The sequence below is a fragment of the Tenrec ecaudatus genome, chromosome X, assembly GCF_050624435.1.
Source record: "Tenrec ecaudatus isolate mTenEca1 chromosome X, mTenEca1.hap1, whole genome shotgun sequence".
NCBI lineage: Eukaryota > Metazoa > Chordata > Mammalia > Afrosoricida > Tenrecidae > Tenrec > Tenrec ecaudatus.
Window position 1 is genome coordinate 50,957,746 of NC_134548.1, and position 72,089 is coordinate 51,029,834.

General features: G+C 39.2%; 1 pseudogene; it reads left to right on the forward strand.

The window, feature by feature from the left end:
* The first annotated feature begins 16,341 nt into the window (after nucleotides 1–16,341).
* LOC142433334 (large ribosomal subunit protein uL10-like) lies at nucleotides 16,342–22,994 on the forward strand (annotated as a pseudogene).
* The last annotated feature ends 49,095 nt before the right edge of the window (nucleotides 22,995–72,089 follow it).

Sequence of the window (72,089 nt, forward strand, 5' to 3'; positions counted from 1 at the left end):
ACACTTCAAATTCAGAAAGTAAATTAAATTTTGATTCCTTTTTTATGACTGTATCAAACACATAATGAAACATTCCTTTAGATGTGAGTGGCTATTTGATAATGATAATCAAGTTCAATCCATTTTAGATATTTTAAAATAGTGCTTCCAAAATATGCTAAATCTGGAGGAAAAAATAAAACTACATTAGAAAATGACGATTTATTTGCTTATGTGACTAGTCCTCTCCTCCCTCCCGCTGCCAAAAACACCCACAAAAAATAAGGCCAAATTATTCAGTATTGGTAAGGGTGTGGTGCAAAAATCATTTAAATTTGGTTAGGTTATAAGTTTTCATAGTCATTTTGGAGGGTATTTCGCAAATATGCATTCTTCTACACTCAATTTTATTTCTAGAATTTTATTCTATAGAAATATTTGCACTAATGTAAAATATATTTGTTCAAGGATGTCAAATTGAGCATATTTTACCAGCAATATATTCATAACTTAAATATCCACTAATGGGGAATAATTTATACCTCTACTTCATAGAAAATGTACAAGTATACTTAAAAGAAGGTTGGCCTATAGGAACAGAAGAAATCAAAGATGAGGGAGAAGAAGACCTAAAATAAAGCTTTTTCTGTTTTCTTCATCGAGGTAGTTCGTTAATTGTGCCAACCTGGCCGATAAACCACATGTGGGATTAATTGAAGGGCGGAGAGATAAATGGCTCGGCAAGCCTCGCCTTTCTTGTCTTTTGCTTTTTGATCTTCGGGCCTGTGTGTGGCTGCCTTACTTGTTCTTTGCCTCAGTTTGCAAACTACACTACCTGTGGGACACCTAATCCGTGGACTGTGTAACTGTAATTTGAGGTTTGTTTTAGAACTGTTTCACCACACCATTGGAGTTTACATCTCTTGAGCTTGGGACTGTTGGACTCTGTCATCTGGCTGACTGTTGGTGACCTGCCTTGCTGTTTGCTGCCTGTGACTGGATAGCCTGAATTGCTCTACAGAGGACTACCCAGTGGCCCTCAAGACTTGAAGGACTTCCAGTGTCTCACAACTGTCTCACAGGAGTGAGTTGCACTGAGCCATTTATACTGCTTTATAATTTAACTGTTTATTTCTTATATTATACATCTATCTATCTGTATATATATATAAAATTATTAGCATTCTGGTTTTGTTTCTCTAGAGAACCCTGTCTAACACATTCATAGATGGACTCTCTTTTGTGTTTGTGATACAAAAGAAAATTCAGAGAAAGGAGTAAATAACTTGGATAAGGGGGAAGGTTGATTGCCAAGAGATGGCTACTGTAAAATAAGCAGGAAATATGTTGCTGACAGATTTAAAGAATGATGTTTTTTCCTTCCTAAAATCCTAAATAAACAGGTAGAATGAGAATATCATATTTTTAAGATTTTTAACATTTTAGACATCATTGGAAACAATAATTAGCACGATTTTAACAGCTTCTCAGTTGCCAACTAATCAACATACAGATATTACCTTGCAAATTAATTTTGATTTTACAAATGCTAAAATATAAAAACAAGTATGTTGTAATACCAAGGAAAAATAAGAGTGGCTTACTTTTTGACTGTAGTCTAAGTGAACTGTTACTGTGGACAAACCTGGAAATTTAACTTTTTATTTATATTGAATAATGTACCATCATTTCTTTATAGTAATATGGATCCTGAGTCTCAAATCTAACATAAAAAGGATGTTGAGTACAGAGCCCATTTGAAAGTTTGGAACATCCTCAATATCGAACATCTAATTATAGGATTTAAGAGGCAACTTTATATTTGATGAGAATGATAGAAAATAGGTTAATCTACTTTTTGGTTTTGCAGAAATGTGTTGCATTCGGTCCTCTATGGATTTCTACTTGGGAGAATAAATAGTTCAGCTTCTCTGAAGGATAAACAATAAGAAATTAAATGGGGAGCAGGTGAGACTATATGAAAAGCCCTTGGTAAATTTGTAGCTGTAAGAATTTAAGATATCCTGGAATTAAGATTGCCCCCTTGAGTGGAGGTGGTCTACTTTTAATCTCTCTGAACTCAACAATCTGTTTTTAGAATTTCAAAGCTGTATTTATAAACAATATTAGTCTTAACCAAAAAGCAACCCCCTAACCATCAAGTCAATTCCACCTCATAGTGACCTTATAGGACAGAGTAGAATTGTCCCGTAGTGTTTCCAATGCTGTAAATCTATACAGAAGCAAACTATTTCACCTTCCTCCTATGGTGTGGCTGTTAAGTTTGATTTTTCAACCTTCAAATTGGCAGACAAGTACTTAACCGCTGCATGATAGGTTTCCCTAACGTTAATCTTAGGATGCTATTTGGCTGGTTTCTTTCTAGCAGATTTTTCCCCCAAAGAGAAAGACGGCATGTGCATGCAATAGCAAAAGAAGTGGAGAGGAATGTTAACTAATGAGGATAACCAAAAACACTCACTGACACTGTCAATCCTAACTCATAGTAGCCCTCTAAGGCTGAGTAAAACTGCCTCTGCGAGTTTCCAGAACGAACTTTTCCCCCAAGTAGAAAACCACGGCCTTTTCCAGGAGTGACTGGTGGGTTCAAAGTGCTGACCTTGTGGTTAGCAGCCCAACATGTAATTACTATGCCACCAGGGTCTCTAAATATTTAAGATTTCAGATGGCTAATGAGGATATGCTATCTGAAATCTTTAAGATTTTAGAAATGCATACAGAACTTTGCTCATTTATATTCTTAAGAAAGAGGAATTAATGCATACATAATAACCACCCCCATCGTCCACTCATCCCATCTAGGTTTTCATATGTTGGCATTGTACAAACCCCAAATCCTGATAATTGAACATAAGTTTCTGTTTTCACTCTGGGAAGAAGAAGGAGGAGGAGGAAGAGGAAGAGGAGTCGGGCATTCCGGGAACCTCCATTCTGGAGCAGCCACAAGAAGAGACTGTATCCAGATAAGGACGTAAGTATGTTTGAGGAGCCCCGCTGCTCCAAGCTCTCTGCATTTTGAGTCTTCTAGCTCAGGGGCCAAATCTGTGCACGAAGAGATATTTAAGATAACCCCTCAACCTGTCACCATCTGACGGCAACTGAACAAGAGAACCCGAATAAGAACTATCAAGCTAAACTCAGTCAACTTCCATACTGTGAGAGAGACAGTAAATGACTGTTGCTGTTTTACACCATTACATTTGGGATGATTAGTTTGGCAGCAATAAATCATGGCAGGAGATGAGTATGTTTGCGTTGGTGATTGAGGCCCTGGGAGAATGAGTGAACAAACAATAAGGGTAGTAGGGCTGTAGTGTGGTGTGGGATTGGTGGGTAGGAGAGCTGAACAGTTCTGGGGAGCCAGTGAAATAAGCCATGCTTGCTATCCATTAAGTAGTTCATTCCTTCTCCACACCTTTACTTTGTTAAGCCTATCATGTGCCGATCAGTTTGTCATACTGTGGCGGCTTATGTGTTGCTGTAATGCTGGCAGTTAGAGCATTGTGACTTCAGATACTAGCAGGGTCTTTATGGTGCACAGGTTTCAGTGGCGCTTCCACACTAAGACAGACTAAGAAGCAAAACCCGGTGATCTACTTCTGAAAACTACTTCGTGAAAACCCTGTGGATCACAAACGGTTATCTGATAGAGTGCTGAGAGAGAAGACCCCAGATTGCGTGGATTCAAACATAGCCATGACCACGAAGATGGCAACAGTGGTTACTTTGTGCGTGGGACCACCATGAGGGAGAGCTGACGCGTCAGCAAATAACAACACTTTGTTAGGCATGGAGGACATATAGAGAAATAAATCTTAGGACCTTCTCTCTTTTTTTTTTTACATTTTATTAGGGGCTCATACAACTCTTATCACAATGCATACATATACATACATCGATTGTATAAAGCACTCTCTTAAGAAGCTTATAGCCTGGTCAAATAAACCGGGGCGACCTGCCCAGCAATCCAAGGTGTATGTGATACAGAACTGGCACAGGAAGTGAGTGTTCTTCTTTGGCTTGGAGGAGACCATGGACAAGGAGTCAAGAGAGACTTATGTGAAGGTCAACGTTTTGACACAAACTGTGAAGCGTATGAATCTTCTATCTCAGAGCACCTTGCATACATGGTTCCTTATTTTTGCAACATTTGAAAAAGTAAAGATGTGCAAAGTAACTGGTCAAGACTTGTCTTGTTTCATTCTAACTTTTATGTCATGACATTCCCTCATATTCGGTGGTATTAAGTGCTATTGGGGTAGCATTGGAGTGAAATTGGACTTTGAAGATCCAGTTGAGAAGTTGAGTTGGGTTGCATTTAATTTGCTTTTAATGAGTGCCTTAGGGGTCTTTAAAGAAATAGAATCAGTGAGAGACGAAAGCGAAAAAGTTGAGTGAAGAGAGAAAGAATGAGAGTTTTGCCAAAATACGTATTTATAGTCTGGAAAGACAGAACACACCCTAAGAAGACACTTTCCAAATGATTCATTATATCAGATCACATTATGGAAAGTATTTACATTAATTATGGAACCGGTGGCATGGCTTCAAGCACCACAGCAATGTGTGAGTCGCCGCAGTTCAACAAACTGACGGCAGAGTCATAGAAGCTATGCCACTGGGTATTTCAAGTACCAGTAGGGTCATCCATGGGGGACAGGTTTTAGGGGAGTTTTCAGCCTAAGACAGACTAGGAAGAAGAAAGAATTGGCCCACTTCTGAAAAAAAAGCATTAAAATCATGTTAAATATCTATATTTAAAATAGTTTTAAATTATTTTGGCTAAATGGGAAACAATAATTTTTCTTAGCCACCTATGATCTCTTAATTAAATATCCAAATCTCTTTTGACAACATTTTGGATATTTGTCTTCCCCAAACCAAACCCTATAAAAAAACTGAAATAAAATAACACGTTCAGCTTATCTTTTTACACATAAGACTATCTTTGAGCTTTCCTTGAGGATCCCATGACACTTACAGAAATATGCTTTTTTGCTTTACAAACATGTATGGTAGACAAAATTAGGTTATTTGGCATGTCGATTGATGCACAGGGATAGTTGCCAAATCAGAGGAGACACTAAACTTGTCTTAGGTTAAATTCATGTAGATAAAATGTTTTAATATAAATATTTAAATAATAATATGCTATGTGGGGAATGTCTCGAAAATTGTCAGTGTTCTTGCTCTCTATATTTCCTTTTAGTAGAGCCCTGATGGAATTTATGTGATGATATTAGTCAATACTGATATGTCATATTTTGATTATTTAAAAATGATTACTTGAGCCCAGTTCTATTTATATAGGAAACTAGCATATTTTAGGTCAATAGTTTTCAATTGGGGATATAAACCAGTTTACCTACTGATGTACCTATGAAAATTTCAGACTATTCTTGGTACATGTATAATATGTCTTGACTCTATATAAAAATATATTGCACACATCTGTCACATCTCAAGATTTTTCTCAGTTAAAAATATGTTTATCCATTGTCATGGATTGTATCCCCTGGAAAGATATGTTTTAGTTCTAGCTCTAGGTGCCTGTGGATCTGATCTTATTTGGAAGTAGTGTGTTTGCAGAAAGAGTTAATATGAGGTCATACTGAACTAACGTAGGTGTAAATCCAATATGAAGAATGCCCTTATGAATGGGGAGAAGAAACACAAAGAGGAAAGATAGCCACATGAAAGCACAAATGTCATGCAGAGGGAAGACAGCCATTCCACCACAGAGGTAAACATTGGAGAAATGCTGCCACCACTAAAGGACCACCTCACTGGGAGAATGAAGGAAGGAAATTCCCCTAAAATGTTCTGAGAGAGTATGGCCCTGCTGACATGCTGAATTTGGACTTCTAGACTCCAGAACTGTGGGAGAATCTATTGCTATTGTTTTAAGTTACCCAGTTTGTGGTACTTTGTTAAAACCATCCTAGGAAATGAACATAATCATTGTTATAATTCAATATAACATTGACGCTTTCTTTGAAAATAGTCTTAATCACCACACTTAGAAATATTTTGTTTAAAATAGTTTGTATTGGCTTTATTATCTTGTTTAACATGCCACGGTGGGAAAAGAAACAAATTTACTTGTCATTTGTCAGTTGAATTCTTGTCAGGTTTTTCACTTTGGAAAATTACCAGTAATAAATTAAACACAGTCATTCGAAATCTGTTATCCATAGATAGTTTTTTGTTTATTCTTTGCTTTCCTGGAGTCACTGCAATTAGCTATATTCCAAAGTTCTTGTGTTCAACGATGAAGGGGCTGTTTTAGAAGCTTGTGGAAAAGGGCTGTACCAGGTCAAAGAATAGAATCTTGAGTACAGGTTTCTGAGTGGCCTCATGCTGAATTAATATTTCCAGGACTCTTTAGGTGAGATGTCGATAAATCCATAAGACTGCTAACCCAAGATCCAGAGTATTATGGATTAAATGATATCTACCCCAAAATATGTGTGGAAATCCTAACCTCCATATTTTTGGATGTGTTCCTATTTGGATAGAGTATTTTCTTTGCTATATTAATCAGAGCAGACACAAACAGGGTGACTTTTATTTATCTATTCATTTTAAAATTTTAGGAGTTTTGACATACTAGCATATAGTTCACAGTAGTTTAAACATAGTAAAACGAGCTGTGCAATCATCAGTACAAACAATTTTGAAAGAGGTTCTTTTTTCTTGTGCTTGTTATTAACTCCCTATTAATCCAGTTACTGTGCATATAGCTTATCTTAAATTTTATATACATAAAAATATACAACAACAAAACAAATCCTAAACCCAATATCAATAACAAATAATAAATAAAAAAACTTCACTTAAAAAGTATTTAACTTTCTGAGGAGTTACCAACTGTTTCCAAGAAATAGTTATATATAAACTTGCGATTTCTCCACATTCTTGCAATCACTTGTGTTCTTATTAGTAGTTTTTGTTCACATCATACAATTTAATCATCCAGTCATATGAAGATTTCTGCAATTATCACTACAATCAATATCAGAACATTTTCTTCTCATACTCATTGTTACTAGCTCCCCATCCCCTCACCTTCCCATCCCCCCACTTTCATGCTCTATCCTGTAAATTTTATACAGAAAGTCATGCAAAACAAAATACAATCACACAAAACAAAAAATCCCACCAACAATGACTAGACAATGCATAGAAAAACTTAAAACAAAGAGAAAGCAGAAAATATTAAAAGCTGAGACAACTTAAAAATGGGTAAAAGGAAGATCAAATGATAAGGTATTACCTAAATCAGTCTGCCATAATTGACTTTGATATGCTCGCTCTCTGATAACAAGGCTATTCAAATCTCTGGGCTATGGTCAGAGGGGATTCACCAGAGACTTAGTCCACGTGGGGACCCTAAAAATAGATTTGGGGCTTCCACTGTCATCCATAACCTTCTCAATTTAAGCTGTGATACCATTCCTTCGTTCAGATTTGGGTTTTCTTATTTACAAACATTGGTTCACACAAGCTAGTGTCCTCCTTCCATGTAGACTTAGTTGACCCCTCACTTAGATGGTTGCTTGTTTGAAGATAAGCCTTTAGGACTCAGGTGAGTTTGAAAATTAATTGCTTCTGAGTTATAACAAGAAACAGATTTGAGAAAGGCATTTACACATAAGGGTTCAGAGGTTCAGAGGTTGGGGAGACAGACTCAACATGAGAGTTTACAAGCCAATGAACCAAGGAATGCCAGGGGATGATGAAAAGGATGTAATCCCCACAATCAAGACCCCGACTTTAATGTTTAGACTAGAAAAACAAAACAAAATATAACAAAACCCCTCAAAACAAACAAACAAAAACCCCCAACCAAGCAACAACAAAACGCTGCCATAGAGTCAATTAGGACTCACAGCAGCTCTACAGGACAGACTAGAACAGCGCCTTTGGATTTCTGAAGCTGTAAATCTTTACAGGCACAGAAAGCCGCCTTCTTCCATCTCCTCCTCCAGGACACTAGGTGTGTTTGAACTGCTGGCCTTGCTGTTAGGAGCCCAGAGTAGGCCAAGTTACCAGGATTCCAGAAGTAGAGAAAATATAATTTTGTTCTTTGAAGCCACCGTTAGTGGTATTTGTTCACAGCCGCCCTGGGATTTCATGATTTGGCTTTAGTGGGATATATTTATTTGATTCTTAGTCACTTTTAAATGCAGGCATTTCTAGTTGCCCCAGTGTACGAATGACCTTGAGGAGTTATCCTACCACCCACAGTACTGAGCAGCCAGGCACTGTGACAGGAAAGTTCAAGATCACTCATTTATTTGTTTGTTTATTTATCTCCATTTTATTGGGAGCTCTTACAGATCTTATAACAATCCCTAGTTCAATTAGATCAAGCATGATTGTACAATTGCTGCTGCCATCATTATCAAAACATTTTTTTCTTCTTGCACTCTTTGACATCAGCTCCCATCTATCCCTGCCCTTCCCGCCCTACCCCACAGGAACCCTTATTATTATATTATATGCTATTGCTGTTGTTATTTTTGCCATAGCTTACACGAGGGATCCTCAAACTTTTTAAACAGGGTGCCAGTTCACTGTCCCTCAGACCTGTTGGAGGGCTGGATTACAGTTTAACCAAAAAATATGAACAAATTCCCATGCACACTGCACATACCTTATTTTGAAGTAAAAAAATGAAATGGGGCAAAAACACCCTGTGGGCTGGATAAATGTTCTCGGCAGGCCGCGTATGGCCTGCAGGCTATATATAGTTTGAGGACCCCTGTAACACCTTCCAATGTATCCTGTCCACTTACCATTCTGTTATTCATTCCCCTTGAGTGGGGTTACATAGTCATTATTGCTATCAGTTCCGCCTTCCCCCCACTCTCTCTCTGTACCCTTAGGGAATCAGTACTCACATTACTATTTTTGAAGGGGTTATCTTTCTTGGATTTCATGCACCAACGAAGATCACTCATTTAGAAGTAGAGATAAAATTCTAATAAAAGCAATGAACAGGATCTTCAGCTTGTTAATCCATTTGATAGAGAAGAGGGAATTTTAAGAGTTTCAAATTTTAAGAAGAGATTAAAAAAAGACTTTATAGTTCTGTGGTATTTATTGGCTTTTTAAATTTGGAATTCGCTAAACTATGTTCTCATTCCAAAGATTTACTTTTCAACTTTACATTTGGAACTTCGTATTTGTACTCAAAGAGGATCCTGCAAGTCACATTCGCCTTGGGCCCCACAAAACCTGGATCTGCATCCAGATGGAAGTCTAATAAACTTTTCTTCAGTATCTCATCTTTAGAGTTCAGTCTCCACAGGTTTCAAGTTCCATCTTCTAAGATACCTTGTGTTTCCCTCCCTCCTGGACTAACCTCTTACTGGGAACACATGGCTGTCAAAGAATAAAAACACTCTAAGCAATATCAACTGATAGGCCCATGGCCACCTAGTGAGTCACTAATGGCAAGTACAGAATGAGGGAGTGTTAGTAGAGTCCATCAAGGAATGACCTTTTATCAATATGTGGTAGGATGAGGCTGGATAGCTTGGAAGCCCACACTAGGCACCAGAGGGGGAAATAGCTCCTACCCATTGTTCTAAAACTTAAAGGCCTTACCTATGGCCCTAAGACCCTCCTTGTGGAACCAGCCTCCAGGAGGGGGATTGTGGGATGAAGAATAACTTTACAAATATTGGAGCAGGCAAACTCTCTTTTAATTCTCACACCTCTTTATGCACAAGAGCCTATGCTTACTAAAAGTCACAAAAGCAGATGTTTACCTTCTCTCTGCAAAATAACAACACCATAAGCCCTTGCTAAGCTAAGTGTGGTCCATAGACCAGAAGCACATGCAGAACCTGGGAATATGAGAGAAATGAAAAATTTCAGGCCCCACTTTGGATTCTGCATTTTAAAAGATCTGCAGGTGATTCCTACACAGATTAGAGTTTGAGAAACACAGAGCTAAATTACCAGTGGACCTTCACTTCTACTAAAACCAATGTTGGTTACTTAATGCTCTGTTTCTCTCTCCCTTGAGTGACATATTTCAAAGAAAATGTCATAGGGTTTATAAAGATTGAAAGGTTATTTCTCAGAATGGGACAGGTGAAGTTTTAGGTCATAACAAGATGATTTGTAGAAAAAGCATCAACTTTATTCAGAGTGGCCAAGAAGTAGAGGGAGTTAAGCTATGATTTCTCATGAAGAATAAGCCATTTAAGCCATGGTACTTAACATTATCTTGTGTATAAGGAAAGAGAGCTGCAGACCAAAGCCAGGAGTTGTTGTGTGCAATTGAAAGCACGCGGGGCTTCATGAATCCTACATTCTCTTCTTCTGAAAGACACAAAAATCCTGGGTTCTGGAAATATGCCCTGTCCACTCCTGCCATACTCTTTACACATATTGAGAAGTTTTAGGTGACATGATTTGTGGAATATGATGTTTCTTGGTAGAATTATAGGAGGAAGCTGGAGGAGAACTAGTCTTTCAGATTCTACGGTGAATATATCAGTCATGATTTTCCTAGAGAGATAGAACCAAGAGGATGGATATGAATATATAGGTGTACCGTGGAGATATTGTAGGTTCAGTTCCAGACTGTAGCAATAAAGTGAATGTCAAGAAATAGTGAGTCATACAATTTTTTCTTAATATATAAGTTATTTTTACACTATTCTATAGTGTACTAAATGTGAAATACCATTAAGAAAAAGTTTGAAATCTTGTATGAATTACGAAAATATGATAGAGACACCAAGCAAGTGCATGCGGTTGGAAGAATGACTCTGAGAAACATGCTGATAAGGTTGCCAGAGAACTTCAATGTATAACAAACCCACAATATCTGTAAAGTGTAATAGTGGGAAGCACAGTAAGATAAGGTGTACCTGTAGATATATAGGTCTATTAAGGAATTAGCTCATGTGATTGTGGGGGCTGGCCAAGCTCTCAATCTGTAGGTCAGGTGACAGGCTGGGAATGACACTTGAATTTCTGTTACAATTTTGAGACAAAATTGCCTTTCCTTTGGGAAAACTCAGTTTTTGTTCCTGAGATATTCAACTGATTGGATGATGCCCTCCCACATAATATGCTTTACGTAAGATCAATTAAATGTAACTGTTAATAATACGCACTAATGTCTGCCTTTATATCAATATTGAGATCAGTGTTTGACCAAGCAACTGGGCATCAGAACCTAGTCAACTAGACAAATAAAATGGCACACAGAAACCCACAGACACACAAAATAGCCACACAGTTGGCTCTCAGGAGATTGTGAGAACAAGCCAGAACACTACAGGGCTGTCTCATGGATCCTAAAGTCCTGCATCAAACCTGAACGATAGGCAAGAAAAGCAAGGCCTGTGGTGCCACTGCCTGAGAAGCAGGGCCTGTTTTCTGGATTTCGTGTGAATGCTTTGTTGGGGAGCAGGGGGGTGAGGGAATCATGGTAGAGTAGGCAAGGAACGGTGAGCTAAGATGAGGTCTTAGCTGCAGACTAGCTTCAGCCTGGTTGCATGGGAAAGCTTCCCACCACAAAACATCACGAAAATGGTCCTCTCTCGAGGCAGGAGACAGGCCTTTTGTCATTTGGTAATTTTGTCATTTTGTCATTTGGTAATTTTGTCATTTTGTCATTTGGTATGTCATTTGGTAATTGACCAAGGTTTGCTTTAAGATGGGCACTTATTGGCAGAATCTTCTGATCAATGTTTGTACTTGGGCAATTTTTCAGAGCAGGGGACAAACAGCTGTGAATTGTTATCAACCAATATTCTCAGCTGCTGGGACGTGAGAGTACCAGGCAACAAAGAGGCCTGGGCAGGTGCCAGCAGCGTTCTCTACAGGAGCCTTCCAGTTCAGTTTGGTATTGTGATCCTTCTGTTGGTGTTGAGCCTTGGGCAAACACAGGCAGAGTTGCAGAGAGAGGACATACAATCAGAAGAGGAGCCCTTGGAAAGTTCGCGCTAAAGTTAACTCGTTATTTTCTCTGTAGAGCTCTTATCTTTCCTTGTCCTATATGTGCATCCATCCATCCATCCATCCATCCATCCATCCATCCATCCATCCATCCACCCATCCACCCATCCACCCATCCACCCATCCACCCACCCATCCACCCATCCATCCATCCATCCATCCATCCATCCATCCATCCATCCATCCATCCACCCATCCAGTCTTTAATCTAGTTTATGGTCCTGGGTAGATATATTAATTATGCTTTGATTTGTTTGTTCATTTTGTCTTCCTCTGAGTATTGGTTTTGAAAAGCTGAAGAGTGTGTAGGAGAGGGAGAGTGGGAGAGACGGGAGGGGAAGAGAGCAAGAGGGAGAGGGAGAAGGGAAATGCAAACGATGGAGAGAAGGAAGCACACAGACAGAAGGGATTAGAGAGACATCCTTTAAAGAATTGTTAGAGTTCACCTACTAACAACTAGTTGTATTTCATCAAAGTCCCAGCTTTCTGAATTTCTATTACCGTTATTAATTTTCAGCTTTTGGTAGTAGATCCCATATCTTTATCGGGAGTCAATGAAGTATAAAAAATTAAATTATTTAGTTGTCCATACTAAAGCTGGGGAAATAAAACTTTCATCATGGACTATGAAATTTTTTTGTAGACTTTTTTTTTCACTTTTGTGGGGAAAAGTTTAAAAAATAGCTTTATTGACTTAGAGTTTACATGCCATAAATTTTACCCTTTTAAAAGCAATAATTTTGTGATTAGTATATTTATAAAACTGCACAATTATCATCCTATCTAGTTTCAGAATATATTCATCCCCTCTGTGTTATACCAGGTTGTCTAGAGAAACAAATCCAGTGACACTGATATACATGTAAAAAAGATCTTATCAAGAAGATATCCCAGCCCAATACAACTCAAGTCCATAAGTCTGAAACTAGTCCAGGAGTCCCTCCTCAGGCACACGTAGCTGCATGCTGGTGACACAGAAGGGGGAACCAGGAACCAGTATGATCATGGTTCAGTGGGTGTAGACTCTCATGGATCCAAAGGCTGTGGAAATATGGCAAGGTACTGACAACTCTGAGGGGCAGGCGACCCACATGGGTCTGCAGGGGGAGGTAGAGTTCCAGCAGGCAGGATGGTGGGAGTGGGGGGGCAGGAAGAGAGAACAATTCCCAGAGTCCCTCACTCTTATACAAAAGGCCACACCCCCAAGAATGTGTCCTCAAGCTACCACTTGCTTAGTAGGTTTGATTCCATATCTAGCCATGAATGTCTAGTTAACTTAGAAACCATCCAAATACCACAACCTTTAAAAGAAATCCCGTGCCCATTGGCAGTCAATCCCCACTTCTCACTTATCTAGAACCTGATGGTGCCTAATCTATTTTCTGTCTCAATGGATTTGTATATTCTAGACTTTTCATATAAATGGAACCATATAGTATATCATCGTTTGTGACTGCCGTATTTCATTTAGCATAGGGGTTTCAAAATTCATTCATGTTGTAATATATCAATATTTTTTCTTTTAAGACCAGCAGTGATAGGTTAACATATACACCTACAAAAGACCAATTAATGTAACTATTGTTCAAATTTACACACCAATTATAAATGCCAACTATAAAGGTGAAGAAATGGAAGATTTTTTTTTACAGACAGTTGCAGTATGAAATGGATTGAATATGTACTCAGAATATGTGCTCAGGATAACTACTAGTGATTGGAGAGTGTAAGTTAGAAACAAGAAAGACCAACAGCTGGAAAATATGACCTTGGCTTTATAAATGATACCAGAGTTTGCATGAGAGAATTCTGCAAAATCAGTGACTCGTTCATTGGAGATACTTTTCAACAACACAATCGATGACTGACTACACTTGTGGACTTACCAAATGGACAACATTTGGATAATCATTTTGATTGCTATTATATCATTAAATATTGGTTCCCTGTTCAGATCCTGAGCCCTAGAAGCTCCACTTACAAAGGATGTCCCTCTGGCTCCTCCCAACACACACACACACACACACGCGTGCCATTTCAGGAGGATTTGTCCCATCTGTGATGTTAAGATAGTAAGAGATTCAGATGATGACAAATGTAATAGCATGTGCACCTTTGTAACTCTCTGAAATCCAGGACTTATCGGATAATGATGATGGAAATGCTTTGCGTCCCTTTCCCAAACAGGAAGTAAACCCACTGCTATTGAGTTAGCAGAGCAGAAATGCTTCTTAGAATTTCCGAGGCTGTAGATTTTTAATGGGAGTAGACAGCCAGAGTTTTAGTTCATGGAATGGATGGTAGATTAGAACTACTGACTTTATAATTAGCAACTTAATAGATAAACCTACTATGCCACCAGGCCAATTCCAAATCAAGTGAAACTTTCAGGGGTTCAGTTGGTTTCTGTAACTCTGTGTGCCTATTGCAGACTCTCCTGCTTCCCCAGCACTCCTAGTTCAATACCTGCGCATGGGAGCGGTTAGAGGGTTTAGGAATTTCTCCGAGGAGCCTTACACATGTCTCTTCAATTTTCCACTGCATCTCTTCTCTTTGCATCTAATTGTACTTTGTCCTGAGTGTTGAGTAAATTGTTGCATTAGCTGGATGATGCTCCAAGTTCATCAAGTAGTAGCATGTGAAGGGGTTATTGAAATCCAAGAGGGAGTTTGAGAAAGGGTTAATGACTAGCATGCATAGAAATTTAGAAACATCGTAAAGAGCAACCTGAACATCCAGGTTTTGAAAAAGTCAGTGACCATTAAATATGACTTACATGTTCATATAAATATTTTCAGAAAAGCAATTTATTGCAGTAATGCATCCATATCTCATTAAGTAGATTATTCAAAGGGACTGATATGCTGGTTCACATGTATGTGTAAATGTTTTTATCAATCTGTAATTTTGTATGATTCTCTTTGAGTTGGAAGAGAGGTCTAGTGAACATCTTTAATACACAAATAACTTAGCGTCAAAGTATATTAGCATCCTATTTTCAAACCCGTAGTTTTCTTAGAATCAGGCTTTTCAGGTTATATCTCTGAAAAAGGCATTTCTCATTGTATGTGCACCAGGTGGGTCCTCTCATATGTTCCCTACATTACCTGTTCTCAGAAAAAGGCACAGGACATAAGAAACTTTGGGAAAATGAAACATTTTTCTTTTTCATTAAATTTTTTTCCTCTGGATTTTGGGCTCCCACTTAACACCACCCCTAATCTAACTATAATTAGAATGTACGACATGGTCCTACTCAATACTTAATCCTCACAAAGAGATCGCTGAAGATATGGTTGCTATAGCAAAATTGTGGCGAAGAAATCATATGGTGCCTGGCTATCAGAAAGAATTTTATCTGGGGTCTTAAAGGCTTGTCTTAAATTAGGCAGCCGTCTAAGTGATGCATCAACCAAGTCCACATGCACGAAGCATAGCAGTCTGTGTGATCCAAAGATTGTAAACCATAAAATTCAAATCCAATGGAGGGAACAATATCAGAGATTAAATTTTGAACACCCAATTTGAGGAAGTCTACAGAAGACAATGGAAGTCCCAAATCCATTTGCAGGGTCCCCGAGTGGATTAAGTCTCTAGTGACTCTTCTCTGACCATAATCTAGGGATGTGAATAGCCAGCTATCAGACATTGTAAAGTCGATTATGGTAGATGTAGTTAGATTAAGAGGCAATACCCTATCATTTTACCCATTTTAAAGTTATTTCAGTTTTTAATATTTTTGGTTGCCTTTTTGTTTGAGGATTTCCCTCTGTTTTGTTTTGTCATTGTTGTTGTATTTGTTGTTTGTTTCTTGATTATGCATCATATGAATTTCCTTACATAAAATCCAGAATAAGTAAATCTATAAAGATAATAACTAGATTAATAATTATCTCAGGCAGAGAGGTCAGGGGAGATAACTATTAACAAAGAGTATGAGAAAGAAGAAAATGGATGAAATTGATTGTGGTCCTTTAAAAAAATATAACTGAACTATTAAATTGTATGATATGTGAATTGTATGGCAATAAAACTATTTGAAAAAGATATGATTCCATTTGTTACTGAAACATAAAACTTTGTTTAAGCTCAATTTTAATCTTATTTAACATGCTTTCTTTTTACATAAAAATACTATGCATACACTTCTCATAAATTTTCCCTTTCCTAATAATATGTTTTTCATCACTAATCACGTTATATATAGCATCACTTGCCATGGGAAATAATTAATAAAATAATGGACCAGATAACTATTTTGGGGGAAAGACCTTATCTTAATTATATAATACTGTTATAAATGAATTACAACACTAACTGAATTCTCTAACTTGAAGGGTGTCCAAAGTTAACATGAGGTTACTGATTGAGAAGAAATGGAATCCTGAAACTTGCACACAAGCAAGAATTAATGGTACAGAGACCCAAGGCCCAAGTGTTGGCCAATGGAGATCCCCTCATAGAGGGGTTTAGGAGAGGAGATGGGTTAATTAGGGTGCGAGGTAGTACCGATGAAGAACACAGCTTTCCCCCAGATCCTGGATGCTTCCTCCCCCCAACTACCATGATCCGAATTCTACCTTGCAGGGCTGGATAGGGCAGAGGCTGTACACTGGTACATATGAGGGCTGGAGGTACAGGGAATCCAGGGTGGATGATACCTTCAGGACCAAGGGTGTGAGAGGCGATGCTGGGAGAGTAGAGGGTGAGTGGGTTGGAAAGGGGGAACTGATTACAAGGATCCACATGTGACCTCTTCCCTGGGAGAGGGACAGCAGAGAAGGGGGGGAAGGGAGACTCCGGATAGGGCAAGATATGACAAAATAACGATGTATAAATTAACAAGGGCACATTGGGAGGGGGGAGCGGGGAGGGAAGGGGAAAAAAAGAGGACCTGATGCAAAGGGCTTAAGTGGAGAGCAAATGCTTTGAGAATGATTGGGGCAGGGAATGTATGGATGTGCTTTATACAATTGATGTATGTATATGTATGGATTGTGATAAGAGTTGTATGAGTCCCTAATAAAATGTAAAAAAAGAAAAAAAAGAATTAATGGTACTGAAGGAAGAAGTTCAAACTGCAATTGAATAGCAGCCAAAAATCAAGCTCCAGGATTTGATGGAATACCCATTGAAATGTTTTAATAAGTTGATGAAGCACCGAAAGCACTATCTCATCTATGTCAGGAAATTTGGAAGACAGCTACTTGGCCAACTGCCTAGAAGACATTCATATTTGTATCCATTCCAAAGAAAGTTGACCCAACAGAACACTCAGATTATAGAATAATATTGTTGATATCGCATACCACTACAATTTGCTGAAGGTCCTCCAACAGTTGTTGTAGCAGTACATTGGCTGGGAGCTGCCATATGGATTCAGAAGAGGACATGGAACAAGGGAAATAATTGGTGATATCAGATGGATTGTGTCTGAAAGCAGAGAATAACATAGAATAAAACTTGTGCTTTATTGACATACAAAAACTGCGTGGATTATAACAATGTATTGCTTTGACAAGAATTTGAATCCCAGAATACTTCATTGTGCTCATGCATAACTTGTACATGCAATTAAGAGGCAGGCATTTGAACAGTTCAAGACAATAAGGAATGGTTTAAAATCAAGAAAGGTGTACATCAGGGTTGTATCATCTCATCATACTTATTGAATTTTTATGCTGAGCAAGTAATCAGAGAAGCTGGATTATATGAAGAAGATTAACAACCTGTGATATGCAGATGACACAATATTGCTTGCTGAAAGTGAGGAGGACTTTGAAACACTTGTTGATAAAGATCAGGGATTGCAACCTTTAGTATGGTTTACAACTCAGTATGAAGAAGACTAAGATCTTACAACTGGACCAATAGGTGACATCATGCTAAAAGGAAAAAAAAATGGAAGCTGTCAAGGATTTCGGTTTGCTTGGATCTACAATCAATGATCATGGATACAGCAGTCAAGAAATCAAACGATGTGTTGCATTGGGTAAATCTGCTGCAGAAGACCTCTTTAGAGTATTGAAAAGCAGGGAGATTACTTTGAGGACTAAAGTGCACCTGGCCCAAGCCATGGTATTTTCAATTGCCTCATATGCATGTGAAAGTTGGACACTGAATAAGGAAGACCAAAAAGAATCAATGCATTTGACTGTGGTGCTTGGAGAAGAATATTGGAAGCAACATGGACTGCCAAAGGGATAAACGAATCTGTCTTGGAAGCAATATCATCAGAGTGTTCCTTAGCGACAAAGATGGCAAGACTTCAACCAACATACTTTAGACATGTTGTCGGAAGAGACCAGTCCATGGAGAAGGACATCATGCTTGCTAAAACAGAGGGGCAGCAAAAAAGAGGAAGGCCCTCAAGGAGTTGGATTGGCACGGTGGCTACAACAATGGGCTCAAGCATAGGAACAATTGTGAGGATGGCACAGGACCGGGCAGTGTTTCATTATGCATAGGGTTGTTATGGTTTGAACGGAACTCACTGATGGCACCTATCCACAACAACCACAAATACACTGATTTAGATCCCAAGAGCCCCCAAAGACTTGTGTGATTAACAGTAGTATCTGTATTGTCCAAAGTTACCCAGATATTCACAATGAATTGCAGAACGTGGAATGAATCATTGGAATAAGTATATGCTTGGCAACCTCTTCAGTAGTAAGCAAAGAGGGAAAATGCCAGACTGCCGGCCTCCAGAACTGGAGGATCAGTGAACCCCAATCATTGGAGTTGATGTAGTGCTGTTTGGGCTGGCATGGTTCTCCAATTATGGTAAAAATTAAACCTGGCAGTTGTGCTCCTCACAGGAAACACTACTCACTGAAGAAAGAAGCTCTGTAAGGCATTTGCCCCCTGATCAAAGAATTCTTTGAGCATGAGCAACTCTAGGATTGCCACTCTGCATACGACACTCCAGTCCTTCTGGGAAAGAAACCGAGAACTGGTGAGTACGACGTTGTGTAGGACTTGTGTATATTGATGGTTCACCCAATACTTTAACATCAATGCACCTGCACTCACTTTGACAGATGATATCAAACCATGGCTGGCTATTGATTGCTTGTATCAAGCAACAGGTCTCACCATTAGGGAATGTCAATTGTGCCGGAGAAATAATGCAAAAAGAAATCCACCACAAACTAACCTTACCAAAGAGTATCAGGGACAACAGTTATTTGAGGATTGACAGGTGGACTTTACTCAAATGCCCAAGGATGGGAATGATAAATTTCTGCTAGCTCTGGTAGACACCTTCTCAGTTTGCATGGAAGTTTTTCCTCCCAGGGCTGAAGGATCTTCTGATAGAGTCTGCCATCACCCTGCAGGGTGACAATGGGCTGGATTTCATGTCCGAAGTAAGCCAGCAGGGGAGGAAAGTTTTGCAAATCAAACGGAGGCATCACACTGCATGGAGACCTCAGCCAGCAGGAAAGGCCAAATGGGAAAATTCCATGCTCAAAAGGACAGTGGCAGAACTCCGTCAGAAAACGCAGCTAAAGTGGATCCAGGTTCTGCCTCTTACCCAATTCAATCTCTGGTGGCTCCCCAAATCAGGCTCAAATTGAGTCCTTAAGAAATTGTGCATGAAAAACGTTTTTATTTGAACGTGCGTGATAATGATTTTCAGTTTAAAGAATCTGTGAAGGAAAATGTCTATGTGAAGCACTTAGCTCAAATTTTGTCCGTAGTGCAAGATCTAGCTCTTCCGATGTCTCCGTTTGTTCCCACACAGGCTCTACACAGCCTCCAATGTGGGGACCCTATCCTACTGAGATCCAGAAGATTCTCTCCCCGCAGGAACATCTCAGGGAGCAGTGGACTTTGTCATTCGATGTGTTCAGGACCATCCGGGCCACCAGAAAGCTTGCAGGGGTCAAGCCTTGGGCACACCACACCCAAGTGAGTCCGTTCACCTTTGAAGAATGGAAGGCAGAACACTGGATGGGCTGAAATGTGCTTTATAGGGGCCTCATTGTTTTTCTTATCAAGGTATCAGGGAATGTGAGCCAGGATATTATTAGTCTCCAAAGGGATGAGAACTGGTGGGTATCTTCAGCTAAGAATATGATGAACATTTCCGATTTCTGTCGAGCTGGCGGTCCCTATGTGGAACAAACCCTCACGGCAGGCTTAATATGAGTCAGCGCTGATATTTCCACCTTCCATGGATCTCATAGATATGAGATAATTTAGTTCAGCAGCGGGATAGTGACGGTAAAAGAGGTAGCCTGCTGTTAATCCAATATTGGAAATGTGACATAGTCTGCGATTTCATCAGTAAAGCCTTCGTTTGGCAAAACCAAAAGTGTAACAGTCTCCCTGACCCTTATAGTAAAAAAAAGATAATTTTAAACCTAATCAGCAAGAATGCTCTCATTCAGCAACTCTGGGCACGCGAGGACATTTAGGCAAGCAACGGAACCTGAGTCTTCAGGGTGCGAGCAGCCCAAGGACGTCGCCTGTTCCCTACGAACCTTTGGCTCGTTCGTCCCACTCCTCGAAGTCCTTTTTTCTTTGTCAAAAACTGTCGAGCCGCCTTTCAAACTTGCCACATAGGTTCAGACACATAACTTGTTTGATTTTCACGGACATTTGAAGCAGTTTTTTTGTCTTTAAGGTGTGCACACTTCTATTGAACTGGTCAAGTTGGTGTACAGGTAAAGCCCTGGCTCCTCCACATCCTAATCAGCCCAAGGGAACCGCAAAACCTTCCTATCCTTTTATATTGGGGGGACAAAAACGAGGGCGCACTCAATGACTGACCATTCAAAAGGAAACTTGAAAAAGAGAAAAAACCAGTATTAAGGTGGAAGAATTCTTTAAAAAACCTCTCGGGTTACATAATTTACATAAATGCAATGCTGTTGTCTCTTGCACCCCTGTGTGAACCTGGAGGGGAGGGCAGGAGGAGCAGATCCCCTTCTCCAGCAGTGTGGAGGGGGACTGGCTTGGGAGAAGGGCAGGAGGTTCCTGTCACATGACATTGCACAGTTTAGAGAATGATGATTTTTTTAAAAAGAAAAAAAAGTACAATCAAAGTCCTTGGCCACATTGCAGAACTTGGGGATTCTCACTCCATCTGCTCTTTTGGAGGCAGCAAACCCCACTATTTCCTTCTGTCAAGTACTCACAGACAAAATCCTTAGAAAACCCTGAATCAGTTTGGTCTTTGTCTGGCTAAAATAGTGGCAAGCCTCCTGGACCTTATCTGCCAGCAACTCAAGTGCTCATTCTTGAGAAGCAAGGGAAGACAAACTAGAAACATACAAGCAAACAAGTAAATAAGTAAGCTGACTAAAGATCTGTGAAAATACCAGAAAGAAAATAGACGGATATATTCTTCAAATAACAAGAATGTTGGGAGTAAAAGGAATCCAAAGAAAGCAGTGTTGATGATGTCTCATAGGTAGTTATTTTAAAGGTTGGTGGGACAGCCCTAGGGAGATGAGCTGGCAGGCCGGCTTGTCATTGAACAGAAAGGATACAGCTGAATGAATGAATGAACAAGCTAGCTTTGTCTTTAAAAGCGTAATGACAGATTTACCAGTGACTTGCATTTGAGTTGTTTCAGTTGGCCGCTAAATTTATTGTTTCAGCCACACTTCCTTTCTCAGTTCCTTTTAGTCAGAAACCATCACCACATATCACAGCAGTGACCAGAGCTTTAGAGATAATGTGATGGACAGGTGGGATATGCTGGCACCAAACACTCCATTTGGTGCTCTTGAATTCCTGGTTCAGGCAGATGGAAGGTACGAGAATATGCCAGATCTAGAGGTCTGCTTGTAAGATTGTGGTTAGTACACTGACATTTTCCACATGATTATGAACCCAATATTGTCTGTATTGGCACCATTGGCCTGCCAACTGGACTGTGGCATTGAAGTGGATACTGTTAAATATGAGCTTGAACAATGGACTGTGGGGAACAGAAGTTAAAGACAGAGCATGAGGTTCTTCTAATTTTCTTATGTATGGGGATGGCCTCAGAAACTTAAAATTTGGGTCTTTAGCTTGCCTGGCCTCCTCTGAAGGGCGACAGACTCTTTAAACCCTGAGTGGCAATCCCCCAGGGAAGATAGGGTGACCTGAAAGTCCAACTACTTCCTTGAAATCATCCAACTTTTGGATGATTATCTAAAATTCTTCATCCTGGGAGCAGACAACATGGGCTTCACGTAGATGCAGCACATCAGCATGTCCCTCTCTAGGAAGGCTGTGCAGCTGATGGGCAAGAACACCATGATGTGCAAGGCCATCTGAGGGCACCTGGAGAACAACTTGGCTCTGGATAAACTGCTGACTCCTATTTGGGGGAATTAAAAGAAGGACAAGAAGGACCTCACTGAGACCAGGAACATGCTCCTGGACAACCAGGTGTCAGCTGCCACCGATGCTAGTGCTGTTGACCCATGTGAGGTGACTGTGCCAGCCCGGAACACGGATCTGGAACCTGAGAAGACATCCTTCTTCCAGGCTTTGGGCATCACCACAAAGATCTCTGGAGGCACCATTGAAATCCTGAGTGACGTGCAGCTGATCAAGACTGGAGGCAAAGTGGGTGCCAGCGAAAGCATGCTGCGGAACATGCTGAATATTTCCCCCTTCTCCTTCAGATTGATGGTTCAGCAGGTGTTTGACAATGGCAGCATTTACAACCTGGAAGTGCTTGCTGTCCCAGAGGAAGCTTCCTAGAGGGTGTCTGCAATGCTGCCCACATGTGTCTGCAGATTGGCGACTTGACTGTTGCCTCCAGGCAGTATTTGATCGCCAATGGGTACAAGAGGGTCTTGGCTTTGTCTGTGGTGACTCAGCATACCTTCCCACTGGCTGAAAAGGTCAAGGCCTTCTTGGCTGTTCCATCTGCATTGTGGCCACTGGTCCCTGTGACTGTCGCCACCACTGCTGCTGCTCCTGCTGCTTCAGCCCCAGTGAAGCAGGAAACAAAGGAGTTGGAAGAATCTGATGAGGACATAGGATTTGGTCTCTAAGTGGTTACAAAAAAGCAACTAAAGTAACCAGCTTTCCTTGTGAAACAAGGAAAAAGAGTTCGTTCTCTCAGGGAAAAAAATACATGAGTTTAATATTTTGGATGAAATTGGTGCTATGTTTTAGGACCATCCCTCTCATTATATATATAATATATATAATTATATATATAATAACATATATTATATAATATATAATATTATATTATAATATATAATATAATATATTATAATATAATAATATATTATATATAATATATAATTATATATATAATATCCCTCTCATTATATATATATATATATATATATATATATATATATATATATATATAGACACCATGTATTCCCACCAAAGTAGTCTTTTTCCTGAAAGTTCCAACAAAAATGGCACACGTTCTTAATTAAGTTGTCTAACCCCTCAGTGAGGAGCAAAGCCTTAGACTGAAGCTGTGATTACTAATGTTGAACCAATTCATTTGAATGTAATAATTCTCAGCCTTGATTGCCCATTGGAATCATTTGCACAATGAGATCACCTAAGGAATGTTAAAGATACTGACGCCTAAGTGCCCCTTAAAGACATTTTGATTTATGTGGCGTGCAACCTCAGCTTTAGGAATTTAAAAGCCTCCTCCCCTCCCTCCACCCCAAGTGCTTCTCATGGGTAGGCAGGGTCCAGCCCACTGCTCTAATGTGAGACCCTGAAAAGAAGCCTATTATTAACTGCCGTAAATCTGAATAAGCTGGTATGTTAAACTGTGGGGCAAGGTGAGTTTAATTTTGGTAGCTAACGTGGTGGAGATAGGGTAATTTTTTCCGATGGGGATCCCAAATGGATGAGTTGGGTGTCTTTGAGGTCACTTATCCTTTGAGCTGGTTCTTAATATACCCCTACATTGCATTGCTTTTGTGCCTCCTTTGCAGCCATTAATTTTCAACTACTCTTTTCTAGATCAGCTTTAGTAAGATTTGGGGACTCGGGGGGATTTGGTGGTGAGTGTGCATGTGTGCGTGGGACAGCAGCAAAGCCACAGCTATTTTGAGCTAGGTTTTTGGATAGGTTCTTAATCAGGAACTTCTGGAGTTGCCTAAGCAAACCAACATAAAAATCTAAACTCGCTGCCACAGAATCAATCAGACTCATAGAGACTCTGTAGGACAGAGTAAACTGGATTCTTTGGCTACCATTGTATCCTGAAGCTGTAAATCTTTACGGGAGCATAAAGCATCTATATATTTCAGCAGAGGCTGGTGGCTTCCAATGACCATTCTTGTGTTTAGCAGGCCAGCATGTAGCTCATGATCCCATCAGGGTTCCTACTTAAAGTTAATTGTGCAGAATAATCAGCTGATAGGTGGTGACCATGGCTAATATGCTCAGCTGCTACCAAAAAGGTTGAAGGTTTGAGTCCACCCAGAGGTGCCTTAGAAGGAAGGTCTAATGGACTGCTTTTGAGAAACCAGCCATCGAAAGCCCCGTGGAATACAGCTCTGCTGTAGCACACCTTGGGCTGCCATGAGGTGGAGTGAATAAGATGCGAAATGGTTTATATCTTGGAATAATCCAGGATGGAAACGTCCACTTCAAAACACAATCTCTCAAATCACAGATGCCCAACTGATGTAAAAAAAATGAAAGATTGCATCTTCTAAAAATTGGAATTAGAAATGAGAATCCACTGAGAACTGCTAAGATATTCCAGATGAAGCTAGTAATTGCAGGTAGGTGCAGGGGGAATAGACTTTGTTTGTCGTAGAATTTAATCAACACCTCTATTTGTATTGTAAAGAAGGGTTACATGGGGGCATTAATTACTTTTGCAGATGACAGTAAATTGGGCATGTTCCAAGCGATAATGAGATCTAATAGTAGCACATAAGAGCTGAAAAAGGAAGAAAGCAATATTCACTTCTAGAAAGAACTTCTTTCTCAGCTGGCGGCAGTGTAACCAGTGAATACAGGTCCACATCCAGAGGACCGTGCCAGAAAGGAACCAGAAGGCGACACTGGGCCAAGTCCGTGACAAAAGAGTTCTTTCATTTTGATTATGTGTACTTGTGCTTAAGCAGACAAATTAAAAAAAACATCAAATAAATCTTCTTCCTTTAAAAATTGTCTTTAATAGGCTATGTTTTTATTAAAGGCAATAGTTCTGATAATATAGCATCAGCATTACCTGAAGTCTTGTTAGAGGTGCAATTTCTCATAGACCCCCCCAAGCCGAACATGCTGCCCTCAAGTTGACTCTGCGTCACAGCAATCCTGTGGGAAAGAGTAGAACTGTCCCCCGTGGGGTCACTGAGGTTCTGATATTTAGGTTCCCAACCTGAGCTGATTATTGGAATCACCTGGGGATCTGGTGAAATTATAGATCCCTGGGCTGCATTTGCAAACTAATCAATCAGAATCTCTGGGGTGGGGGCAGGTAGAGGCCAGGGATCTGTAGTTTCATCAGATCCTCCAATCATTTCCATGATAAGCCAAATTTAGAAACCTAGGCTGTAATCTTTATAGAAGTGTATGGTTAACATTTGAAGATGTAACTCACTACACGCTCAGGGCTGCTCCAGATCCACTCAGATTCACTAAATCAGGCAATCTAGGAATGGAGTACAGCAATCTGGGCTTTCAAGCCCACCAGGTGATTCTGATGCAAATTCAGGCGAGAGAACCTCGGTAATAAGGAATCCTGTCAGACCCTAAAGAATTAAGTTTTCTCAGAACAGTTGTTCCTTTCCCAACATTTTTATTATTTCAGGCCTCCTAAAAAATGGACCCAGAGTGTTCCTTAGAGGCAAGGATGGTGAGACTTTGTCTAATGCACTTTGGACATGCTGTCAGGAGACATTAGTTTCCGGAGAAGGGCATCATGCTTGGCAAAGTGAAGGGGCTGTGAAAAAGAAGAAGGCCCTTGACAAGATAGACAGACACAGTGGCTGCAACAATGGGCTCAAACATAAGAGCGATTGTGAGAATGGCACAGGACCGGGTTCTGCTGCACACAGGGTCACTGTGACTCATAACTGACTCAATGACACCTACCAACAACAACAACAACAACAACAACAAAATGGTATTTGGAAGCATTGGTGGTTCATTCATAGAATTTTCTCCTTCCGTGAGGGAGACCTGGGTTTTAGCACCTACCAAATGCACCTCATGTGAAGCCATTACTCATCAGTGGTGGGACCCAAGATGCTGAAAAGATTTGGGCAAAGCTTCCAGACTGAGGCAAACTAGGTTTCTTCCTGGTGATCTACTTCTGAAAATGGCCCGATGATCTACTTCTGAAATTCAGCCAATGAAATCCCAGTTGTCGCTGATAGGTGCTATTGAGTGAGTTCTAATCCATCATGACCTACGCACAATGGAACGAAACAATTCCTAGTCTTGCACCATCCTCACAATCATTGTTCAATTTGAGCTCATCGTAGCAGCCACTGTGTCGATCCATCTCGCTAAGGGTCTTCTTTTTCTGTGCCCTTCTATTTTAACAAGCATGACGTCCTTTTTGAGGGACTGGTATTTTCTGACAACACGTCCAAAGTACGTGAGACAAAGTCTTGCCATTCTCACTTCTTTTTTAAAAAAATCATTTTATGGGGGCTTGTACAATTCTTATCACAATCCATACATACATCAATTGTGTCAAGAACATATGCACATTTGTTGCCATCATCATTCTCAAAACATTTGCCTTCTACTTGAGCCCTTAATATCTGCTGCTCATTTCCCCTCCCTCCCCACTCCCTCCTACCTCATGAACCCTTCATCATTAATAAATTGTTATTATTTTGTCATATGTTACACTGTCCGACATTTCCCCCTGCCTTCTTGTCTGCTGTCCCTCCCCCGGGGAGGAGGCTATGCGTAGATTCTTGTAATCAGTTCCCTCTTCCCACCCCACATTCTCTCCACCCTTCAGGCATCACCACACTCACCACTGGTCCTGAAGGAGTCATCTGTCCTGGATTCCCTGTGTTTCCAGTTGCTATCTGTACCTATGTACATCCTCTGGTCTAGCCAGGTTTGTAAGGTAGAATTGGGATCATGATAGTGGGGGTAGAGGAAGCATTTAAGAACTAGAGGAAAGTTGTATGTTTCATCATTGCTACACTGCACCCTGACTGGTTCATCTCCTCCCCACAACCCTTCAGTAAGGGGTGTCCAGTTGGCTACCAATGGGCTTTGAGTCTCCATTCTGCTCTCACCCACATTTTCAGTGATATGATTGTTTTGTTCCTTGATGCTTGATACCTGATCCCTCGACAGCTCGTGGTCACACAGGCTGGTTTGTTTCTTCCGTGTGGGCTTTGTTGCTTCTGAATTAGATGGCCACTTGTTTATCTTCGAGCCTTTACGACTCAAGATTATATCTTTTGATAGCTGGGCACCATCAGCTTTCTTCACCACATTTGCTTACGCACACGTTTGTCTTCATTGTTCGTATCAGGGAGGTGGGCACCCATTGATATGATTTTTAGTTCTTTGATGTCTGATACCTGGTCCCATCTGCACCTTGTGGTCAGACAGGCTGGTGTGCTTCTTCCATGTGGACTTTGATGCTTCTCAGCTAGATGGCTGCTTGTTTATCTTCAAGCCTTTAAGACCCCAGACACTATATCTTTTGATAGCTGGGCACCGTTAGCTTTCTTCACCACATTTGCTTATGCACACGTTTGTCTTCAGTGATCATAGCAGGAAGGTGGGCACCCACTGATATGATTTTTAGTTCTTTGATATCTGATAACTGGTCCCTTCTACACCTCGTGGTCAGCCAAGCTGGTGTGCATCTTCCATGTGGACTTTGATGCTTCTCAGCTAGATGGCCGTTTGTTTATCTTCAAGCCTTTAACACCCAGATACTATATCTTTTGATAGCCGGGCACCGTCAGCTTTCTTCACCACATTTGCTTATGCACACTTTTTCTTCAGCAATCGTGTCAGGAAGGTGTGCATCCTGGAATGCCAATTTAATAGAACAAGGTGTTCTTGCATTGAGTAAGTGCTTGAGTGGAGGCCTACTGTCCAACTGCTGCCTTAGTACTAAACTTATAAATATGTGCACATAGATCTATTTCTCATCGTCATATATAAATACACTTGCATATGTATATGCCATTATATAGACCTCTATAAATTCCCTTTGCCTCCTAGCTCTTTCCTTTTACTTTCCTCTTGTCCCACTATCATTCTCAGCCTTCATTTGGTTTAGGTAATTTCTCTTGGTTACCTTGCCCTTGCTGAATCCCTACCAGTCCACTCATAACCTCCTTGTTACTGATTTTGGATCACTTATTGTTCCCCTGTCCCTGGGTTGGTCAGCACCATCTTCTTACTCCCTCCTCCCCCTCTCCCGTGCCCCCCCCCCCCGAACCATTGGTCCTGTTGTGTTTTTCTCCAGACTATTCATCCTGTCTATCTTATCTAGATAGATCTGTAGAGATAATAATATGTACCAAAAATCATGTCATAGCAAGATAGGCGATGAGTGAGAACACAACTATGACAACCAAAAAGGAAATTAATTACCCATAGAAGAAGAAATCAATTAAAAGAAAAATATTTAAAAAGAAAGAAAAAACCTGTAAATAGATCAAGGTCTGATTTTTGATCTCTAGGCATTTCTTTCAGTCAGGTCCAATGGGGTACCATGCTTTGGCCCCCGAGTCTGTGCTTTGTACTCCCTTAGGGGCTCCCTGCTCTGCTCCCACGGTTGCTCTGCTGCACGCTTTTAGCCATTCTCACGTCTAAGGAATATTCTGGCTGTACTTCCACCAAGGCCAATTGTTCTTCTAGCAATCTATGGCACTTGTAATATTCTTCATCAGCACCAAAACTAAAATGTATAGATTCTTCTTAGACCTTCCTTGTTCAATGTCCAGCTTCCACATTTATATGAGGCAATTGAAAATACCATGGCTTGGGTCAGGTGTATCTTAATCTTCAAAGATATTCTAACTTTCCAACATTTTAAAGAGGTCTTGTATACCAGATTTTCCCAATGCAAGGCACCATTTGCTTTCTTGACTCTGGCTTCCATGAACACAGATTGTGAAACCAAGCAAGATGAACATTTTGACAACTTCAGTCTTTTCTCTGTTTATTATTATGTCTATCAGTCCAGCTGTGAAGGTTTTTTATTTCTTTACACTGAATTGAAATCCATATTGAAGGCTGAATTTTTAAAATCTTTATCAGCAAGTGTTTCAAGTCCTCTTCACTTTCACCAAGCAACATTTCATCATTTGGTTGTTAGTAAGATCTCAGGTTGTTAGTAAGCCTTCCTCTATAATCCTGATGCGGACTTCTTTTCCTTTTAGTCCTGCTTCTTAGATTATTTGTTCACTATACAAATTGAATAAGTACGGTGAAAGGATACAACCCTGATGCACATCTTTCCTGATTCTAAACCACTCATCATTCTCTTGCTCTGTTCCAACTTGTTCCATATACAAGTTTCACATGAACACAATAAAGTATTCTGGAAGTCCCATTCTTCTCAATGCTATTCATCCATTGTTATGATTCATACAGTAGAATGCCTTTGCATAGTCAATAAAAGAAAATTAACATATTTCTTGTGTGCTCTGCTTGTAGCCAAGATTCAACTGATATCAACATGAAGTTCCTTGTTCCTTGTTGTCTTCTGAATTCCAATTAAATTTCTGGCAAATCTCTGCCTATGTACTGCTACAACCTTTGTTGAATTATCTTCAGCAAAAGTTTACTTGTATGTGGTACTAATGATATTGTTCAATAATCTTCACATTCTGTTGAGTCACCCTTATTTGGAATGGGCCCCCAAATGGAACTTTTAGTGTCATCTGGCCAGATAGTTGTCTTCAAATTTCCTGGCATAGATGAGTGCATGCTTGCAGTGCTTCATCGGCTTGTTGAAACATTATAATTGGTATTTTGTCAATTCCTGGAGTCGTTTTTGCTAATGCCTTCAGTTCAGTTTAGACTTCTTCCTTCATTGCCAGTGGCCCTTGATCATATGCTGCCTCTTGAAATGATTGAATGTCAGCCAGTTCTTTTTGGTAGAGTGACTCTCTAATACTTCCATATTTTTTTATGCTTTGGGCATCTTTCAATATTTTGCACATTGAATCTTCAATATTATAGGCTTGATTTTATTCAGTTCTTTCAGCTTGAGATAGTTTCTTCCCTTTTGCTTTTCTGATTCCAGATATTTGCACACCTCATCATAGCACTTCATTCTGTCTTCCTGACCCTCCCTTGGAAATTTTCTGCTCACTTCTTTTACATAAGAATTTCTTTCCTTTGCCTTAGTTAGTCTACAGTCAAAAGGATAAGCAAGTTTCAGAATCCCTTCAGAGTCTACTTTGATCTTTTCTTTCTTTCTTGTCTACTTAAAGACCTTTGCTTTCTTCATGTATGGTGTTTTTTTAAAAAAGGGTTTTTTTTGACATATAATTCACATAGCATACAATTCAATCATTCAACCACATCTAGAAGAGTTGTACAATAATCACCAAAATCAATTTTAGATGATTTTATTCATTCTTATATTGATCATTACTCACTGTGATAGAGTTAATGCTAACTCATAATGACCTTATAGAACAGGGTAGAATTGCCCCGTGGAGTTTTCTGAGACTGTAACTGTAGAAAGCCCCGTCTTTCTCCCCAGGAGAGGCTTGTGATTTCCAATAGCTGACTTTTAGGATCCAGGTTCATGACCAATTGGGATCCACTATGCAAACTCCCCATTATCCCCCAAGGATCCATTAATCCAGTTAATGACTCCATAGATTAGCCTATCCTGGAGTTTTATATGTTATCCTCTTGATGTCATCCCACTGATCATTAGATCTTCTGTCATTATTATTCAATGAATCAAATCTGTTCTTGAAATTCAGGTGGGTTATATTCAAGGTCTTATTCTGGGTTCTCATGGACTTGTTTTAATTTTCCTCAGCTTCAATCTGAACTTAAATATGAGCAATTGATATTGTGTTCCACAGCCAACCCTTGGCATCATTTTAGCTGCTGATATTGAGCGTCTCCATGTCACTTCCTATACAGATGTAGTCAATTTGATTTCTGTGTATTCTATCTGGAGAAATACACATGTATACTCACCTTTTGTGTTGTTGGAAAAGGCATTTTCTATGAAGAAGTCATTGGTTCTACGAAATTCTTTTATGCAATCTCCATCTTTTTTTTTATCATATCAAGACCTTATTTTCCAACTACTGGTTTTTCCTCTTTGTTTCCAATGTTCGCATTCCAATTACTAGTAATTATCAATGCGCCCTGATTGTATGTTTGATCAATTTCAGAATGAAGAGATTTGTAAAATTCTTCAATTTCCCCATCACTAGTTTTAAGCATTGGTTCATAAACTTGAATACTAGCTGTACTGAGGTCCCTTGTATGTGTGTAGATATCCTAGGTTGCCTCAGTCACACATCCTTAAGAGAAATACCTGGTTAGTAACTCATCATTACACACTTTTCAGTCACCTATTATGTGTCTGACATGGTGCTTGGCACTATGTGAGTTATCTGGGTGAATGAGGTCAAGGTTCTTCCATCAAAATGCTCACTAATAATGTGATCATTTAATTTATTATCTAAATCAACTCATCTTCAGAAAATCATAGGGACTGTTGTTAATATTTTAACTGGGACAACAAATATAAACCAGGACCATACTGAGTAACCCAGGATATATGGCTACCTCCCTGTTCCTGTTTGGCCGTGATTCATGGCAACATCGTAGACAAAAATAAAAATCATACCATTGTGATCCATAGGGCTTTTTATTGACTGGTGCTATTTTACTTATAGATATTTCTGTTGGATTAAGAAAATGTATGCATATAATATCTAAATAACAGACTTATAAACCATTATGAAAACACGAGGGGCAGGACAGACTTCTCAGAAAACAAGGTATTTGTGAAGGTTTTTTTTAAGTTTGGTATTTCAGTGGTATAATTCTCACTGTTTATGCAGGAGAGTCAGGTTCCATTCCCAGTGAGTGCACCTCATGTATAGCCGAAACCACGAGCCACAGGCATTGCACACTTGTTTTGCTATGATGCTGAACAGAATGCATGGGAATTTCTAGATTAAGTTGGGCCAGAAAGAAAGGCCCGGTGCTTACTTCCAAGAATCCATCAGTAAAAATCCTGTGGATCACAATGATCCAATCTGTACCCCAGCATAGGTATGGTAAAGGATTAGGCAGTGTTTTGTGCCATTGCACATGGTGTTGCTATGCGTCAAACAGCTGTCTCAGTGGTAGTTCCCACCATCACCACCACCACCGTGTTTTAACGAACAGATGTGTGTGTAAACATGATTTCTGTGTCCAATGGCAATGAAGTTAAAAATCTGGAGTAGGTGAGGGGAGTGGTTGTGGCCTACTGTTGCAAGAGAATAGGTCACTGGTATGTAGGATGGGGATGATAGGAGGTAAAGAGTGTGGTGGTGGTGGGTGAGCTCAATGGGGTCTAAAATATTGGATGGCCATTAATGAGAAATAATTAGTTCTTTTCAATATATATGTGTATATCTCAGTGACTCAGAAAGTATTAATTGTGTATTTTATTTCCTGGCTTGTTGAAGGCTCACTCTCTGGCTAGCCTGTGTTTACCGGTTTTCACTATAAAAAACTGTACAATATGTACAAAAGTACAGATATAGCTATGGGAAGTCCACATTTCATAACTTAATTGAAATCTCTCTATCCTAGTACTGTTGGCCTTTCCTTGGCCCTGAAGGAACTGACAAACAAGCTGAATAGAAGGCTAATTTATCATCAGCTCTCAGAAGAAAGGAAAGTAAGGGCTATTTTATTTCTTTAGTAAAATTTATCCCTTTATTTGTGTTGCACCATGATTTGAAGAGGCTTTCGGTGAAAATAAATTTTCCAGAAAAGATTACCTACTTTGATGAACACTTTTTTTGATAAAGAGAGGAAGGAAAAAGAAAGAAAGAGAAAATTCCTCCTCTTTATTGTCAGCAAGTTCCATTTCCTCTTAAACTGCTTTTGTCTAGATCAATAATACTTTCCACCTTTCCAACTCCAACAGTTTTGGAGCTGACTTTATGTTCCCCTGGTCCTGTGGGCAACACAGACATAAGGTGTTCTCATGGCTTCCAATACAACTTGATCTCTTTATTTTCCTATATCTTTATGGTCTTTTTCTTCTCGGTGACCTTTGCTGGTTTTTCCTCTACTCTCAGAAGTTTTAACACTGGAATACCTTGATCTTCTTCTCATTTCTGCATTAGTTCCCTTAATTAATTTCCTGATTGACAGGTTATACTATCAAACATATACTTGGTATCTCCATGTATGTAAGTAGAGACATCATAAATTTAACATAGTCAAACATGTTACATTTAAATTTAATATGCTCAAACATGATTTCTTAACTTCATTGCCATTGGACTTTTTCCTCATAAGTCCAATATCATAATTCATCAGGAAATCCTTTACCTTCAAATTATCTCCTAAAATTGACTACTTCTATCTACTCCCATTACTACCTCATTGCAACTATTGGTTGCAACTGACTTGATTGGTTGAAACTAACAAGTTCACTCAGCATAATGTTCTCCAGGTTCATCCATGTAATGAAGTGTTTTGTGGTTTCATCATTTTTTAGCTATGCATGCATAGTATTCCATTATGTGCATATATTAAAGTTTCTTTATTCATTCTACTACTGCTGGGTATTTGGGATGTTTTCAAGTTCTTGCCACTGTGAAAAGTGCTGCCATGAACCCGGGAGGGCATATGTCTGCTATGTTATGGCTCTTACTTCTTAAGGGTATATACCCAACAGAGGTATTGCTTGATCATATGGGATTTCTAGTCCCCATTTTTGAGGTAGCACCAGATAATGGTCGCACATACTTGCTGATCTACCAGCAGTATATGAGAGTTACAATTCCTTTAGACCCTTTCTAGTTTTTTTATATTAAAGCACAACCTTGAGTACATCCCAGTTGAATTTAGAGACTATCTCAAGGATAAGTTTAATATCTTGAACACTAATGACTGAATTCCAGGAAATTTGTGGGATGACATCAAAGAAATCATACATGAAGAAATCAAACATTTTTAACAATATGGGAAAAGAAAACCAAAACATGTTGGAAGAGACTCTGAAACTTGTCCTTTAATATAGATTATCTAAAACAACTGGAAGAAATGATGAAGTAAAAAAAAACTGAACAGAATATTCCTAGGGCAGCCTGAGAAGAAAAAATAAAGTCTTATAATGTGCAAAACACTGGAGTAAGAAAACCAAAATGATAGAACATGCCTGTCATTTCTCAATCTGCAAGAACTGAAGAAAAATTCAAGGTTCAAGTTTTATTACTGAGGTATTCTATAGACTACAATTAATGATGCAGGAAACACCAAAAGAAGATGAAAGGAGCACACAAAGTCACTGCATCAAGAAGAACTGGTAAATGTTCACTCATTTCATAAGGTAGAATATGATCAAGAAATTCATGGAAGAAATTCAAGCTGCCTTGAAGGCATTGATGAATAGCAAGGCTCCAGGAATTGGCAGATATCAACTGAGATAATTTGAGCCCAAACTCATTTATATCAAGAAATTTGAAAGACAGCTATTTGGCCAACCTGATGGATTTTTCTATATTTGTGGCTATTTCTCCAAAAGGCAATCCAATATAATATGAAAATTATTAAACAGTATCAAAAGCTAGTAAAATTTTGCTGATAATAATTTAAAAAGCATTTGCAATTGTACATCAACAGAGATCTGCCAGAAGTTCAAGCTGGATTCAGAAGACAATGTGGAACAAAGGATATTTTGGAAATCAGATAGATCTGAATGAAAGCAGATAATTACCAGAAAGATTTTTTCTTGTGTTTTACCAGTTATGCAGAGGCATCTGACTATGTGGATCATAACAAATTATGGATAACATTATGATCAGTGGGCATTTAAGAATACTTCATCTTGGTTATCTGAACAAAAGAAGGGGATGCAATATGCTGTAAAATTGGAAAACACGTATAGCAGTGTTGTATATTTTCACCTTTGCTTATTAAATATGTTTTCTTAGGAAATAATCTGAGAAGTTGGATTATATGAAGAAAAACTCAACTTCAAAATGGGTAGAAGACTCATTAACAACAGATGTCACAACCTTGTTTGACATAATGAAGACTATTCACTTATGAAGGCAAAAACTGCAGCCTTCAATATTGATTATACCTGAACATGAAAAAACTAATGTCCTCACAACTTAGTCCATAAATATCTGATAAGTGGTGAAGAAATCAAAGTTGTAAAGGATTTTTACTTGGATTATTAATTAAGGGAAACAATAAAAAAATGATGTGTTACACTGATCAAATCTGCTGAAAAGGATTTCTTAACAATCACAGATGCTTCCCTCCCCCCAGAAGAATTTATTTCAAGGGATGGCACTGAATCTGCAACTCTGGGAGAGGGACATATCTGATCAGAGCACACGGAAGCAGAAGAAGGGGGTGGGGAGGAGAGAATGGAGCACATCCTGGCCCAACATGCCTTGAGGATGATGTTCCTGCTCAGAGCAGCCAGTCCACAGAGAAGACCACATGGCCCGTCCCATTATGAGACACGATGTCCCTGACTGACCCTCAACTCTACAGAGGACAACACTGGAGACACAGTGTGGGAATTGCACCTGCTCTGATCCCACCACACCGAGGCAAAACATTAAGGGCATGCAACAGAACAGCAAGGGAACATGCAGCAAGGTTCCCAGGGAATGCTGAAGGTGAACTTTGGGGTCAGGGCTTGGTGCCCCAACAGACTGGACTGGAAAACACTCCTAAAGGCCAAGAAACAGTCATTGGACTAACTATAAGTTTTTCTTTCTTGCTGTGTATTTTTTGTCATTCGTTCATTGTTGTTCTGTGGCACATTGTTGCTTGGTTTTTCTCTGTCTTCTTTTTGTGCGTGTTATTATCTCTGCAGGTCTGTCTAAATAAGATAGGTTGGATGAACAATCTGGAGGAGAAAACAATGGGACCAAGTGTTCCAGGGGGACAAAGGAGATGGGGAGGTGGGGGGAAAGGTAGTGGTATTAACAAACCCAGGGACAATGGAACAACAAGTGATCCAAATTGGTGGTGAGGAGGGTGTAGGAGGCCTGGTAGGATATGATCAAGGGTAATGTAACCAAGAGGAATTACTGAAACCCAAATGAAGATTGAGCATGATAGTGGGACAAGAGGAAAGTTGAAGGAAATAGAGGAAAGAGCTAGGAGGCAAAGGGCATTTATAGAGGTCTAGATAAAGACATGCAATATGTAAATATATTTATATATGAGGATGGGGAAATAGATCTATGTGCATATATTTATAGTTTTAGTATTAAGGTAGCAGAAGGACATTGGGCGTCCACTCAAGCACTCCCTCATTACATGAATACTTTGTTCTATTAAATTGGCATTCTGTGATGCTTTCCTTCTGACACAATCACTGAAGACAAAGTGGGTGCATAAGCAAATGTGGTGGAGAAAGCTGATGGTGCCCAGCTATCAAAAGATATGGTGTCTGGGGTCTTACAGGCTTGAAGGCAAACAAGCGGCCATCTGGCTCAGAAGTAACAAAGCCCACATGGAAGAAGCACACCACTCTGTGTGATCACGAGGTGCCGAAGGGATCAGTTATCAGGCATCAAAGAACAACAACAACAAAAAACATCATTGTGTGCTCACCTCCCTGATACGGCCGCTGAAGACAAATGGGTGCATAAGTAAATGTGGTGAAGAAATTTGATGGTGCCCGGCTATCAAAAGATATGGCATCTGGGGTCTTAAAGGCTTGAAGGTAAACAAGTGGCCATCTAGCTCAGAAGCAACAAAGCCCACATTGAAGAAGTACACCAGCCTGTGTGATCACAAGGTGTTGAAGGGATCAGGTACCAGGCATCATCAGAAGAAAAAATCATATCATTGTGAATAAGAGCGGATTGCAGTGTGGATACAGAAAGACCATTTGTAGGCCACTGGACATCCCCTTAGAGAAGGGTCTCAGGGAGGAGATGAGCCAGTTAGGGTGCAGTGTAGCAACGATGAAATATACAGCTTTCCTCTAGTTCCTAAATGCTTCCCCACCTCTCCCACTATCATGGTCCCAATTCTACCTTACAAATCTGGCTAGACCACAGGATGCACACTGGTACAGATAGGAACTGGAAACACAGGGAATCCAGGGTGGATGATCCCTTCACGACCAGTGGTGATACTTGGAGGGTGGCGGGAGGGTGGGTTGGAAAGGGGGAACCGATTACAAGGATCTACATAAGGCCTCCTCCCTGGGGTACAGAGAACAGAAAGGTGGGTGAAGGTAGGGCAAGATATGACAAAACAATAATTTGTAAATTATCAAGGGTTCATGAGGGAAGGAGGGGTGGGGAGGGAGGGGAAAATGAGCAGCTGGTGCCAGAGGGTTGGGTGGAGAATGGATGTTTTGAGAATGATGAGGGCAAATGTGAATGTCCAAATGTGATTCACACAATTGACGTATGTATGGATTGTGATAAGAGTTGTATGTGCCCCTAATAAAATGATTAAAAACATCACAGGTGCTACTTTGATGCTAAGGTGCATTTTAATCTGCTCACATGCATTAAAAGGTAGATAATGAAAAAGGAAGATTAAATAAGAATCAAAATATTCATATTGTAGTGTTGGCAAAGAATACTGAATGTATTATGGAGTTCCAGAAGAATGAGGACATCAGTCTTAGAGAAAATACAGTCAGAATATTCCTTAGAAGCAAGGATAGTGAGTCTTTGTCTCCCTTACTTTGGGCACATCATCAGAAGTCACTGATTGCTGGAGAATGGCATTCAGCAAAAAAGAGGGAAATCTTCAATGACATGGATTGACATAGTGACGACAACATAGGGCTTAAACCTAGCAACAGTTGTGATGGCACTCTGCTATACATAAGGTTGCTATGAGTCAAAGATGATCGCAAATAACAATGGCAACAACCATGATCTGGAGACCCTCAAATACTTAAGAACTGGAGCACTAAATTTATTATTTTTTAGAACAGTTTCATAGGCACTTCATCCACATATCATACAATTCAATAGTTCAATCATATCAAGAATAGAGTATTAATCTTAATGATTGGCAGTTCAAACCTACCCAGAAAAAAGTTTTCGCAATCTGCTTCTGAAAGGTCACAGCCCTGAAAACACTATGAAGTACAGTTCTACTCGCCACCCAGGGTTGCCATGAGTCAGAATGATAAAGCCGAGATGTTTAGGCCAATTGGTAATGAAGTCCAATAAGCTTTATAATTTATTTACTTACTCTGGTTTTGTTTTTAGTCTGTCCCCCTAGATGTAGGCCTCAAAACATTTTTTTGTCTTTTGCTCACAAATACATCTTAAATTCTCAGAACATTTTTTGATACTAATAGACCTTCAATAGGTATTTTTGAGTGAGTGATGCTTGGTGAATTCTAGCAAATAGTTGATACAATACTAAACATGGCCAGAAGTCACTGCTGAAAATAGAAGATTAATTCTGATTTTAGAGTTCCTGATATTCCTTGACATGCAATGAAGCAATATACTATGAGGTATATATTATTTTTCATTTCCAATCCCAATTCATAACTCTCCAATGTCAGATGACCTATGTCTGACTTAATTTGATTATCTTAGCTTGAAGTCTCCACGGGAAAGAAATGTGTAATGATATGTAGACATATGCTGACCCATATGGAATGTGCTTCTAATATTTATGAAGACGGGCATTTCATTCGTAGGAAGTCATTATTTACAATATGTATTTTTCATGATACACTAATGTTAACAGGAAGGGCATGTTAAGATCAATACATAATCCATAAAAATTTTCCCATTAGTCTCTGCGGGTCACTGTCTTTTGGTACGTAGCCTGCAGTTCAGCACTTGCAGGGATTGTGGTAGAAAGAACCAAGAACGTTTAGCAGAGGAAAGAAATACATTCCTTTTGTTTCCACTGACTGAACTTTGCAAGCAGGTCAGGTTTTGCTGCTCTTGGCTAAAGATAAGTACAAGAGTTACAGAGCAAGGAAGAAGCTCCTGGTAAGACCACAGTGAATTACAGAGTTGGCTGGAGAGAGGCTTAAAAGTAGTTAGCTTGTAAGAAGCAATATTTAGAAAAGAAATAGTCAGACCACTGCACCACCACCTACGTTTAAAATCAAGTTCTCAAACATTAAATTATACATTTACATGTTTCTACTAGATTCGCTTAAAATAATCTTAGTGATATAGATATTCATAAATATGAAAATAATCCAATGAAAACTGCTATTAGAATATTACAGATTTCTTTCTACATACACATTCACTTACCCATTTACATTCAGACACATATTTAACATTTTTTCTTTGAATTTAAGGTGTGTCTCTTGCAGACGGCATGTAGATGGGCCTTGATTTTTCCACGTGTTATAATCCCACTTTGGAGTGAGTTAGCTGATGAGGCAGGATTAAGGTGGGCTGTGTTTTGAGTCCACATCTTACAAGTCTTACTACTCTTTGTTTCCTTGGGGATATAATCTGCAGATTAGTCATCATCTTTGATATATCTGTTAAAAATAAGAACTAATTTTTGGACTTCAGTCGTTCCGTTAATAGACTGCTTGCTTAATTGAGGGAAGTAGGATGCTGGAGTCAATAACTGGATATGACTAGACTTGCCCTGCCTGAAATTCACAGAAATGATCAGTGGTCCTCTACTCAATCTTTTGATGTCAGAAGGCAAAAGACCTAAAGATTTTTGGCAAGATGGTGGACTAGGCAGACATGCTACACAAGCCTTCTATAACACAGACACTGGCGAACAGATGCACATGATGATCTTAAAACCACCAGGAAGGATGGAGAAGTGGACTATTGACTGGAAGCAGCAGCAGCAGAATGAAGCAAAGAAGCCTGAGATGAAACATCTGGGTGAATTGTCAGCTGGCTTTACTGTGGTGGCCACGGCACCTCTATTTGCTCAGGACCATAACAGTTGCACACTGGTGGCTACATAATAGCTTGCCCTGGTTAACACCTATCTAGCCTATTGCTTTTCCTCTTTTCCCTTTCCTTCCACCCCTATAAAGACCGAAGTTTGTTACTTTTGATGTGAAAACCATTATCTAGATTTTTTCTTTTATAATAGTGGTCTCACAATATTTTTCCTTTTGAGACTGAGTAACTTCACTCAGCATACTGTCTTCCAAATCCGTGCATGTCATGAGGTGTTACACCATTCCATCATTATTGTTTAGTGAAGTATAGTATTCCGTTGTGTATAGGTACCAAACTTATACATTCCTCCACTGACGAATTTATTTGCTCATGCTGTGTTATTTCTTTAGAGAATGTCCCAAGTAGTAAGATTTCTGGATCATACATTTCTATTCCCAGTTGTTTAAGACCGCTTTCCACGGAGGTTTTACAGTCCCACCAGCAGTGGATGTGGGTTCTAATTGCTCTGTACCCTCTCTAGCTTCTGGTATTTTCTGTGTTTTAAAACTTTGCTATCAATGTTGTGAAGTAATATCTTCCACTTTCTTTTGGATTGAGGCTTTTCTGTGTTTGATTTTATTGTTGTTGTATTTTTTTGGTATGATGTTCTTTATATGAAATCCAGGGAAGGTAATTAATAGAGACAATAACTAGATTAATAATAGTTCCTTAGGTTCCTTATGGCAGGGGGGGTTGAGGAGTAATAGAGAAATAATAATAATGGGTACGAAAATGAAGAATGACTTTGGTGATGAAGTTGACAATATTTTGATTGTACGTTTTATATAAGAACTATTGAAAAGAATGATTTTATATTTCTAAGTGGTTGGGATTTTTTTTTGGTTAGTGTGTTAGTCTGGGTAGACTAGAAAAACAAATCCATTGACACACATATGTGTATAAGGAAGAGGTTTGTTTGCAAGAGCAATCGTACATTAAGAAAACATCCCAACCCAGTCCAGTCCAAGGCTATAAGTCTGATATTAGCCCATATGTCTGATACCAATCTATAAAGTCCTCTTCAGACTCACTAAACACATACAATGAATCCAAATGCAGGGTGATCACAAGTCAGTAGGGAGAAAGTCTTTGGGTCCAATGGTGGTGTAAGCACCTCAGAGCTGGCAAGAGTCTCTCTGTGGCTTCTCCGGCTTCAGAGGTCTGGTTGCATCCATGTGGCTTGTCCAGCTCAGGGCACTAAGGTAGTTACATGTGTCTTGTCAGCTGCAATGTCTCCCAGGAAGTGAAGTAGTGAGAGAGAGTTTCTCCGCCCTCCAAGGAGGAAATACCGGATTTCCCAGAGTTCTCAGGAGAAGGCCATGCCCACACACAGGCCTCATTGGCTATGAGCTGATTGACAAGCTAGACTCCACCCCTATATCCTTAATCCTCAAATTGACAAATGATTATATAACTGCCACAGTTAGAAATGTTTTCTTTCTAATTAAATTGCATTGTGATTAGGAATGTAACTTGTAAAATTTCTTATCTTTGGAATTTATTGAGGTATACTCCATGGCCTGTTATATAATCACTCACAAAATATTTTTAGGACATTGCTAAAAGATGTGATTTTCATCTATTATGTAGTATACACCTATTAAGTAAACTATATTCCTTATATATGTATTATTAGGATGTTTTTCTTTGTGCCTAAATCTAATATTATGTTGTTTTGTAAGTTTATCCTTGTATTTTAAAACCAGTTTTATCTTGTACTTTTTAATGTAATTTAGCACAAATGTGTTATGACTACTGCATTTTAATTTTAAATTTCTTATGTTTATATTATAAAATAAGACACTTTATTCTTCTTAAATTTGGAATGTTTTTCAATTTTGCCTGCTCTAGGCTTTATCTTTAAGTTAAACTTTTGTTTATTTCTTTTAGGCTTGTCTCCTGTCAATGTTTCCCTCCTTGTTAGCATTTAATTAATAAATATTTGTTGTATGGCTGGGTTTACTCTGTACCATTTCTTTCTTCCTTCCTTCCTTCCTTCCTTCCTTCCTTCCTTCCTTCCTTCCTTCCTTTCTTTCTTTCCTTCTTTCTTTCTTCTTTCTTGTTGTCAGGTGCCATTGAGTAGGCTCCAACTCATAGCGACCCTGTGCACAACAGAATTGTGAGGATGACACAGATGGTCCTGCACCATCCTCACAATTGTTCCTGTGCCTGAGCCTATTGTTGCAGCCACTGTGTCCGTCCATCTCCTTGAGGGCCTTCTCCTTTTTCACTGTCTCTGCACTTTACGAAACATGATGCCCTTCTCCAGGGACTGATCTCTGCTGACATTGTTTAAAGTATGTAAGATGAAGCCTTGCCATTCTTGCCTCTAAGGAGCACTCTGGATTTAATTTTTTTAAATCATTTTATTGGAGGCTTTTACAACTCTTATCACAATCCAGCCAGCCAGCCATTGTGTCAGCACATCTGTACATTTGTTGCCCTGATCATTCTCAAAACATTTGCTTTCTACTTGAGTCCGTGGTATCAGCTCCTCATTTCTTAATCTCCCTCCCTGTTTGACCTTACTTCTTTTAACATGGATTGGCTTATCCATGGTACTTTCAAAATCCTTCATCAGCACCACCATTCAAATGCATAGATTCTTCTTCTGCTTTACTTATTCAATGTCCAACTTTCACATGCATATGATGCAATAGAGAATACCAAGGCTTGGGTCAGGTACACCTTAGTTCTCAAAAGAACATCCTTGCTCTTGAATATTCTAAAGACATCTTGTGCAGCAGATTACCTAACACAACACATCTTTTAATCTCTTGACTGCTGCTTCCTTCAGCATGGAATGTTGACAACTTCCACCGTTTCTCCATTTTTCTTATATGTTTCTTTAGTTTATTCAAATTTTCCTTTGTGACATAGATTTCTTTCCTTTGCTTCTTATTTTGTCCACGGATTTTGAAAACACCATATTTTACAATTTCCAAGATGCATATTTTTCATATTTTAATGTTTATTTAAATTGTCTTATAATCGTTTAAATTATTCTCATAATTGATGGTATTCAAGATTTTAATGGCAGCATTTTTTTCTTTCTTGGTGGCACATTACATGAGATGTTTCTTGCAATGAATATATTATTTGTACACTAAATGAAATACAGTATATTCTATTTTTTTCAAATTAAGAGAAACTCTAATTCTTTAACTGAATTTGAACTAAGCTGAGACTAACCCCAAATATTTCATTTTGTTGTACACTCACTCCTAATGTAGCACATAGTCAGGGCCAAAGGCCAGATTGCTATGTGAAATCAATATTATGCTGGAGTTGGGTACTACACTTTGCTGTCAGCACCAATGCACCCCTCCCTCAAGTTGCTCACTGCCCTCAGGTTCCACAGTGCATCTGGGAATGCACACATGTCAGGAAACCTCTTCTTCACCATACCTTACCCATCACCACGCAGCCTGTAGGAGTTGGAGTGCTAGTGATGATAAGGTGTTGTCAGATACCCACTACCTCCTGCCTCCTGCTTCATGCCCTGGGCAGGGACCCTGCATGTTCTGTCCCCCACTCCCTGCCTCCCACCATTCATTCTGGACAGAGACCTGCTTCTCCATCTCTCCCAGCTCAGAAGCCCCACCAGCCTCCTTCTCCCCCTCTTCTCAATCTACCCCTTTACACTGCTTCTAAATCTCTCTGGCACCTTTGGGCCTGCAACTGGCCTTCCCTTGCTTGCCCACAACCTCATAACATCTCACTGTAGCTCTGTTTCCCCTTGCCTGAACCAAGACATCTCGAATGAATGGGGCAAGGCATCCCTTGGCCATTGTCCTTCAGGTAGACTGGTTGTCACTGAGTATATCAAACCCTGTGGGCTAAAAAGGGTGCTCTGGGTCCACCTGTATGCCCCCATGTGGGGACCAGATTATTGGAGGAAATGCTTGAGAATTGTTTTCAGAGTTGTAGATGTGCAATGTTGGTCAATGAGATAGAAGATAAATGTGGATATGTGTACATGGGTTTTCTATGAGTTGGAGCCAATTTGTTGGCAACAACAAATTTATTACGATTTATAAAATCATCTACAATATGCTCTATCTTAATGATATCCTATTTTTCTTTTTATTAAAATCCCTTTTATTATTATTATTTTTCCAAACAAGTTTATAAGAAGCCAATCCAGACATCATAGCATTCCATACTTCTTTCATATCAAGCAGTGTTGTACAATAGCTCCACAATCAGTTTCAAAACACTTTCTTCCTTCTTGAACAACTTGGTATCAGTTCCCTCTTAGCCCTCATCCACGTCCCCCCATAGTTCCCAGAAACCCTTATTCTAGTTATTGTCTTTATAGATTCACCTATCTTGAGCTTTGTATACAGAAAACATAGGAAAACACATAACAGGGAGTCAAAAAGGCTGCTAACAATGACAAAATACAACAGAGATAAGCCCCAATATGAAACAAAACACAGAAAATATTAAAAAACCAAATCAAGCAGAAAAGGGATATCGAATGACAAGGTTTTAACCATTCAAGCCAGACTTATCATTGTAATCTACTATAGTCATCTCTTTAATATTCTCTGTCTAGTAGCTAGGTTATTCTCATCCCTCAATTATGATTAGAGAGAAATCACAGGAGGCTTATTCCCGGTGTAAATCCTGCAAATGTATTTTGGGCTTCCACTGTCATCCATAGCCTTCCACAAACCAGAAGTTCACAATTTCAGCTCTGATCCTATTCTCTCCTTCAGAGTTGGCTTACATAATTTACAATCCTTGGAACACACATGTTGGTGTGTTTCTTCCATTTGGCCTTAGTTGAAGTCTCACTTAGATGGCTGTGTGAAAACAAGCCTGTAAGACCCTACATACTATTCTTACTGATAGTGGGGCACTATTTAATTCCTTCACCACACTTTGCTATAGTACCCATATCTTCTGTGTTTCCTTCCTGAGGATAAGTTTGATGGATATTCTTGTGCTGTTGAAAAGGACATGTATTCTGCTGTTCAGTACATATTGATTAGGTCATGTTGTTTGAGAGTGCTGTTCAGATCGGTTTTGCTCATTTTCTGTTTACTTGTTTTATCAAATACTGAGAAGACTATTGAGTCCCTGTGAATTTGTCTAGGAAGGGGCTTCAAAAAGATTGTGGACAAATTTAGTTATTTTTAAAATTCCATTTTTCCATGAACATTTTAAAGCCCTGCCATATTTTTCCCTTTTAGATATATCCCTTTTGTTTCAAATATTATATAGTTCTTTTGTTAAACGCATACACATTTAGCGTTGTTAAATTTTACTTCTCCTTTTGGTACTCCAATGATAGACTTGTTAGACAGTTTGGTATTGTTCCCAAATTTGTGAAGTGTTTCTTTTAAAACATATTTTCCCCTATAATATTTATGTTGGGTAATTTTTGTTTGTTTATTTTCAGTCTTCCACCATCCGAAGTGGCTTGCATGTTGCTGTGATTCTGGAAGCTGTGCTACCAGTATTTCCAATGCCAGTAGGATCACCAAAGGAGCACATGTGTTTTTTCTTTTAAAAAAATCATTTTATCGGGGGCTCATGCACCTCTTATAACATCCCAAACATCAATTGTATCAAGTATATTTGTACATATGTTGCCATCATAATTTTCTAAGCATTTACTTTCTATTTGAGCCCTTAGTATCAGTTCCTCTTTTTTCTATCCCTCCTTCCTTCCTCCCCTCCTACCCTGGTGACCCTTGCCACATTATAAATTAATATTATTTTCATATCTTACACTGACCGTGGTCTCTCTTCAGCCATGTTTCTGTTGTTCATACCTGTGTGTGTGTGTGTGTGTGTGTGTGTTATACGTTGATCATTGGGATCCGTTCCCCCTTTCTCCCCTCCTTCCCTCAGCTTCCTTCTATCTTCCTGGTATTGCTATGCCCATTTCTTTTCCTGAGGGGTTTATCTGACCTGGATTCCATGTGTTGTGAGCTTTTTAGTGTACCAGTGTACATGTTCCAGTCTAGCCACGTGGGATACAAAAAGGCTTTTCCCCAGCTTGTCGCCCCCAAATATATTTCAGGCATAGGACACTGCTTGCAGCACATAGTAAATAATTGTAGCACACTCAGAAACAAACTGGTTAGAAGTTTTCTACCTGAGGGCATTCAGTCACATAGAGTGATCAGACCCTTTTTTCAGTCCCACCACAGGTGGGGCTCACTCCCTGCTGATAAGGACAGTAATTATCTCCCTGGAGAGCCCAGAGAATAAGTCTAGCCAGCTCAAGGGTGACCAAAGTTAGGCTGCCATCTTGAATCCAGGATCTGCCCATCTTGTCACATGTGTACCTCTAATGCCTCCTCTTCCTATTGCATGTACACCCCTAAATTGTGCCCCTCCCATTGCTGTATTGCCTATGGTACAACCCCTTCCTGTGACGTATGTGGTTACCTGTAATCAGGGGGCTTGCATGCCCCTAGTATATATAAGCCTTGGTTAGAAATAAATCCTCCTTCCTCCCTCTCCTCCCTCCTCTTCCCGTTCTCTGTGCAAACCTGGCTACTGAGATCATGGCCGTCCAGAAGGTAAGCATGCTACCATAAAATGCACCTGACTACTTTATTTTACTCTTTCTCCTTTCTCTCTTATCTCGCTATGACTTTACTATAATCTTTATATATTATCGCTGTACAATAGTGCCTACAGACCCATGAAATTTCAAGGGCTAGTATACCCTGACATAGCCAGGACTGAAAGGCAAGACTGGGGTCATGATAGTGTGGGGTGAGGAAGCCTGAAAGAATCAGAGGGATATTATGTGTTTCATTGGTGCTATATTGCACCCTAGTTGGCTCCTTTCTTCCTTCCGACCTTTCTGTGAGGGAATGTCCTATTATCTACATATGGGTTTTAGGTCTCTGCTCTGACCCACCTTGTTCTCAACAATATGTTTTTGGTCTGTTTGGGGTCTTCGAGTACCTGTTACCTGATTCTGGTGGCAACTCATGATTGCACAGGCTGGTGTGCTTCATCCATGTGGGCTTGTTGCTTCTCTGCTAGATAGATGCTTATTTAACATCAAGTCTTGGAGACCCCGGATGCTATATTTTTTTGATAGCCAGTGAGATAGTTAGTTGATTGTGCCAGCCTCGCCTTTCTTGTCTCTCGCTCTTTAATCAACAGATCAATGTCGGCTGCCTTACTTGTTCTGTGCCTCAATTTAAGGGTACACTACCTGTGAGACACCTAACCTATGGACTCTGTTGCTGTAAGTTGAAGTCTCTTTAAGACCACATAATTGGAATTTACATCTCTGGAGCTGGGGACTAATGGTTGGTGACCTGGCTGACAGTTGGTGACCTGCCTTGTTGTTTGCTGTCTATGCTTATATAGCCTAGCTCTCTTTACAGAGGACTAACTGACGGCCCTCAAGACTTAAAGGACTGCCAGTGTCTCACAACTCTCTCATAGGAGTGAGTTGCACTGAGCCAGTTGTACTGCTTTATAATTTAACTGTTCATTTCTTGTATTATATATATATCTGTATATAATTTAACAGTTCAGTTCTTGTGTTATCTATCTATCTATCTATCTATCTATCTATCTATCTATCTATCTATCTAATTACTAGCAATCTAGTTTTGTCTCTCTAGAGAACCCTGTATAACACAGCCAGGCACCATTAGCTTTCTTCACCACATTTGCTTATACACTCATTTTGCGTTCAGCACTTGTGTTGGGAGGGTGAGCATCACAGAATGCCAGGTTGTTAGAACAAAGTGTTCTTGCATTGAAGGTGGGCTTGAGCAGAGGTCCAAAATCCATCCCTTTCTCAGTGTATTTTCATATAACTAGATGTACATAGGCCAATGCCTCTATTTTCATGAATCATTATATTTACATAAGTGTATTCCTATGTTATACCCCTATCCATAGCTTTGCTTCCTAGATCTTTCCTCTGTTGCCTCTCACCTTCTTCCTCCTACCCCATCATCACGTTCACCCTTCTTCTGCCGCTGACTAATTCTTCTCAACCAGATTTCTGTTGAGGAGCACATGTTTCAATGGAGCTTCCATTCTAAGATAGACTACAAAGACAGGCCTGGTGATCTACTTTTGAAATTAACTAGTGAAAACCTTATAGGGAGAAAAAAGAACACATTTCCTGACTAATTTACTTTGGAAATATCATCAAGAAGGATTAATTTACGAAGAAGATCATTGGTAGGCCAAAAGAGGTGAGGGATTTCCACAATTACATGTATCAGTAGTACAGTAACTTCAATGATAAACATGCTGGCAATCGTCAGGATGATGCAGGACTGGCCAATGTTTAATTCTGTTGTACGTACGGTTGTCATGGGTCAAACTCAATTCAATAGTAGCTAACTAGCTATCTAGCTATCATCTATCTATCCATCTATCTACCTACCTACCCACCTACCTAACTCCCATCTTCCTATCCACTAATTAGTCTATGAGAAATCTTAACATTTCAGAGATTTTAGTTTCAGTTCTAAAATTCCAATTTAATGTTTTTAGTTCCTATTTCTCTGCTAATAACTTCTGTCATTTTATTCATATCAAATGTGTTTACCTTTACCTCATTAAGCACACTTATGATAACCGCTTCAAGTCTTTGTCTGATATTTCCATCATCAGTTATTGCATAGTTGGCACCTGTTTAGAATTGATCATATTAAAAACATTCATAACATGTCATACTTTTCTATTGTATTTTGGATATTTTGAACATTTTTTGGTGTAGCCTCTAGAACTAGTTATAATTCTCTGAAAAGAGTTTATTTATTTTGTGTACCATGCAATTAACTGTACGTTTTGTCTCACTTTATGTGGGGTGTGTTTCTAATCTCTGATTTTCAACGTCTTTGCCATACTTCTTTGGGATCTGTCCTTCATATATACCACTCAAGGTTAGTTTGAAATTTGGGAGGGTATTGACTTCTACTTCAATGCTCAAAGTACTACTGAGGTTCTTTGAGACGTTCCTGTGTTTATACAACTAAATAACCAACCCCAAACTTATATAGGTTCATACACAGAATCAGAGAATTATTTTCATCCAGCTTTTTTCTTTTGGGGATTCCTCTTACACTCTCCAATTCTCTGAGGCCTCTTTTAAAATTTTTCCCTGCCCAGAAAATTGGGTTGTATTTCAATTTTAGGTATTAAAATTTCCACTGCAGTGCCACTCTATAACTGGTACCATCCAAGTACAAAAATGCAGGAGAAAAGATTTTTCTCAAACTCTGGACCAGGAGTGGATTTCTATCTGAGATTTAGTTACTCACATCCATACTTCTTCTACATTGCTCCGTGACTGGAGTTTGCCCTCTGAGCAATGTTGTGAGAAATTCAGTGTTACCTAAATCATTTCTTTATGTTTTAAATCCCTTCTATATTTTGTTATATTTCAGAATCATCAGGGCATTGTTTTTAGCATTTCATACAACATTTTCAGATGTAACGAGAGAGAGAGTCATTAGTGGGTTTACTCCATTTTTAATGGAATCAAGAGCCCGTTCGTTGTAGTTTTAATTTGCATTTCTCAGTTGTTAAGGGAATTGAGTATCTATTCTTTTTTCATTTGGTTATCCTCTGAAATTAAGTATTTGTGAAAAGATTTTACCTAATTTTTATTAATTGACTAGTATAGTCCTTTTCTTATTGACTAGTAGGATTTCTTTACTTATTTCAGAATATGAGACCTTTTGGGGTTGATGTATCATGAATATCTATTCCCATGCTGTGAAGTTCCTTTTCATTCTGCCTATGGTGCTTTTTGAAATAAAAATTTTTAGTTATAGTATAGTGCAATTTATCTTTTGTTTTTTATTATTAGTGTAATCTGTGTCCCTTTAAAAGACTCTGCCTATTCCCTTGTCCCTGGGCTGGTCAACACCACCTCCTTTCCCCCAGCCATCTAGCTCAGAATTATCAAAGCGCACATGGAAAAAGCACACCAGCCTGTGTGACCACAAGGTGTCGATGGGATCAGGTACCATGCATCAAAGAGCAAAAAATCATATCATTGTAAATGAGGGTGCATGCAGAGTGGAGACCCAAAGTCTATCTGTAGGCAACTGGACACCCCCTTACTGAAGGGTCGTGGGAAGGAGATGAGTCACTCGGGGTGCAGGCTAGCAACGATGAAACATACAACTTTCCTCTAGTTCTTAAATACTTCCTCTCCACCCCACCCCCCGCACTATCATGATCCCAATTCTACCTTACAAATTTGGCTCGACCAGAGGATGTACATTGTTACAGATAGTAACTGGAAACACAGGGAACACAGGACATATGATCCCTTCAAGATGATCCCTTCAGGAGAGTGGCCATACCTGAAGGGTGGAGGGAAGGTGGGGTAGAAAGGGGGAACTAATTACAAGGATCTACATATAACCTCCTCCCTGGGTGATGGACAACAGAAAAGTGGGTGAAGGGAGATGCCAGACAGTGTAAGATATGACATAATAATAATAATTTGTAAAATATCAAGGGTTCATGAGTGAGGGAGAGGGAAAAACGAGGAGCTGATATCAAGGACTCAAGTAGAAAGCAAATGTTTTGAGAATGATGATGGCAACAAATGAACAAATGTGCTTGACACAATGGATGCATGTATGGACTGTGATAAGAATTGTATGAGCCCCCAATAAAATGATTTTTTTTTAAAGTTCACTATTTCTCTTTTCACATTTGGATCTACAATTAATCTGGAATATATTTTATCTTTCATATAGAGTGATTTGAGAATAAGATATCTATTTTTTTCTCATATGGTTATGCAGCTGATCCAGTATAATTATTTTAAAAGAACATTCTTTCCTCGCTGAACTGCAGTGTTGACCGATAATTTTCTTAATAAGCATTTAACTTGCAAAAAATTAGTGATAATTCTTAATTAACATTTTACCATGGAAATAATTTTGTCTACTATAAGCAGACTGTGGAGAGCTGTTATCATTTCTACTGAAGATTTTGGAGTAAGATGGATAACTTTATATTAATATCATAAAGTTTCCACTCTTGCTAATGGAATAAATTTGGAAAACTTTATAATATATAAATACAATCTCATAGTTCTGTGTGAGGCATAACATAATTTTAACAGATTATTTTTAAAGATTTTAAGGGTTTAAGTAAGCTACTGCTATAGCAAACATACAACCATATTTCAAATCTCATATCGTGTTTCCAGATCATGTGCTACATGTTGCTTCTCTATGCATTTTGAATGTAAATAAGGTTGATATGTGGTTAAGAGAAAAGGAAGAACATGAGGAATGAGAAAGCCTGTGCATTTGTAAGTATATAAGACTGGAAGATCAGATTTGTCACCTGGAAGGGTCAATCTTTGAGGGGTTAATTCCCATGCGTTTAAGTCGTAAACTGGAAAGTCAACAAAGTCAATAATGATGGGAAGTACACTGTGTGACTAATTACCAGTCGTTTCTCCTAATGATAAGCTCTGCACAGAAAGCAGAACCACTGCTTTGGGGAGTCCTTGGAGCAGTAGTGACAGGAGACAGTGTGCCATCATTATTGTCCAACAAAAGTCCTGATTTGTTTAATCATTTAAAGTGGTACATTTGGGTTCAAGTGCAGCTTAGATAAATGCGGCGGATGCAATTATGTAGTGATTGCTTAGGGTTAAGTTGTTTCCATCCAAAGCTGATTTATTTAATGTGGATGACATATTTGAATTTTCTACCACTTTCAGTCTTGTTCAAACAGGTCTGTCATTTAATTTGGAAACTGAATCATACTTATTTCCATTTCAAATTATAATGTAGATAATGTTCATAGAACAAGAGATATTTTGGTCTGACATTAAAAAGGCAACCAAAATTACTAACCTGGGCTAGGGAATTTGTTTAAACAATTATTTTCCTTGCACCTTTAACTGTAATTTTGTTCACAAAAATTGGAGCCCATTAGAGCTCATTCTGTTATGTGAATTATAACAATTTGGTGTTTAATGACAAACTTACTGTAATAAGTGTATCTTATATTATCATTTTAGTGCTTTCTTTTATTTGAGAAAGAGGGTATGAAATTTCAGAATTGTTCTTCATATCACTCCAATGTGCATGATTGAATTTGGGCTATTGTATGATCTGCTTCCCATTTTACCTACACTCTATAAATGTAAAACACATTAAAGCAAATTCTCAATAGTTAGGAATTCATTGAGAGGTTAATCTGTAATAATGGGAACTCTAAATTACAGAATTAAAAAAATATGCAGTTAGAAATGTGTAGTTAATTATCTTGGTAAGAAATTTAAATCAGTTAAAGTGCTTACTGATGGTGAGGGAAATCTAGAATGCATGGCAAAGGAAGGAGATGATGGATTTCAATTATAGCCTCAGGGTAGCAGAAACACCATAGATTATGCTACAAATTATTGTGTTTATTTTTTATTAGAGATTGCAGCTGGTCACCACTTTGAAGGTGACCAGCTGCAATCTCTAATAAAAATGACACAGTTCTCCTTCATTGTTGTTGTTAGGTTCCATCAATCTGTTCTGATCTATCGCGATCCTATGCATAACAGAACAAAACACTGCCCTGCCCTGCAACATCCTCACAATTGTTCCTATGCTAGATTCTCTTCCTGCAGCCACTGTGTCAGTCCATCTTCTTGAGGGCCTTCCTCTGTTTTCGCTGCCCCTCTACCAAATGTGTTGCCACTTTCCAGGAACTGCTCTCTTCTGATAACATGTCCAAAGTAAGTGAGATGAAGTCTCTTCATCCTTGCCGCTAAGGAACACTGTGGCCTTACTTCTTCCAAAACAGATATCTGTACTTTTAGCAGTCTCTGGTACTTTCAGAATTCTTCATCAGCACCATAATTTAAATGCAATGATCCTTCTTTTGTTTTCCTTACCCAAAATGCAACGACCCTTCTGTTTTCCATACTCAATGTCCAACTCACATGCGTATGAGGTAACAGCAAACACCATGACTTGGGGCAGGTGCACTTTAATCCTCAAAGTAACATTATTGCTCTTGAGTTCTCGAAAGAGGTCTTATAGAGCAGACTTACCTAATGCAGTGCATCTTTTGATCTCTTGACTGCTGTTTCTATGAGCAGTGATTGTGGATCCAAGCAAGATGAAACCATTGACAGCATCAATCTTTTCTTCATTTATCATGGAGTCATCTATTGGTCTAGTTTTGAGGATCTTGGTGTTCTTTAGATTGAGTTATAATCCATATTGAAGGCCATGATCCTTGATCGTCATCAGCAAGTGCTCCAAGTCCTCCTCACTACAAACATGACAAGCAAGGCTGTGCCGTCTGCGTATAACAGGTTGTTAATAAGCCTTCCTCCAGTCCTGATGCCTCACTCTTCTTCATATAATTCAGCTTCTCAGATGATTTTATCAGCATACAGACTGAATAAGTATGCTGAGAGGATACAACCCTGACACACACCTTTTCTGATTTAAACCTTAGAAATCTTCCCTTGTTATATTCCCATAAATGCCTCTTGAACCATGCACAAGTTCAGCATGAGCACAATAAAGTGTTCTGGAATCCCCATTTCTCTCAAGATTATCCATAGTTTGTTGTGATCCACACAGTTGAATGTCTTGGCATAGTCAATAAAACAAAAATAAGCTTCTATCTGGAATTCTCTTCTTTCACTCAAGATCCATCTGACATCAGCAACGCTATCTATCATTTGTTCCACCTTCTTTTCTAAATTCAGCTTGCACCACTGGCAGCTCTCTGTCAATGCACTGCTGCAACCTTTGTTGAATGATCTTTAACAAAATGTTACTTGCATGTGATATCAATGATATTCTTCTATAATTTGCACATTCTGCTGTGTCACCTTTTTTGGATTTGTCTTCCAAATAACCTGGCATAGACAAATAAGTGCTTCCAGTGCTTCATCAGCTTGTTGAAACATTTCACTTGGTATGCCATCGATTCCTAGAGCCTTGTTTTTGGCTAATGCTTTTACTGCAGCTTGAACTTTTTCCTTCAGCAACAGTGGTGCTTGCTCATATGTGAACTCTTGAAATGGTGGGATGTCGCAACTGAAGGCTTGAATTTTTTTCTTTGGTTATTTTCTTGAGATAAAGATATGCTGAACATATTCTTCCTTTATGGTTTTCTTACTCTAGGTCTTGACACATTTCATTATAATATTTTACTTTGTCTTCTGGAGTTGACATTTGAAATTTTCTATTCAGCTCTTTGATTTCATATCTTGCATTTCATTACTCTCTGGTTGAGAGCAAGTTTCCAAATTTTCTAACATCTGTTTTGGTCTTTTTCTTCTTGCAATTTTAATGACCTGTCTTCCTAAATGATGTTTTTGATGTCTTCCCACAGCCTATCAGATCATTAGTATTCAATGCATCAAATCTGTTCTTGAGATGTTCTCAAATTTCAGGTGGGACAGATTTCTTCTTTGTTGTCTATTCCCAGCTCTGCTGAGCCTTGTTCACATTGGGTGACTCTGCTGGCATTAGAAATACTAGTGACATAGCTTTCAGCATCACAGCCACACACACGTCATCACAGTACAACAAACTGACAGAAAGTGGTGGCACCTTTAGACAGAAGCAAATCTGGGGTGTGTGTGTGTGTGTGTGTGTGTGTGTGTGTGTGTGTGTGTGTACTATTTTAGGTGTATTTTTATGCCCTGAGTCACATCCTCTTGGCCCATGTGACTTTGGTTGGATGAAGAATTCTCATGTATGCTGCCAGCTTCCTGTTTCATCCATCCACTATTCTGATTTAGGTATTTCTCTAAAGCTACAGGAGATTCTTTGCTTGGCCCAGTATGAGAGTAGAGTTAACTCTCCAAGAGAGGGATGGGACTTGGTGGATAAACACATTCAACTTCTGTTTTTTCGGAAGGATATTTCTAAGATACTCTTCTGTACAGTTCCTCAGAGGGTGATACTCAGCCCATGATACTTCACCTTAGTTGCCCACAGAGGTTATCAGCTAAATAATGTATGTTTTATTGGTTTTTCTCCTTCATTCCTGCTTCCAGGGATCACTCCAAATAAGCTACAGTCATCCCTATATATCTACTGGATGGGTTCTAAGACCCCTGCAAGTATCAAAATCTATGAATGTTCAAGTGTCATATAAAATGGCATAGTATTTGCATATAACTTATGCACATCCTCCCATAAACTTCAAATAATCCCAATAGTATTTATAATACCTTATAATTATAATACCTATCTTATTTATCATACTGATAATTACCTATAATAAAGTGCAAATGTGCTGTGAATAGTGCCTGACACTCTCTCCTAGCCTTTGAAAGGTTACTTTGATTACTGAATTGTTTTTTATTGGGAGACGGGGTTAAATCTGTGGGTGTAGGAACCCTCAGATGTAGAAGGCCAACCATATTTACATTCTAGTCTTTGTATCAGCCTACACTTCCTGTTTAAATTTATCTCTAAAAATACTGTTATATTATTAAATAGCATTTATAAAAAATTAAAAATATTCATTTCCTTTTTGATTGATTGGTTTAGTTATTGGTTTAATGATCTTAAAATATGGTACTTAATTTCTTTTCAGAAAATGTTTTCATAAGGTTGAATATATAGTTTCAACTTATTAATTGGAATTAATAAAAATGAATGATTGAAGCCCCAATGGCTGAAATGTTTAAAAACTAAAAAAAGCACACCCCAGTATTTTAAAATCAAAATGCAAACAAGTAACTGTTCTAGATCCATGAGTTTATATTTTTAATTGCTCTTTATTTCATTATATTTGCATGTTTTTGGTTTTCAAAGATTCAACTGATTCTCCAGGTTTGTTTCGTCTTAGAGTCTCCTGGGCTCTTATGAATGGTTTCCTCACTGTTTTTGGGGGCAGGTTACTCCCACATTATTCTCTGTAGGAACAGAGTTTCCTACAGTCTACTGAGAATTGCTGTTTAGTTGATGGATATTTTCACTTCTGCTTGCTTGGGTCTTGCTTCACGGTGTAAAGTTGAAAATTACTCCTCAGCTTGAAGTCCTCACTTTAAGAATTTGATATTTCAAAAAAATTTTCCAGTACCATCTTCTCTCTATCTCCTCCTTTCACACCAGGCCCTCTTTCTTCATTTATACTTTGTGGAGGACAGCCTATTTATTGGAACAAACTTTGATATTGAAACTTTATGTCCCCAGGCAGTTTTCTTTTGATTCCACCTTTGAAGTCCTTCCACAAATCTCTCTATAAACCTAGGATTTTACACACATTCTCTGGCATATTCTTTACCTAGATTTAAGATTTTGTCCCATGATATTTATTCCACATTTATGTGATTAATATACATATTTATCGTCCTCATAAAGAGATCACTGAAGTTATAGGTGCTATAGCAAAATGTGAAGAAACCAGGTCGTGCCCAGCTATCACAAAGAATAGTGTCTGCATACAAATAAAAGTTTTTCAAAGAGAATCAAACAGTGGTTGCAGCAGTACATTGATAGGGAGTGGCCAGAGGTTCTGGCTGGATCCAGAAGAGGATGTGGAACAAGGACGAAAAAAAAAAAAAAGAATAGTGTCTGGGGTCTTAAAGGTTTGTCTTAAAACAAGCAGCCTTCCAAATAAGGTGTCAACTAAGTTAACATGGAAGAAGCACATCGGCCTGTGTTATCCAAGGACTGTAAATAATAAAATCCAAATCCAAAGTGGGGAATGGTATCAGAGCTGAAATTCTGAACACCTGGCTTTCAGAAAGCTATAGATGACAGTGGAAGGCCCAAATCCATTTTCAGGGTCCCCACAAGGTTTAAGCGTCCAGTGAATCCCCTATGGATATATTCCAGGGATGTGAATAACCTTGCTGTCTATCAGACAGAGGTCAGTATAAAGTCAATTATGGCAGTTAGATGAAAATGCAATACCTTACCATTTAATCTTTTTTTGACCAATTTTAAAGTTGTTTCTGTCTTTCATATTTTCTGCTTTCATTCCGACTGAGGTTTTCCTCTCTTTTGTTAATGTTTTTGTTTGTGTCTTATTTGTGTAATATGTTTCTTTTTGTATATGAAATTCAGGTTAGGTAAATCTACAGAGACAGTGATTGTATTAATAATTACCTAGGGGCAGGGAGAAATGGGGAACAATGAGTATGAGAAAGAAGAAAATATTCTTAAATTAATTGAGATGATTGCTCAACTCTTCTTAACATGCTGGACCTATTAAATAATATGATATATGAATTATATGCCAATAAAACTATTAAAATATATGTAGGTTCTTATCATTATATATGAAAGGCAGGCAGAATTCTAAAGGTAAGAAATTGTTTTCAAAAACTACATCAGTCAGAATTTAACCAGAATAAAATAAATTATTCTAGGTAGTTTGATTATAGGAATTTAATAGATGGAGTAAATTACAAAGAGCCAATTGGAGAAGATGAGGTAACTCAGAGATTAGAAACTAATCATCCCTACCCCTATGTTTGAAGGGACAACTGAAAAGGGCCGTGTTAACAGAACCGGTGAGGTGCTTGAGTTATGGCAGAAGGCTGCCCAGCAACTGTTGGTGCTATGAAGGACACATAGCCTTTGCTAGAGATGCTACCCAAAGCAAAGACAGAGACAGAGACATTCCCTCATGCCTCTTCTAATCTTTTGATAGGACTTTCTACTGGCTGAATCCAACTAGAAACCTGCAAAGTATAATTTGCATGGTTCAAGGTACAAAGCTGAGCAAAGGAAAAGGGAAGAGAGGTCTGGAAAGAAAATATACAGCAAAAATATTTGATGCGGCTACTCCAGCCATAGCTATTCTTGCCAGGAGGAGGAAGGCAATAGGGGAGGTCCTGGGTATAAAAACTTCATTCTGTATAGAATTGTGTACCAATGAACATGCTCTTCGTTGTGGACAAGACAGACAATAGAATGAACAACCCCCGAATATACAAAGTTTAGAGCCTAGCAGGAGAGTCAGGCAATGAAAGACTCTAAATTGCAATAAATGTTTTATTAAGACCTTAAAAAGTATTATGATGAATTTAGCTGGGAGACCTAATCTTTCATGGCAGTCATGAAGGCTTTCTAAAGGAAATATGACTTCATGATGAGGAGGAATCAGAATCAGTTTTCTAGGAGAGTGTTAGGAGTTGGAAGTGAAACGCGTAAGATGTGAACTAGGGAGGAGGAGAATCCAGAATAGGGAATGGAATGGCCTTGGCTTGACGAGAACGAAAGAGATGCTGTGATAGAAAAGATGTTGCTGGAGAGGAGACTGCGTAGGAAGGCTGGACTCGGTCACATGGGGCTTTGTAAGCCACACGGAGGAGTTCAGGCCCCAGTCTAAAGGCAGAGGGAGGCTAGTGAAGAGAGTCAGTTAGGGGAACAACAATCACATTTCTGGTACATGACATTCCATTCAGACTGGTGAGAAGGACAAGTAGGAGGCTGTTCAGTAGTCCGGATGAAAGATGTTGACCTGGGCAGATGGAGTGAATGGAGACGGGGGAACATTCCTGAGATAGCTGGGAGCTTGACACAGTGGAGCTTGGAGAGGTGGGTGAGAATGAGAGGAAAGATGGCTAATGTTGGGCCCCAGTATGGACAGCAGTGCAAGGTGCTGGAATGAGAAGCACTGTCATGCAGCAGTCTGGATGGTTAAAAATCCAGGGTTTGGCAAATTTTCTCTGCAAAGGCTTAGGAAATATTTTGGACTTTATAGGTCACATGATCTCTGTTGCATCAACACAATTCTGCTACTGCATTATAAAAGTAGTCAGAAACAATATGAAAGCACAGAGGCAGGAAAATGTTCCAATAAAACTTTATTTACAAAAATAAGAGGTGGATCAGATTTTATCCACCATAGTTTGCCTACACCTCGATAAGGCCGTGTATTTCCTATTGAACATCTTGAGTATAAGGAGCAAGATGACATTCAGGTTGTGGTGAATAGATGCAGAGGACGTGGGAATATTGCTGTTCCATTATTTTTCTTGCCTCTTGCCTGGTTTTTAAAAAGTAGCTACAAACGTTCAGAACCAGTCTATTGTGATTGGGTCATCTTCCTGTGAGCTAACTTTTTGGAATTTGGAAGAGGACAGAGGAAAACACCAGATGTTTTCATCAGATATTTGAATATTACTTAGCAATTGTGCTAATAAAATTTCCCCTTGTTAATAAAACAAAATTGCATGGCATATATTATATGTCTGTTTTCTGCTGAATGGTGAACCAATTTCTGGGAAAATAGCGAAGCAAAGGAGGGTACCTGAATATGCTCACACTGAGAGGAAAACTATATTAAAACATTATCTTATGACATAATGTGATAGAAGTAACGGTAGTGGTTTGGACTTACTCCCACAGAAATACACCGCCCAAAGCCTTTCATGTTTCCTGACAAGGTGAAGTGGGTGGGTGGAAGGGTTCTTGAAGCTATGCCTTGAAATATTGAGTGGTAATTTACCAAGCAAACTGCAATGTTGGTGGCAGTTGGAGGAGAGTGGGAGGTGGGAATTCATGCAGAAGAAACAGCACAGATAAAGGAATGGCAGTATAAAAATACACAGTACATTCAGGGGAGAGTAAAGTTGGGGTCTGGTGAAACTCTGGCACAAGTGGGAATGCCCAGAACATTTTTCAAACGGAAATATTTCTGACATTGAGTGTGCACTTGCTCTATCATGAGTCAAACAGAGCCAGGCATGGCACTTGGCAGGCAGGAAAAGAGTTTCATTAGTGAGGTTGTGGACTTGGGGAGTGATTGTCTGCGGGAAAGGCAGAGAACTTGGTGGTTGGTTCAGTGGCTTGATGACAGATGCATATGAGACCTACTCATGTACATTTTGGAGGCTGAATGATGGCCTGGATATTTAGTGGATCCATTAAAAGTAAGATCTTTTGAAGGGATACTCAGAGAACTTCAAACAGGGGCTCAGCTCTTTGGGGATTTCATCTGTGCTCTCGCATGGGACCCAACAATTCTAATAGCGTGGTGCCTGTGAACTGTTCTCAACAAATGGAGAGATTTGTTTATTGTCAGCACTTACGGAAATAAATAAACCAGTGTTTTCCATGTTGTCATTAGCATTAAAAGATAAAATACATTTGTTGGAACACTAACAACAAAAACACATTTCCCCCTGATGCATACAACCCTATATAGTGTTTCCAGTACTGTATATGTTTGCGGGAACAGATAATCTCATCTTTCTCCCACAAAGCCACTGGCATTATGACTAGCAACCCAATGCCTAGGAGGATCCATGATCTGTCAAACTGAGTTCATTGTATCAGCTCAAAAGCATGTCACTGACTTACAGTTTGAAATGTTGCTGTGAAGACTGAAGGAAAAACCTTAGTAAAGAGCACTCACTGGACTGCTCAGCAGAATGTCTAAATATGTTTCTTTTGCATCCCTTCTTGAATTGGGAACATTTAGAGAAATAGAAATTGCCTCAAGATGGAGCCCTTGAACCACAAAATTTTGCAGCCATGTCTGTGAATGTTCAAAGTGAAAGCTGGTCAAAGCTGGCTGCAGTTCTAGTGGGAACGCGGAAGGTGGGAAATTGTGTCTCCCATTCCACAAACCCTTCATGGAGGCCGGGAAAATCTTAAGAGCAGGCTTGTGAGGCGGTGCCCATACTTGGTTTCCATAAGCTTCCAGGGTTAAGTCAATCGAATCTGCATAATTAAAATTATTTATGTATCCCTCTAACAAAGTACATATTTTTCCTTCACAAGCCTATCTTAAACAGTGGAACCACAAATTGGAATTGTCATGATTTTCTTTGAACCCTAGTAAATTATCATTCCTATGTAAACACTGTCCTAAGGTGGAAAGGACTGACACCCAAAGGGAATATTAACTAGGAGGTCACTGCAGTACTCAAATGCAAGGAGTCCTCCTCTCAGTACATCGGCTTCCCTGAGAGGGAAAGGAGAAAAATGAAGACTTCAATAATTGCCATATTTCAGATTGAAGCCTATCATCAACCCTTCTTAGTTAAATACCTCTAGGCTAGCTTCTTGAATGAATGCCACCAATTTTAGGCGGTTGGGAATTAGAAATAATGTATTAAAGTGCTTACTGCCTGTACATGCCCAATGGTTACTATGGAAGCAGCCAACTAGGAGTGCTCAGGTTGTGTGCTGAATAAGGTATCATATGCATGCAGTACTATTCATACTGTATACCTATGAATACAAATGAATGCAGCTGAGTCCTAGAGCAACAGGGAAGGGCTCTGCACCTACATCAACCTACATGTGCTTAATGGGACAAACATATGGGCATGCATGAACTGTTGAATATACAAGGCTGTTCTCTACTCTCCAACTAGGAACCTTATCAAGTTGTCCTTTTCGCTTCGGTGGTGAGGTGCGTGGAACAAGCTGGGATTATGAGAGCCAAGGGGCCCCAGGTCAGTAGGAGATAGAGGGCTTTTTGTATGACATCCTCACAGGTCCCTTACATTTTATCCTTTAAAAAGGTCCATGACTGCAATTGGGACAATGACAGTGATGAATGGCACTTGCCCTCCCAGAATCATTCAAATCCCCTCCCCTTCTCTTTTTTATATGCACAGATGGGCTGTGGGCCACATAAGGGATCGCGTGCCACACTTTCTTTGACCCAGTTGTGTGAGTGTATTCAGCTTGGCGATCATATATTCATTGATGTTTTCTTGAGGAAGACATGTCTTTTTACAATATACTAAGTTCCCTAATGGCTAGAAGTGATCCTCTTGCTATTATAGATATATCATTATCTATCACATTTGTCCATAGCACTTACTTTCATTTGGTAAAGTCCGTACTTGTTAATTACACTTACTAGCACATTGTACCGTTTTTAAATCATTGGAATGTCTACTCCTCATATTCTTTCAGGCTTTTGGAGGATCTCTTTTCCTCTAATACTCTGCCTTTGCCCCTTTCTTGCAGAGAATGATCCTTCTCCTCAAAATCTTTGTCTATCCAGCTTCTGTCTTCTTTTCATTCCTTATATAAATTCTCTGTTCCCATTCTCTGCTCCAAGTTTCTTCTTTTCTTGTTCACTTTCTTCCCTTCTCCCAATGGCTTTTGTGTTAGTCTGGGTACTTTAAAGAAACAAATGCACAGAAACTGATGTACAAGAGAGAGTTTTATATAAAGGTTAAGTGTGCATCAAGAAAACATCCCAATCCAGAAAACAGCCCAAGCCCACAAGTCCAACATTAACCCATTAACCCATACGTCCAACACCAATCTACAAAGTCCTCCTCCATCGCACAAAACACACGCAATGATGCTGATGGCAGGAGGAAAGCTGAGTCAGTGAATGTGTAAGCATCTCAAAGCTGGCAAGGGTCTCCACATGGCTGCTCCAGGCTTCTCCGCAGTTTGTCTTCAGGAAGTTAGCCTTGCCAGCTAAAACAGGGAACTGACTGAGGCAGCTGCACTCTGATCCGACCATCAGAAAGCAAGAGACCCGAGAACTAGCCATTTATCCCTCCGCCCTTCAATTAACCTCAAATGTGTTTATCAGCCAGGTTGGCACAATAAACTACCTCACCTTTCTTCCCACCCAGATTTTTAAAAGCCCTTTTCAGCTCTATTCTCGCCTCCAACCCATAATAATCACCACCCAAAATTTTTATTCCCCTCTTTATTCTATTACTTAATTTCTCTGAGTGGATTCAGAAAGTTCTTGGAAACATATAATATTGTTATATATGTTATTGGAAACATATAATATTGCAGCTACTGGGAGCCCCCTTGACTCAAGCCAGGTCCAGTAAATGTCCACTTCACTTTGTGTTCTTGGAAAAAGAAGACAAAAGTTAAGAGAAATTATCATCACAGTTTAGCTATACAGCCATTGTAAAACTTCCTCTGGATATGAGGACTGTGCATTTAGAGCTTGCTCAGGTTTAACTCCAATCACATGGTTAATTTCCACCTTGAAATCATTGTAATAGAGACCATGGAGTCTCTTTAGGATGAGTCAGATTATCTTGACCTTTTTGAGATCAGGCTTTCTTTGAGAATCTGTTGAAAACTTAATTATTTTTTCCTCCCAAAATGCACATGAGTTCAAAGTTTGGCTTAAATATGAAAGTGCTTATGTTTTCAACGAAGCACATTCAAGGGCTTTCCAGGAGCCCCTTGGCTGGGAATTGTAAGTTGTGGTCTAGTAGGCTCTGAGTGATAGTGATTTTATGTGGAATAGAATGAAATGTGCTCTGATCCCCAACCATCTTCTTTCCAACTTAGGGGATTCATCTTCCAATACTAGATCAGACAATATTCTATTGTGCTCTATAGGCTTTTTTCTTTTATAATTTTCAGAAACAGATTTTCAGGTATTTCTTTCTAGTCTATCTTAATCTGGAAGCTCCACTGAAACCTTCCCACCATGAGTGACTCTTTTAATATTTGAAATAACAATCACACAGCTTCCAGCCTTACAGGAGTACACAACCTACCATAGAACTGCAGACAGTTGAATGGTGGAACGTTAGAATAGGACAATATAAATTCAAACTTCAAGAAAAGTCTTGTTTGCTTTGGTGGACAATTAATGTAACACAATACTGCAGGGTTGAGAACAGAAGCAGAATTTCATACTGCAAGACTAGAGTTAAGACCATGGTGTAAAATTTCCAGATTGAGGAGATATTGACTAGGTTTTGAGTGCCCTGTGAGGTTGTGCCCTCCACCAAGAGGAGGAACCTTCAACTTTCATATTCTGTCCCCTTTTGCCCATGTGCAAGTCTGGTTGCTTTTATACTCGAACAAGGGCCTAAACAGTGCTCAGAATGGAATGTTCATCAGGATATCCATGGCTTTCTAAAGCTTCCTGCTTTAGTCAGCTCTAGTCTCACATCTATTTGTTTGGAGGAGTGGAGAAAGGAAGTCACTTTCCTTATTCAAGCTTTGGGACTCAGGGCGTCTGCTGCACCGTGAGAAGTAAATATTTCCTCCAGTTCCTAAATGCTTCCTCCCTGCCAACTACCATGATCCGAATTCTAACTTGAAAATCTGGATAGAGCAGAGGATGTATACTGGTGCAGATAGGAGCTGGAGGCACAGGGAATCCAGGGCGGATGATACCTTCAGGACCAGGGGTGTGAGGGGTGATACTGGTAGGGTAGAGGGAGAGTGGGTTGGAAAGAGGGAACCGATTACAAGGATCTACATGTGACCTCCTCCCTGGGGGATGGACAACAGAAAAGGGGGTGAAGGGAGACGCTGGATAGGGCAAGATATGACAAAATAGCAATTTATAAATTATCAAGGGCTCATGAGGAAGAGGGGAGCGGGTAGGGAGGGTAAAAAAAGAGGACCTGATGCAAAGGGCTTAAGTGGAGAGCAAATGCTTTGAAAATGATGAGGGCAAAGAATGTACAGATGTGCTTTATACAATTGATGTATGTATGGATTGTGATGAGTTGTATGAGTCCCTAATAACATGTTAAAGAAAAGTAAATATTGGAAGGGATAGCTCCATTTATTCATTCAGGGAAACCATTTATTACAAGAGTCTGAACTGTGAGGCATATTTTATTTAGTTGGTATCATCTCTGCAAATGATCTGGTGGTTCTACTTCAGTGGTGATGCTTATGTTTCGTTTATGCGCTTATTAGGAATTGAGTGTTTTCTTTCATGACTTGACTGCCAGTTTGGTCTTCATGTTGTGGCCTGCATGTTGCTGTGGTATATGTCACAAATATTTTACCTACCAGCAGTACCACCCAGAGTAGACAGGTTACAGTCGAGCTTCTAGTCTAAGACTAAGAAGTAGGTCTGGTGATTTCCTTCTGAAAAGTAGTCAATGAAAACCCAATGAATCACAATGGAGTATTTTCTGATATAGGACTGAAGGGTGAGCTCTCTAGGTTGGAAGGAAGATGGTGCAGGATGGGACAACCATTCATTCTGTTATGTAGATGATCACCTGAGTCAGAACTGGCATGGTACTACTCGCAACAACAGCGCTTTCCATAGTCTCACAGGTCTTTCAAGTTTATAAAAAATTACAGATTGCTAAGGTGATACATTCCTTCTATGCATTATTTAGAATGGCTTATATTAAATGAATCCAATGAATAGGTATTATAAGAATTTATTTTTGTGTGATATTGTGCCCCAAAGGGGAGAAAGTTAGGGAGAAACATACAAGACCCTTGTTTTATCCAGGATGTGTGTGTGTGTGTGTGTGTGTGTGTGTGTGTGTGCCTGTGTGTAAGTGCTGGTGGGAGGATAAGTGGGAAAGAGAAGAATACAAGCATTAAGAGAGACATAAGCCAGTAATAATTCACCAGGTATAGAGATTGATCAGGATTCGTAGTAGTGATGTGGTTAAATGTACAGCTGCTCCTGTAATGATTAGTTTTGGAAATGCTATGGAATAGATCGACTCTGATTATAGGGACCCTATAATCCACCCTGGAATCCACTTGATGCGAATGGATTTTTAAATTGGTCATGAGGCTGACAAATAGAGATCTGAAGTGCCCAATGCAAAGTGGGGTATTTGATGTCCCAAGATATGAGGTTAACAGTTGTAGTAGTAACTCCTCGTGTGGCTGAAATTCCCATTGCTTTCCGGTTGGGAATGGGGCAGGATTCGGTAGAGGCCTCAAGGGCTCACTTGGAGTCCTGCTGAGGAAGGCAGAAAGCACAGGTGACTAATGCCTTTAACAGATTTAAACACAATGGAGGGGAAAAAGCAGCAGTGAAGAGAATGTAAACTGCAGAGATTGTATTCTCTTGAAAATGGCAAGTGATGGATTATTCATGCTTCACTGAGAGCATCTATTAACCTACATCTTTCACAATTGTCCTTAATTATTGTTATCAAAACAATTACGATTTTCTCCTCCTAACTGTCTACTAGCATGGCAGGTTGTCTAAGTGAATCAGATGTACTTAAACTTTGGTTTCAAATTCATTCTGAGTATAGAAAACAGTATGAAGAAAGAACATTTTAACAATAGAGGAAATTTAAGTCCCGAGGAAAGTGATTTACAAAAACTTCAAAATAATTAAATGGTTACTATGAATTTGACTGACCTTCTTAATAACCTCACTCAATAGAATTTTTTCTTACATAGACAAATAAGAATCTCTGTTTTACCTTTTAGATGTCTTACATTACTGATTACAATTTGGAAAAACATTGGCAGCATCAAGTGGAATGCCATATCAATTTTTGAGTAAAAACTCATTGTACATTGAAGAATTAATGTGGAGACCTTAAGTATCATTTGCGTAAGAAATTCCATGTGGCAGATAATTCTTGAGTTTTCTGCTCACTTAGCAGCCCCCAACCCGTGTAACAAAGATGTTATTTTGCCTTTGGTAAGGTATAGAACAGTTTTGTTTTGACAAAAAATTATTGAGTATACCATGGTCTGCTAAAGAACCGATGACAAGTGGTAGATTGAATTCTGCTACTGGCAGAACACTTCTGTAAACCAGTATGATAAAACTTCATTTCACCCACTTTGAATATGTTATCTGGAAGGGACAAAAGGTGAGGGTCAGTGAAAACGAGGACGGTTACCAATGAGATGACAGACACAGCGGCTGCAACAATGGGCTCAAACAAATACAATTGTGAGGATGTCATAAGGCTTCATTTTACTTGGATCTACAATTAATGCAAATGGAAGCAACAGTCAAGTATTGCATTGGGCTAATGTGCTCCAACGAGACCTCTTGAAAGTGTTAAAGAGCAAAGATAACGCTCTGAGGATTTAAGTGCACCTGATCCTTAGAGAGGACTTTAGTATCATGGACCATAGACATGTTATCAGGAGAGACCAGTTCTGGCCAAAGGACTGGGCCAGCAATAAAATAGTGGGACGGCAAAGAGATAGTCAGTGATATGGATTAACACAGTGGCTATAAAAAGGGGCTCAGACAATTGTGAGGATGGCACAGGACGGGGCAGTGTTTTGTCCTGTTATATACAGGACCACTCTGAGTTAGAACTGACTGGAGAGCCCCTACAACATCAACAACGCACACACCTGACGGGCCTTCAACAACGCACACACCTGTGGGAAAATTTTATTACCTTTTATTTCCTTTTTAAATGGTTTTACTCCTTTTACGAACTCAGGCTAAGTACATGGTCCAAATTGCAACACTTGTTGTTTTTTAGCCTAGACATTGGGAGGCTTTGTATTTTCATTTAAAATGTATTTTGAGATAACAGTAGATTCATATAAAGTTATAAGAAAGAATATATAAAAACCTCTTCTCCTTTGTATCCAGTTTTCCCCAGTGCATAATTCTTGCATCACTGAAGTACAGTATCACAACCAAGCCATTGATGCAATCCACCAACCTTACTCAGATTCACCAATTTTTCATGTACTCATTTATATATGTGTATTTAATTCTATGCAAATTTATTATCAGTATAGAGCAGCATGCATATCACCACAATCAAGAAACAGAACAGTTCCATCACCAAAAGCCTTTCAAATGACAGTGGCCTCATTCCCTTCCACCCTATCTTCTCGAACCCTAGCAACTAGTAATGTGTTTAACATCTGTAAAATTTTGTAATTGCAAACATGTTATATAAATTGAATAATACAGGATGTAACCTTTTGGGAGTAGTTTCTTTCTTCTCAGCATCATTCCCTTGTGGTGTATCCATGTTGTTGCCTATATTATTATTATGAAAAAAATTATATACAGGTGAATGGAGAGCTAATGTAAAGTGGATAGCTGCCTGCAAGATGTTAAGACCTCAAGCACTATTCAATGAATTCAGAAGTAGAATAGAAGCAGTGAAAAACAGGATTAGGCCAACTGACTAGAGATTCCCCGTGAAATCAGGACTCTGAACCTCCAAACCAAGGAAATAAATTCCACGAGGTGCTCGATTGTGCACTGAGGCATTAACAGATGTTCTTCTTCCTTCCTCTTTGAATATTTGCATCCTGCGCCATGACACCAGAAGAATTCGATAGTGCCCAGGTGCCAGTCTTGAATGTTTTAGTCTAAGATTTTATAAACAATCATGATCCAAGAGGAGAGGCGGAACAGAATTTCATGTTCTCAGTGAAATGCAGACCTTCTGGAACCATTGAAGCTAAATGAACACCTGAAAACTGTTTCCCGAAAATGATCTATCTAAATTTCTCTTTTGAATTAGGTGAAGGTTTACATTTTGCTTCAACCCATCTATTGCAATCCATTCAATGTATCATAATTTATTTTGCTTTCTGTTTACTGTTCCTATTTCTCCTTCTTTTCTAATCTGCTGAACTTTCTTAATGGCTAAGTGCTGCTTTCTTTCTCAAGCACATATAAAAGTTATGTTTATACTAGACCACATCATATTAACTGATAAAATAGAATCGTTAAAAAGTTTGAAATACTCTAAGAAGTTGAAAAATATGACACACAGGGCAAACATGGTCTTGCTACACTAATGCTCTATCTGACATATTAAGCTATGTATTATTCTGGCAATCCTATGACTGACATTCTCTGTGATTATTATTGTAAATTTTCCCTGGCAATTAACCCTTATTATTTGTGTAAACAGTGTCAAGCCACAAAAAGATTGATTCTGTACACGTGAACAATTTAGGCACTGTGATATGGAGTTAGCCTACATTGGCCCAATATCCCCCTCTTAACTAATTTAAAAAGTTAGTTCCAGGGGCTCGTTATGCCCCAGGGGGATGATCGATAAGACTCTCTACCATAAATTAATAAGGAGGGTTTGAAAGTGATCCAAAGGCAGATAAAACACACAAAAAACCATAGATCCAGGAAAGGATTTGGGGCTCACACTAAATCCTAGCTCCAACTTAAGAACAATTAGTTCTTACACCATGACCCTTCTTGATACACGCCTTCAGGAAGGGAACATAGAAGATATGGTGCCATGGCAAAATGTGGTGAAGAAATTAAATGTTGGTTGGCTATCAGATAAAGTTGAACCTGGGGTCTTAAGGCTTGTCTCCAAACAAGCAGCCATCTAAGTGAGATGTTAACTAAATCCACATGGAAGAAGCACACCATCATCAAACACTGGAAGGTTGTAAATAATATAGTCTCAGGTCGATGGAGGGAATAATGTCAGCACCTAAATTGTGAACATCTGGTTTGCAGCAGGCTATGAATGACAGTGGGAGCCCAAGATACATTTGTGAGGACTACATAGGAAATAAGCTTCTGGTGATCTCCCTCTAGCTATAAAATAGAGGGATGGGAAAGAAGTGGTTACTAAAAAGAGGGCTTTGGAGAGATGACCATAGAAGATCGAAGGGATAAACCTCACTTCAATGGTCAAAACTTTGTTAGTTGATTCCCCCTGTGATACATACTGGACCGGATCTGGTTTTGAACATTTTCTATATTTTGTTTGTTCATATTAGATTTTATCTCAGATGGGTTATGTCATTGGGGGTCACTCTCTTGAGTTTGTGCTATATGTTTTTCTGGTTTTTGGTATATGAAACCCAAGACTGATGAACCCAAAGAGACAGCAAGTAGAATAAGGGTTTCTTGTGTTTGTGGGGGAAGTTCCAGTGGTGGTGGCAGTGGAAGGTGGCTAAAAGAGAGACGGTGCCAAGGAGTCCAGATAGGAAAAGAATGTTTAGAAACTGCTTGTCATAGCAATTGTACAATACGGCTTGATGTGATTGAACTATGGACTGATAAATGTATTAACTCCCAATTTAAAAATATGATAAAATAAAGAATGTTAAATTAAAAATACATGACACATAGACACATAATCATTTAGTAAGCACATACGGCATTGAAAGACTTATTCTACATAGGATTGCAAGAGACCTTCAATTTGGAGAAAAGATACTAAACATACTATGTTTTGAGCACAATAAAGAAAAGCACAAAAAAATGAGGTATGCTTGTAGTATAGATTCAAGGAACCCTAATGGCCCTCTTAGGTGTGTGTTGGGCTGGTAACCTGCAAGGTCATTGGTTCAAACACAGCAGTTGATCACCAGGGGAAAAATGAGGCTCTCTGCTCCTGTAAAGACTCAAAAACTCTATGTAGCTTCCCTATGAGTCAAAATCAAATTAATGGCAGTGGGTAGTATAGTAGTATAAAATAAGTAATTAGGTAAATTCATGAGGTTAATGTAATTTGTTAAAATTACCTTATGAAATGAATAACATTTCTGTTTTAAATAGAGTTGTTGGGAGTTCAATTTAAATATGTCGCTTTAAATTTTACATGTTTTATTCAACTTCAATTAAGGTTAAGTCACTATAAAATATGCCTTACAATATACAATATGCAAGTGCATTAATTTTCAAGAAGGTTAATCTTGTAAATGTGTATTAGTTTTAAAAATAATTTTATTAGGGGCTCTTATAACAATCCATATATCAATTATATCAGTAACATTTATGTATATATTGCCATTTTCTTTATTTTTAAAATATTTTATTGGGGGCTCGTACAACTCTTATCACAATCCATACACCCATCCATTGTGTTAAGCACTTTTGTACATTTGTTTCCCTCATCATTCTCAAAACATTTGCTTTCTACTTGAGCCCTTGGCATCAGCTCCTCATTTTTCCCCTCCCTCTCTGCTCCCCTCCCCCATGAACTCTTGATAATTTATAAATTATTATTATTTTGTCATATCTTACATCATCCGGCATCTCCCTTCACCCACTTCTCTGTTTCTGTCCCCCCCCCCCAGGGAGGAGATTAAATGTAGATCCTTGTAATCTGTTCCTCCTTTCTCCTTCACCTTTCCTCCAACCTCCTGGAATCGTCACTCTCACCACTGGTCCTGAGGGGTTCATCTGTCCTGGATTCCCTGTGTTTCCAGTTCCTATATGTCCCAGTGAACATTCTCCAGTCCATTCAGATTTGTAAGGTAGAATTGGGATCATGATAGTGGGGAGGAGGAAGCATTCAAAAGTTAGAGGAAAATTGTATGTTTCATCATTGCTACACTGCACCCTGACTGGCTCGTCTCCTTCCCGTGTCCCTTTTGCAAGGGAATGTCCAATTTCCCACAGATGGCCCCTGGGTCCCCACTTCACACTCCCCCTCATTCACAATGCTATGATTTTTTTTGTCTTTGATGCCTGATACCTGATCGCTTCGATACCTTATGATCTCACAGGCTGGTGTGCTTCTTCCATGTGGGCTTTGTTGTTTCTCAATCAGATGGCCACTTGTTTATCTTCCAGCCTATAGGATTCCAAATTGTATATCTTTTGATAGCAGGGCACCATGAGCTTTCTTTACCACATTTGCTTATGCACATGCTTTGTCTTCAGCGATCATGTAGGGGTAGGCTGGTGTGCTTCTTCCATGTGGGCTTTATTGCTTCTCACCTAGATGGCTGCCTGTTTATCTTCAAGCATTTAAGACCCAAGACTCTATATCTTTGATAGCCGGTCACCATCATCTTTCTTCACCACATTTGCTTATGCACCCTTGCTTCGCCCTCAGCCATCATCATTTTCAAAGCATTTTCTTTCTACTTGAGGCCTTGGTATCAGCTCCTTGTTTTTCTCTCCCTTCCCCAAACTCCCACCCTCATTAACCCTTGGTAAATTATAAATTATTGTTATTTTCATATCTTACACCATCCACTATCTCCCTTCACCCACGTTTCTGTTGTCCATCCCCTGGGGGGTATATGTTGATCATTGCATCAGTTCCCCCCTGCTCCCCTGCTCCCCTTCACCTCCCTCATGGTATTGCTGATCCATTACTGTTCCTGAAGGATTTATTTGTCACAGATTTCAGGTGTCTAGGGTTCTTTCTTGTCTATATCAATGTACATGCTCTTGTCCAGCCAGATTTGTAAGGTAGAACTGGGTCATCATCATGACAGTGGCGGGTAATCTTGGGGGGTGGGGAGAAAAAGTCTTAAAAAGCTAGAAGAATATTGTGTGTTTCATTCATGCAAAACTGAACCCTGGCTGAGTGGTTCCTTTCCTGTGACCCTTCTGTGATAGGATGTCCAATTGTCTATAGATGTGCCCTGGGTTTGCACGATAATACTTCTCATTCACATCGATATGATTGTTTTGACTCTTCCAGTGCCTAATACATGATCCCATCAACATCTTGTGATCACA